The 72,089-nt window shown below is 33.5% G+C and overlaps 3 protein-coding genes and 1 long non-coding RNA gene across 6 annotated transcripts in view; 1 reads left to right on the plus strand and 3 right to left on the minus strand.

The window, feature by feature from the left end:
* The window catches only part of LOC108478173 (DDT domain-containing protein PTM-like), a 3,516-nt gene extending 2,324 nt beyond the window's left edge, over positions 1–1,192 (minus strand). The window contains exon 1 of the mRNA XM_053031151.1: positions 1–1,192. This exon is cut by the window's left edge and continues 112 nt beyond it. The gene's annotated coding sequence lies outside the window, so the exon portion shown is untranslated.
* Positions 1,193–14,968: 13,776 nt separating this feature from the next.
* On the plus strand, positions 14,969–25,679 carry LOC108451068 (DDT domain-containing protein PTM-like). 2 transcript variants are annotated; one of them, XM_017748811.2, is made up of 10 exons: positions 14,969–17,062; positions 17,173–17,787; positions 19,114–19,262; positions 19,368–20,254; positions 20,912–21,200; positions 21,300–21,424; positions 22,827–23,287; positions 23,873–23,901; positions 24,063–24,677; positions 24,813–25,679. In XM_017748811.2, exons 1-10 carry the CDS (start codon positions 15,522–15,524, stop codon positions 24,956–24,958), a joined length of 4,857 nt encoding a protein of 1,618 aa, XP_017604300.1. In that variant the 5' UTR covers positions 14,969–15,521; the 3' UTR covers positions 24,959–25,679. The 2 variants fall into 2 exon arrangements, with proteins under 2 accessions (XP_017604300.1, XP_017604294.1); XM_017748805.2 differs by having other exon boundaries at positions 19,114–20,254.
* Positions 25,680–29,208: 3,529 nt separating this feature from the next.
* LOC108451743 (DDT domain-containing protein PTM-like) lies at positions 29,209–40,504 on the minus strand. 2 transcript variants are annotated; one of them, XM_017749409.2, is made up of 10 exons: positions 38,550–40,498; positions 37,824–38,438; positions 36,483–36,631; positions 35,491–36,377; positions 34,532–34,820; positions 34,308–34,432; positions 31,571–32,031; positions 30,990–31,018; positions 30,214–30,828; positions 29,209–30,078 (listed from the first exon to the last, which is right to left on the minus strand). In XM_017749409.2, exons 1-10 carry the CDS (start codon positions 40,088–40,090, stop codon positions 29,933–29,935), a joined length of 4,857 nt encoding a protein of 1,618 aa, XP_017604898.1. In that variant the 5' UTR covers positions 40,091–40,498; the 3' UTR covers positions 29,209–29,932. The 2 variants fall into 2 exon arrangements, with proteins under 2 accessions (XP_017604898.1, XP_017604888.1); XM_017749399.2 differs by having other exon boundaries at positions 35,491–36,631; positions 38,550–40,504.
* Positions 40,505–68,920: 28,416 nt separating this feature from the next.
* Positions 68,921–72,089, minus strand: part of LOC108469770 (uncharacterized) — a 3,326-nt gene continuing 157 nt past the window's right edge. The window contains exons 1-2 of the long non-coding RNA XR_001869194.2: positions 70,340–72,089; positions 68,921–69,144 (exon numbers count right to left, since the gene is read on the minus strand). The exon at positions 70,340–72,089 is cut by the window's right edge and continues 157 nt beyond it. This is a non-coding gene — a long non-coding RNA (uncharacterized LOC108469770). The remainder of the gene's footprint in view (positions 69,145–70,339) is intronic.

A 72,089-nucleotide genomic window follows, 5' to 3' on the forward strand; every position in this document is an offset into this window, starting at 1 on the left:
TTCAAAGAAAATAGTAAAGAACTACTAAGTATGAAAATAAGTAAGCTGAACATCTATTCAAACCAAAAAACTATCTCTAGTTCAGATAAAAAACGAACTTTAGAAGTTCTCTATCATTTCTCTTACTAGTGCTGAAACAAGATTGGGTAAACTAAAAAGTTCTATTCCCGAAGAAACGATCCATCCCGAATTCAGTCAATGCCATTATCTTGTGAAAGGGTACTGATTTATCAACAACAGCGAATCTGGACCAAAAAAATAACACCAAGCACTATTATGCTCTAAAAACTAACACAACATATCTTTTAAGCACCTTTTTCCTTTTCAGTCTTCCTGGTTATTAGTTTTGTGAAAATAAGGATAAGATGGACATCATATTTGAGACGGAATCTTAGAAACAACAGTTCAGTTCCGTTATAACTTTCCTCCAATATCATGAAACTAGAAACGATTAGAAACACCATGCTGTCTCTCTCTTCAACCCAGCCACCTTCTCCATATCTTTAGCTCTTAACAGCCTCAAATCCCAATCGTTCCATCTTTTAATTTTGTCATCTTTCCCAGGAAACACAACCAGTAAGCCTGATTTTTATTCTTTTTTTACACTAGTTGATGACTCAACAACAGCTCGCCATGCAACAGATTTGCTTCTCTTTGCCAAGTCTGAACTCTCAGGATACAGTATGCCGGGTATCTTTTTGCCTCCAGCTGCAGAATTTAAACTTCAAAGAAATCCAGAATCATTGACTTTTTTATATATCCAACAAGAAAGCTTAGAAGGACAAGAGGGAATAATGCAGACCTTGCCTAGCAGCCTTGGAAACCAATGAGCGCGGTAAAACCTTTCAGTTGAACAACTGACGAGAAACCATGCCACCCTTCCACCGACAAATACCTGGTCTTACAACAGGGTTAGAAGTAGGGTTACTTTCACCATCATTGAAGCTGCCCCTTTTCTTGCAATCGCATGCTTGGCAGATCCACGACTTGAAGCAATCACAATATGAGAAGCTGAACCCATAGTGCCAGCAGAATCCACATGTTTTGTCCAGTCTGTTGAAAGAGCAAGATGATGCAGAGTTGCCTCTAACTGTATACCCATTGTGGGATTAAGAATATCAGAAAAGATAGAGAGTAAGCTCTAAGTAGTATAATCTAGATCAGTGGCCAAAGTTATATTCTTGAAGTGGTTATTGTTGATAAGTGACTAGTAACTAGATCAACTAACCCATTCAAAGAGCTAAGGTGAGAAGCTGAGGTGGCAAAACCTAACAACCAAAAATAGCCCATCTAACCTTCTAAGAATCTAGACTGAACCCGATCAAAATTCACTAAAAAACTTAAAAAGGTTCAAACTTGATTCTAGCCCAAAACCCAAACTATTAGAACCTGATTAGTATTTGCTTTCACATAATAATGAGGAAAAGAATAGAAACACAAATACCTGATCAACCTAACCCCACCTAATTTAACTTCAAAATATCACTGATCTAAGTGGAAAACTGTCCAAAAAGTCAAAAACAAACCCAACACAAACCGACTTTAACAAATTTCATTTCACAGCAATCAGCTTTGTGCGCGCGCGCGCGTGTGTGTGTGTGTGTGAGAGAGAGAGTGTGAAGATATTAAAGAGGCTGAGTTACACTCAGCAGCAACATCTAAAACAGACTGGTTGTAGCTTCGATCAGTTAGATATTAGAGTGATGCATATAAACTGCTACGTTGAAGCCCTAAAAACCAAATTCATAAAACTTAATAAATTTTGCCTGAAATAAATAGAAAGTACTTACCGTTAGCAATAATTGTTTAACAGATGCAATACCAAATTCCTTGACAATGCTTTTATGCCAGATCTTCATGTATTGTGGATTCAGCCATGGACCTGACAGAAGCCCATGCAAACGATTTTCAATGGCAAATATATGACATATATGGCCCTTCTTATTCCACTTTGACTGAAGGTCAACCATCTCACTTTTTGAAACTTCCTGAATAGAACCTGAAGTAATTTTAAACAAGTAATCTGTATCATCCATTGGATATCAACAGGAGAAGCACCACCCACAATTTTCTTTGCGAGCATCTACGTATAGATTATGAATGTCCGGCCAATGAAATCTGTTGGGTTTCTTCATAATAACTTTCATCTGCTTTGCAATTATCATCTCCACAGATTCTAGGGAGTCTTCATTTGTCTTTTCTGATGGTTTACGCATTAACATTCTACAACTAATGAGGCAGTTTCGGCAAAACTATAATAAGTCACGTAGCTGATCGCAGGCAGTATTTGTGATGCATCATTTTGCATTTATCACACAAGGAGTTCTCTGAGATGCTAACTTTGTCATGCTAGCTTGCTTAGCTTCTAAGTCGTTAGATAGTAAAGAACTGTCTTCTAGTGTTGCACGTTTCCCTGGAATCTCAGATTGGTTTGAGTACTCAATAGACCGCTTTTTCTGAAAGTTATGAAAGACTGAAGTCTGAACCCATTTGCATTGTTTCAGCTGACCCTTCAGAACTCAGATATGGGATTTCTGTTCCAGCCACCAAATCCAACATGTTAGCAGACTCTGTAACCTCAATATCAAGATGACCGGAATTTTCAGCAACTTCCTTCTCTTCCGGCTTTCCAGCATCAGCAGTTTCATTCTTTATCTCACATATTTCTGCAGAAGCCACAGGTGGCAAGGATGAACTAACAGTAGGAATTTGGCCCTTTCTAAGTGTCTCTGAACAGGCTGAATTCCAAGAGTCGAAGTTATTACTAGCACACCATTGGAGCCAACGGCTTCATCCCACTGCTTGCTAATAGCTTTTACCATGTCATTATAGTGGCACGAAGATTTTAGCACAACGAGTAGAAAGTTGAGGTCATCTCTGTGGTAGTAATTCAATGAGCTTTCAGCATCAAATGAATCTAACTTGCAATTTCAACAAGACAATGTCAATAACAATAGAGGCAACAACAAATTGAAAAGGTCATTAACCTGTACACAGGTAACCTTTTGTGCCCATTTTAGCAAATAAAATAGAAATACTCTATGCTAATGCAAAACAGAAAGGTTAACCAGTAAAACAAAAAGTTGGAGACTACATAATAGAGGAAATTATAGAAGATAAGGAATATGAAGGAAAATCCATTCCACTCCTTCCAGATTCCCTACATTTCTACATGAAGCATAAATTTGTTAATTTGTAGAATCTACTCCCTTGAATTTTCAAATTAATACAATATAAGCCTTTCATAAAGAACTTTGAGTAATGGAATGGACGGTAATAATGATCTGCAATTTTTCCTTAACCATAATTTTCTTAAAGGAACCTTATAAGCATAAATAGTAACTTAACACTATTTCCTACTCACTCCAAAATATTTGGAGGAAGAGTTGAATTTTTTTTAATTTTAAATTTCAAACATTCTAGTGAAGCAAGAGAGAAGATTTTACATCAGTGGCACCCAACATCTTCGTATAATGATGGGAAACTGATGTTTCCATGTAGTATTAGATGAAGGCAATAAATGTTTGTATCCTGCTTAAGACACAATGGAGCCCGAGAAAAACAAAGATTGGGTAAAATAGATGACAACACCTTCAAAAATGGAACACAAACAACAGGGAGAAACCAATTCTTTAGGAGCAATTGACCGAAGCAAGTTGACTTTTACTATATGACCCTATATAATATTCCCAACAGTTAATTAGTTCATTTGAAAGAAATATCATCATGGATAAAACCCTAACAGGGGATAACTATTTTTTGGACATGGCCATAAGTATTTAAAATCTAGTACTTGAGATTCCTAAAATATTTTACTCTAAAAAGTCCCAAACTCTTGAAGTTGCCTTCTTCCTGATTATAATTCATAAATGTTCAAAATTAGAACAACAAGCTACGTTTTCCTTTTTATTTTATCATTCATATAGAATCATGGTTAAAATATAGAACCATGCAGACCATCAACCAGCAGATTTTATATTGACAACAGCAATTCCGAAAAAGATCTTCTATGGGCGGGAACAACATGAAAATGTCATTAATAGTAGGTATGGTTGTTAGGGAAGTGTCCACTTCTCTATCACTGGAATTGTTAAGCAAAAGTTTACAAATTTGAATATTGACAATTTATTGAATAGTTTGAATGGATTGAATGGATTGTGTTGATAATATAAAGGATATTTAGTCCAACAATGAAAGTCATATTATTTGGGAATCTCATATTAAAAATCGGATCGAATTGTCACCTAAGTCAATCTCTTATAAAATGGAGATTTGGATTGGATTGTAACTATACGTGATTAGCTGTCAAGAGTCCATGATTGATTTATTCTCTATTATTATATTGTAAACAATTTATTGTATTGCTATTTTAATGGAATTGTTATAGATCTTCGATGTTAGCAAGTCTCAAATAAAAATCTATTTAAGGAAGAGACTTGTATAGGTTTGAATACGAAGAGTTTTTAACATATATCTTGTTCAAATTAGAGAACTTTAGGAGTGCAAGTTGTTAGTAAAATCTATTGTGTTGTTAGAGTTCATAGGGTACTTAGTGATGAGAGTATTGTTCTTCAATGTTTGAAAAACTAAAATATTTCTAGATGATCAAATCTTTTGAACTCTTTCTTCATGGATTAGCCCACAAGTTTCACTTTTTTATTTTTAGCTTTTTCTTTTTCTTTAGTTTCTTCCCTCAATTTTTTGGTATTCGAAAAACTAAAATATTTTTGAGGACTCAAAAGGAAATAAAAATATAAAGAAAATTCAATGTTAGGCTGTCGAGATATACAAAAATAAAAAAAACTACTTGAAAATATAAATAAGTAGATAGTTGCAAGTGGGATCGTATCTATAGGAATCTATGATAATTTTATATAAATAAAAGGTGGTTTTAAAATTAAAATAAAGTAAAAGGAGATTATAAAATAAAAGAAAAGAAAATCAATGAGAAGAAATTCTAGTCAAATGTAAAATCTTTATTTGATTCATAAATTCAATCATCGACGCAAAGATAACTTTAATGCCTTTAATAAATTAGTTCTAGTTGCCGACTCAACAACGGACAATCAATCTCTCATTACTTGTTCGGTAACCAAAAGGTAGCTCGTTTGAAATTACTTCCCTAACCGATAAATAACTCTACAACTCAGCGTCCAAGATTTAACTTATTAGCAACATTAACAATGAGATAGACTTAATTCTAACTAACAAACTCACCTCAACGAGGTTCATCTAAGCTAAATCACACATTCACACCACATAAATGTAAACTACGACATAAATGAATTATGTAGTTTGTAACAGCCCGATTTACAACAGTGTCGAAAATAGTAGCTTCGAGGCCATGAATCTGATGATGGAGTCAGTAAATATTATTTATTAATATTTACAACCCTGTTATAGTGTTTTATTGATTGTTAATTGATAAATTCAGTTAGCAGGTTAGAAATTATGTGTATGGACTAAATCATAAGAATTAGCGAATAGTTAGTTAATTAAGTTTATAATAATTGATTAAGGTTTGAGGTGGTAAACAACCACTCCTACATGTTTTTGTCGGTTGTGTCAATGTATGGTATAGGCACTTGTTAATTTTCATTGAAGGATGAAAATTATAATGTTTGGTGATATAGATGGTAGTGGATGGAAAGAAAATTTCAATTTCATCTTCCTCCACCGAAAGCATTGTTCTCTAAAGAAGAAAACTTTAAGCATTCTTAAGCAATTGACCTTGCATGTAAGTGAATTTGAAGTCTATTTTGTAAGAATATTATATTTTTATGATCCTTGTAACTCAATTTAGTTAACTTGCATGTCTAATTCCAAAATTGTTAAAGTTGAAAAGCTGTAATTAATTAAATGAATGTGTTAACGTTTAGATCAAGAACCAAATCAACCTATTGGAAACAGAGGAAAAGGAAAACTATAGTCTCTGATATTTTGTTTTGTTGTTGTATCATGTAAATTCATAGGGTGTTGTTATGTTCATTTATGATATGTTTGAATGTGAATGTAAATGGAAAATGTTAGTAAAATTGTATTGATAAGGTGTTGATCAGAAAAAAAATAAGTGTTGTTATGTCTATGGAACCCGAATGAACCAAAGATACAATTTGCATTCCAATAGAGGTATTTATGCGCCATTTGGGATAGAAGAGAGATGTGTAGAAGATGAAGGAAGCTTACTAAAGTTTTCTGGAATCTTGCATTTGTTGTGAATTTCCAAATTTAAGCTCTTTTGAGCAAACTGGCGTGTTATCGGATGGTTACCCGCGTACCCCTTCTATTCTTGTGGGTTCATCGAGCTGAATGTTTTCCCAATGGAAAGGTTGGTGGTAATGGTTGTACGAATGGAAAAATGTTTTATATCTCAAATAATATTCTCACCTTGCACATGTGGAATATGTTGACAAGATAATAATTTTTAGTTAAGTTATATTTATGTATATGAATGATCTAAAAGGTGAGTTTAATATTTTAAAAACATATGAACTTACTAAGCATTTTAATGCTTACTCTGTTTATTCTTTCCTTGTTATTTGTAGTTGAATTTTGGCAGAACTCGACAAACGAATCAATTCACAGCTTGCGTTATCTAGCTCTAGTTTCAGTAGATTTATTTTAAAATTCTACACTAAGTCAAGTGGCATGTATATAAGGTTTAAGTGGTATAAAGGTCTATTTTTGTCAGTGAATGCAATATAAACGATGATGATATGCATATATATGCATTCATGATGCTTGTTGAGTGTTTGTTGTAGACTATTAGTACAATTGGAATGGAAATGTATGCATGTATCGAATGTGTTATTTAGGTTAAATGGCGGACCTTATAAATAAAATGTTAGATAGATGGTTTAGGGAGAAATAATATGCGGACTAAGTAAATTCAATAGTTGGCATATTGACTAATGGCGGGCCAATATGATGGAAATGTTTAAACGGGTGGTCATGGTGTACAAAATAAGTTCAGAGATATGGCGAACCATCTTCTGTGTTGATTTGGCAGATAGCCATTTGGCGAAGCGGTTACTTAGTGGTAACATATTTTGCGGACTTTTTCTAATGGATAAAATTGGCGTATAAAAAAAAAAAATAATAATAATAATAATAATTTCCATTGTATTTTTAAGCATGCTTAAATTTATTGAAGTTGTTAGTGAACTAGATCGATCTCATAAAAGATATCACCCCTACTTTATGTTTGTGATTTAAAAGAATTTTTAATAATGGTTTTCTTGATTATTGTACATGTGAATGCCTCTGTTTTATTGTAGCATCCCATAACTAGGCTCCGATGACCCGACCAGGTAATGGGTGTTACACAGTTTGCCATTGATATTAGAATGAATTAAATAATTACGGATTTAACTATTCTAATTGACAAAACAACCATTCTAGGCTATCAAATATCGTCTAGACATTCAATAAACCTAAGTTATTGAAGCGCATGAATACCAAATGGCAAACCTAAGTTATTCAAAATAGAAGATGCATGAAAACCAAAGACCAAAGAAGAATGGAAGCGCAAATTAAGTCTTATGAATTTATTAAATCAAATTTCAATAAAACCTTCAACTAGAAAATGAAGTTTAGCAACTCATAAAGAAATAAGGCACAAACAAAACAAAATTAAGAATGACTAGGTTTAAGTCTCCCCTAATTTTAACCAAATAATGTCTATTTATAGGGAAAATTAATATAATGGAGAAAATACAAAAGTGTCATTAATTAAATAAAGCTTAATGACAAATTTAGACACTAACATTTACATGTTTTGTTAAAATGACCTTAATTGTACTTTTGAGCCTTTTTTGGCCATCAACCTTTGTTTGTTTTTTTTTCAACCTACTTTTTCTAATAGATTTGATGAAAGTACTCTTAAAAAATTTAACACGATGATGTGAAATATTTTAATGAGATATAATTTATTACTTAGATAATCCAAAAGATAATTACATATGAAAAATAATAAAATAAATAAATCATACATGAAATTAAAATATTTCACATCAACTCCGTAAACTTTTTTTAACAGTACTTTTATTAAATCTGTTAAAAAAAGTAATTTGAAAAAAAAAAAGAATAAAGGTTGATGGCCAAAAAAGGCTCAAAAATATAAGTAGGGCCATTTTGACAAAACATGTAATTGTTAGTGGCCAAATTTATCATTAAGCCATTACATAAAGCTGAACTTTTCAAGATATTTTGGCAATTTTTGTGTCAAACTTCCTGAACATTTTTGGAGGTCTTCTTGACGTCTTTTGGCTTCAACTATGAAATAACTTTAGCTAGAACTTTCAATCCCTTTGACTTGGTATATTATGCGTCCAAAAGATATCTATAGCTCAAGTTATAGTCAAAATATTAAAATTTCACTGTGTTGAAAGTCCAAATCGTAAAAATTTGTCAAAATAAACATTAAGCTCATTTTTCTCTAATTATTCCCTAAATTAAATGTTAATAAAATATAAGTATAAATGATATATTTAAGAACATAAATAGCATAATTCAATGCGAGAAATATCACAAATAAATAGAGAAATTATGCACTTATCAAATTCCCCCACACTTGAACCATGCTTGTCCTTAAGCATGAGACTAATGCAAATGCATATGGGACCTAAAGAAATATTTAAATCAAATCGGAAATTGAAAATATTGTTATATACCCATGAAACAAGAAAACATGTTTTCATGGATACAATCAAAATTATATATGCTTAACAAAATACAGTAGTGACAATAATTTATACAATTAGAAAGAACTAGAAATAATAAATCTTTGTGCTTGTGTGTGTTTGTTAAAGATATTAGAAAAATTAAGAGAATATTTTCAAATTCTATCATGCTTCCAAAGGCCACTAGGTTTCCAAAATCCACAATTTCAATCAGAGTATAAAGTATTGAACTTCAATTTCACCACAATAATTTTATCAATTAGCATGAGATTAAAACACAATTCGATTAATATAACCATTAAGCTCTATTTTCTTCCTCTTTTTTTTTTCGAATTTAGGACGATTACCTTTGAACGCGAATGTAGATGACAACTGAAGCACCTACCTCTAATTACTCGATTAATCAAACCTAAATAATCTTTGACTTTACTCATATCTACATCAATAGAGTATACTAAGAAACACCAAAATTTTAAGGTAAAGTAAATGACAATAAACACACACCCTAGTTATTTAGTCGACCACTAGTTCTTTTCAAAGCTCATAAAGTAGATAGTAGAGTAACCAATTGTAACAACCCGATAATCGTGAGTGTCGAAAGTGCACTCCTAAGACTCGTTCCGTTACAAAGCTAGTTGTGTAGTTAATTAGGTTTTGGTTAAGTGAAATTGTATGAATTAAGAGTAATTAGGTATAAGGACTAAATTTCATATAGGGTGGAAGTTGAATTATAGATTAAAGAAAAATTAAAGGGACTAAAGAAGTAATTATGCCATTGTTCTTTAATGAGGGGACAGAAGGTAAGATATTTATAAATTTAATATATATTATAATAAAATAAGTTTACTTAATATTTAAGTACATATATTATAATAATAAACTAATGTATAATAAAATAAAATAAGTAAATGAATAATAAAAAAAGAATAGAAAGCTAAAGCCAAACGAAAATAGAAAGGAAAGAAAGAAAAGAGAAAGAAAGACGCAAGACTTAGGGACTTTTAGGGTTCAAAGCTCAATTGGTTAGTCAATTTAGCCCTTTTTTATAATTTTATGTTTTTGAAATCACGGTGTTAAGTACTACCCACCCATGTTGAAATTTTAGCAATTATTGAGTTTTAAGTGTTGTTAATGTTGAATAATTTTAGTATTAGGGATTAAATTGATAGATTTTTAAATTGGAAATGAAAAAGGATTAAATTGTAGAATGAATTGTAAATTTTGAATAATAGGGACTAAATTGTGAAAAATTTGAAATTTAAGGATTTAAGTGAAAATAGGGAGTTAAATTTAGTTTAAAGTGGAAATTGTATGAAAATATAGAATTAATTGTAAAGAATAAAAATAGTCTCGGTTTAGAGACTAAATTGGAAATTAGGCAAATATTGAGTCAAAATTGAAATATTCAATATGAAATTGAATTGGGTTGTATTGATGAATTTTAATTGTTTTAATTTCAGTAGCTAACATCGTGCGGAATACTCGACTAAAAGGGAAAGATAAAGTTGACATCGAATAGTTTGGAATTTCGGTTTATATTTCTATAATCCGAACCTAGTTGTTAATTGTTGTATTTTAAATTAATGTATATGGTAAGTGGTTAAGGTGAGCATATGACACTTTGATTATTGAATTGATTTAAAGTTGATTGAATTGAATTGAATTGAAATGAATATATGTGTTAATATGAAATTTGGATATTGAATATTGGTTGTATTTGGAAAGTGAAATTAAACTCTATTAACTGTATCAGACTAGCCAGATATAGATGGCATGCCATAGGATTGGAAGAGTTCAGGGATTTCTTTGACTTCGAGTCGATGAGGCACTAGGTGCCAATTTGCTTCGGTTTAACTGATGAGACATTGGATGTCAAATTTATATAGCGCTGGGCACAGTTATTACTTCAGATTTATCCGATGAGGCACTAGGTGCCAAACTAGTGTGTTGGTTGGATCTGTGTATCCGTCCGAGTCCGAGTCGTGTTAATAGGGGTAATTAAATAAAATGGTACTATGATTGATATTTGATGATATTGTATGTGAATTGAAAATGGAATAGTGAATTGAAACATGAAAATGAGACACATGAATTATGTATTCATGAATTGGATGTTATTATTGTTTCAAATGACTTGTGGATCAAATTGTGTAAAGCTATTAGAAAAATTAAGAGAATATTTTCAAATTCTATCATGCTTCCAAAGGCCACTAGGTTTCCAAAATCCACAATTTCAATCGAGTATAAAGTATTGAACTTCAATTTCACCACAATAATTTTATCAATTAGCATGAGATTAAAACACAATTCGATTAATATAACCATTAAGCTCTATTTTCTTCCTCTTTTTTTTTCAATTTAGGACGATTACCTTTGAACGCGAATGTAGATGACAACTGAAGCACCTACCTCTAATTACTCGATTAATCAAACCTAAATAATCTTTGACTTTACTCATATCTACATCAATAGAGTATACTAAGAAACACCAAAATTTTTAAGGTAAAGTAAATGACAGCCAAACACACACCCTAGTTATTTAGTCAGACCACTAGTTCTTTTCAAAGCTCATAAAGTAGATAGTAGAGTAACCAATTGTAACAACCCGATAATCAGGAGTGTCAGAAAGTGCACTCCTAAGACTCCGTTCCCGTTACAAAGCTAGTTGTGTAGTTAATTAGGTTTTGGTTAAGTGAAATTGTATGAATTAAGAGTAATTAGGTATAAGGACTAAATTTCATATAGGGTGGAAGTTGAATTATAGATTAAAGAAAATTAAAGGGACTAAAGAAGTAATTATGCCATTGTTCTTTAATGAGGGGACAGAAGGTAAGATATTTATAAATTTAATATATATTATAATAAAATAAGTTTACTTAATATTTAAGTACATATATTATAATAATAAACTAATGTATAATAAAATAAAATAAGTAAATGAATAATAAAAAAAAAGAATAGAAAGCTAAAGCCAAACGAAAATAGAAAGGAAAGAAAGAAAAAGAGAAAGAAAGACGCAAGACTTAGGGACTTTTAGGGTTCAAAGCTCAATTGGTTAGTCAATTTAGCCCTTTTTTTATAATTTTTATGTTTTTGAAATCCTGGTGTTAAGTACTACCCGACCCATGTTGAAATTTTAGCAATTATTGAGTTTTTAAGTGTTGTTAATGTTGAATAATTTTAGTATTAGGGATTAAATTGATAGATTTTTAAATTGGAAATGAAAAAGGATTAAATTGTAGAATGAATTGTAAATTTTGAATAATAGGGACTAAATTGTGAAAAATTTGAAATTTAAGGATTTAAGTGAAAATAGGGAGTTAAATTTAGTTTAAAGTGGAAATTGTATGAAAATATAGAATTAATTGTAAAGAATAAAAAATAGTCTCGGTTTAGAGACTAAATTGGAAATTAGGCAAATATTGAGTCAAAATTGAAATATTCAATATGAAATTGAATTGGGTTGTATTGATGAATTTTAATTGTTTTAATTTCGTAGCTAACATCGTACCGGAATACTCGACTAAAAAGGGGAAAGATAAAGTTGACATCGAATAGTTTGGAATTTCTGGTTTATATTTCTATAATCCGAACCTAGTTGTTAATTGTTGTATTTTAAATTAATGTATATGGTAAGTGGTTAAGGTGAGCATATGACACTTTGATTATTGAATTGATTTAAAGTTGATTGAATTGAATTGAATTGAAATGAATATATGTGTTAATATGAAATTTGGATATTGAATATTGGTTGTATTTGGAAAGTGAAATTAAACTCTATTAAGCATGTCGGACTAGCGGATATAGATGGCATGCCATAGGATTGGAAGAGTTCAGGATTTCTTTGACTTGAGTCGATGAGGCACTAGGTGCCAATTTGCTTGTTTAACGATGAGACATTGGATGTCAAATTTATATAGCTGAGGCACGATTATTACTTGATTTATCCGATGAGGCACTAGGTGCCAAACTAGTGTGTTGGTTGGATCTGTATCCGTCCGAGTCCGAGTCGTGTTAATAGGGGTAATTAAATAAAATGGTACTATGATTGATATTTGATGATATTGTATGTGAATTGAAAATGGAATAGTGAATTGAAACATGAAAATGAGACACATGAATTATGTATTCATGAATTGGATGTTATTATTGTTTCAAATGACTTGTGGATCAAATTGTGTAAAGCTATTATATAGCAAGTGATGGGAATTGAGTATGGTATAAAATGATGTAATTATGATTTGAGTATTGAATGATTAATGCTATTGTATAAATAAATGTGGATTTTAAATATTCAATTGTGCTTAATATTTAATTGTGCCTATTATATTATTTTGTCTTTAAATATTCAAATTATAGAAATGTCACTGAGTTTTACTCAGCGTATGATTTTGTTTTCCGTGCGCAAGTTAGGTACTTCACTTTATGATCGCCGATTCAGCTTCCAACAATAATCTCGAACTCAAATGTGGTGATGTCTAAATAATAGTTATTTTGTGGATTGAATGTAAATGAGATTATAAGTTTAATATTGGTTGGTTTTATACATATAAATATGTGTTTGTTTTTAAAGCCATATTATGGCATGGTAAATTGAGCTAAATCTAGTTAAGTGCATGTGAATTTAATTCTATGTTTAAGTGCTCATGAATAAGGTAAATTAATTTGGATTTGGTATGTTTATAATTTGGATTAAAATTATGCTTTGATGACTTGTTTTGATGATATGAAATGTTTGAAAATTCTACTTGTTTGATCAATAAACTTCGGTAATGCTTTGAAACTCTATTCCGGCGACGAATATGGGTTAGGGTTGTTACACCAATTCTCATTCTTATTATCGAAATTATTCAATTAAGCACATTTATCAATATATAGTCCAATACTCAACCTTAAAAGAATTAAAAAATTCACATAAATCATTCTTCATAAGCATGCTTCAAACAAAATTATTTTATTGAAAATTCTAAAATCGATTATAAAAAGCATATCAATAGAAAAGAACCTTGAATTTAGATCATTTGAAGCATCTATTGTTCTAACAAGCATCCTAACAACATAAATCAATGTCACAACTTCTATATAAAGTCAACATTTAGGTTTTGAAAATATTCATTACAATAAATTTATAAATCTCAGATACAACATCTCAACAAATGTAGATTTCATGCAAATTACATACATCATGAAAAAATTGAAAAGAAAAAATTAAAATAAAACATGCAAACTATCATCTTAGGAAATGACTCAACCATATTTGCATGTGTTTTTCTTGAATTTAATGAGTTTAGTCTTTGTAGAATAAATTGCCAAAGGGTAAGAAATTTATTTATAGTGCTTTATTCTCATAAGCTTATTTACCGCATTTCTCCATCAGATTTTGTACTTTAGTATTAATGGTCTTTTTAGCATGATTGAATACACTCACCTTTAATGTGCCATTTACAATCATAAATATTGTTGGGACCTTTAAGAAATTTGAAACTTCCCTGACATAGAAGTTGTTTATTGCAAAGCTTCGAAAGACTCACATTCCTCTTTCATATGCATAAAATCTTCTTTCAAAATTGACGGGAAGAAGAAGCAAAAGGAGTGAAAAAAAAGAGGAAAGAGAAGAGAGAAAAAGAAAGGAAAGGAATGGAAATAACTTAAAAGAAAAGAAAATGAAAAACTAGTTTTTTTAAAGTTTATATGAAGTGGAAGCTTTATATTGGCTAATTATTGTAATAGTAGTTTAGGGTTATATAGATAATAAAGTGATAATTTAATATCACTTCTGACAAAAAAAAAAGGTTAAGTTTAAAAATAATCAACTTTAAACTATCATATTAAAGTCAAACATTAAACATATAAGAAGAAATATAATATCTATTTCAATAAGAACATCTCCTCTCTAAATGTATGTCTAATTGTGTAGTGCAAAAAAATATTTAATAAATCTTTCAATCAATCAAATTATGTAGTAAGAAGGGCCTATCAAATAATTCTACTTCAAGAAAGTAGTACAATCATTAGAGTAAACAAGAGATAATAATGGTAACATCAAAATCAATCTTAATGCTAGCATCTCTTGCAAGAATCAACCCATGTAGAGCACTTGGATATTAGTGGCAAAATAGAGATTTGTGGGAACTAACCACCCATTTACAAGTGGTATGGTAATAGCTTTCGCTCCTGTAACCTCAAGATTGCCCAAAAAGATCCAACCCAAGACTTCGAAATTTTCAAAGAAACTGCAATTGTAACACGATTATCATGGGTTTAGAGATAAATTACCCCGCACTCAAAATGCCATCTTAAAATTGTGCATTCACGACATCCACCTCATTTGACCAGTCAATAAACTATGGAGTTCTAACTTCTTTGTAACTGGGAAAATATTCCCACGGAAAATATATTTTTTTATTAATTAAAAATATTTCACTTTCTGCTGTTTTCTTCCCCCACATCTGATTCGCACCTAGCATCTCTCTTTCCTCCAAACTTCACCACTTTTCTCTCTTGAGTCTTGACAGGGACCCCATTTCTTCATTTACCAAAGAGAAAAATTAAAAAGAAAGTCGATTCATATCTGATTTTTCTTTCTCTTTTGTTCGTGTTCCTGAACCCTTTGAAACCTTGAACTCAAAGCCAGGCTTAAAATCATTTCTTCGTGTTATAAATTCTTTTTTTTTTCTTTCTAAAACCCCTCCAAATCTTGTACTCTTGAATTTAAATAAACATTCCCATCTGGATTTTCTTCCTTTTTCCCTCCCTTTTAGTCTCCTCAAATATTCTAGTTTTTCGAATACGAAAAAAAGAGGGGGTAGAAACTAAAGAAAAAGAGGCAAAAATGAGAAAATGGAGTTTGTGGGCAAATCCGTGAAGAAAGAGTTCAAAGGATTTGGTCTTCACTCGGGCACTGTTAATTCCTTTGATTCCTCATCTGGGTTTTTTGAGATCGTTTACGAGGACGGCGATTCGGAGGAACTCGATTTTCATCAAGTTGCTTCTCTTGTCATGGCTGACGGTTCTAACTCAATCCTCGAGCCGAGATCCGACCCTGAGTTAGAGGTTCTCCGTGAGAAGCCGAGGGTTGGAAGGCCCAGGAAACGACGCCGTGTTGAGAGGAAAGCTCGTGTTTGTCCAGGTAATGCAAAGCAAGAAACCCTAGCGAGTAATGCAAATGTGAATTTGGATACAAATGCTGATTTAAATGAAGGGTTTTCTGGGAATTTGAAGGGAAATAAGAGTGTTGATGGGAATTTGAGTGGAACTTTAGATGAGAAGGGAATTGGGTCTCTCATGGATTTGAATTTAAACAGTAACGGGGATATTGAAATGAAAATTGGGTTTGACTTGAATTCTTCTGGTTTTGATTTGAATCTTAATGATACCTGTTGTAGTAACAATTATCTAAATGATAATAGAAATTCTTGTTCTGAGGGAGAGAATGTGAAGAAGAGGGGGTGTATTGATTTGAATTTGGATGCGAGTTGCGATGTGGATGATAGTATCAATCTTAATTGCAAAACCCAAGGGAAGGAATGCAGTTTTGATTTGAATTTAGGGGCTGATGAGGAGATTGACAAAGATGCTATTGATGGTAACTGTGTATGGCAAGTGGAAGTGAGAGAATCTGCCACTTGTGCTGACATACTTAAAGAAACTCTGATAATAGAGCGAAATGATGCAGCGGAGGATGTTTCTAGAAATGAATTGAACAATCATTCAGGCTTAGGGTCTGTTGAAGGAATCCTTGAGAAGGGTGCCATTGTTCATCAGAATGTTATCAAGGCTGATGATTGTGGTGGAGTTGGATTAGAGGGTGTCCCTGAGTCTGGTACTGCAGTAACTGATGGGTGCCAAGTTGATATTGGAAGTTCATTCAAACAAGCTAGTGGTCGAAGAAAGAGAATAAAGCTTGTGAATGGCTTGGATTCTTCAACAGAAAGGGTGTTAAGAAGAAGTGCTCGTAGAGTGTCTTCTAGAAATCATGTTTCAAGCACACCACCACCTGCAACAACATGTGATGTTGCCGGTTTGGCAACATCCCCTTCGGTTAGTGCAGTAACAGAGGAGAAGCCGGTTAGGTTAAGTCGTAAAGTGTCTGAAGAGCCTGTTGTCCTTCCTCCAAAACTTCAACTGCCACCATCTTCTGAGAATTTGAATTTGGATGGAATTTCTGTACTTGATATTTTTTCTATTTATGCTTGTTTGAGGTCATTTAGTACTTTATTATTTTTAAGTCCCTTTGAGTTGGAGGATTTTGTGACTGCACTGAAGTGCCAGTCTCCCAGCTCATTATTTGATTGTATTCATGTTTCCATTTTGCAAACTCTGAAAAAGCATTTGGTGTACCTATCCAGTGAAGGTTCTGAGTCTGCTTCTGAATGTTTAAGGTATTTTTATTCTTTCAATTTCTTTTCTTTTCTTTCCCTTGCCTTTTAAATATTGTTTTTTGTTTGCCAGTTACCAGTGTTCAATATTTCTTGTTGATCTGACAATGTAGGAGTCTAAATTGGGGTTTCTTGGACTCTATTACATGGCCCATTTTCATGGTTGAGTATCTGCTCATTCATGGTTCGTGGTTGGATTATGGTTTTGATCTTACTAGTTTGAAACTATTCAGATGTGACTATTATAAACAGCCTGCATCTGTTAAGGTTGAGATACTCAGGTGTTTGTGTGATGATATGATTGAGGTGGAAGCTGTAAGATCTGAGCTTAATAGAAGGTCTTTGGCATCTGAGACTGACATGGATTTTGATCGAAATAGGAACAATGGGGTTTGCAAGAAGAGAAAAGCTACGAAGGACCTGTCAGGTGGATCTAGCTTTATTGAGGAGATAGTTGATGACACTACTGACTGGAATAGCGATGATTGCTGCCTTTGTAAGATGGATGGGAATTTAATATGTTGTGATGGCTGTCCTGCTGCTTACCATTCTAAGTGTGTAGGTGTTGTGAATGCTCATTTGCCAGAAGGTGACTGGTACTGCCCTGAATGTGCAATAGAAAGAGAGAAGCCTTGGGTGAAACCTCGTAAATCACTTAGAGGAGCAGAGCTTTTGGGCATTGATCCTCATGGTCGGTTATATTATAACAGCTCTGGTTACTTGTTAGTGTAAGTTTGTTTTACTCAACCTGTAGAAATAGATTATTAGATAATGATCTCTAGTACTGCTTTATTGTTGTTATTGTTGATGAATCATGAATGCATGTCTATATTTTGAGTAGGAAGTTCTCTCCTGACTTAAAGATGAAGAGTGCACAAAATCTCTCATCTCTCATTTTTTTTGACCTATCATTTCCCTCCAAATTCTTATTTTATCAGTAATTGTTTAGCAGTTATTAGTAACTATTATTAACTCTATTGTAAGGCAATAACTTGAATGTTTTTTTTTTTTTTTTTTATTCTTTTAAGTTAATCCTTCAACCATGGAATCTTCTTGTCATTATCAACATAAGGTTTAGTTAGTTATGATATGTGACATGGAGGCATCACTGACAAGGCCTGTAGCAGCCATCCTCAACAATTATGACATTTCATGTTGCCTTGACATATGGAAGAATCATTTATTTGACGTGGTTATGTTCTTTTTGGGAATTTCTGGTGTCAATATAAAATCTGCTGATTGATGGTTAGCATGCTTCTGTAGTTTTTCATCATTCTTTATGGATGATATTGTTACACAGTCTTTCACCCAAATTTTTGTTTACATATTTCTGTTTGAATTATAATACCACACCTTATATGTAATTTTTTTTTATTAAATATATGCATACACACACATAAATGCACATATACATATAACAGAGAGGTTGCTGAAAATAAAAAGGAAAACCTAGTGTCTTATTCTAAATTTTAAACTATTATGAATCAAAAAACTGGAAGAAGGCAACTAGAAGAGTTTGTGATGCATACACACACATAAATGCACATATACATATAACAGAGAGGTTGCTGAAAATAAAAAGGAAAACCTAGTGTCTTATTCTAAATTTTAAACTATTATGAATCAAAAAACTGGAAGAAGGCAACTAGAAGAGTTTGTGACTTGCAGTAAAATAATTTGTGAAATAACAAATGCTAGATTTTATATTCATATGCACATGTCCAGAAAACAGTTACTGGTTAGAGTTTCATATCGTTCATGATCAAATAGATTTCTTTCTAATAAACTAATTTGATAGGGGAGTTTCTTATCGGGTCTTAATAGAATTTGAGATTTGGTTTCTTCCTCTGTTTGTGTCCATTTCTGAATGTGTTGGCATTTATTTTCCCCAATCTTTGTTTATCTCAGATTCCATTGTGTCTTAAGCAGGATCCAATCATTTATTTCCTTCATCTAATAAAATATGGGGACAAAAATTTACTTATGTCAGGGTAAATGACTTGCTGTTTGTTGTTACTTTTGTTGTTACTGATATTGTATTGTTAAACTTGCAGATTAGATTCATTTGATGCTGAATGCCCATCGAATTACTACCATAGAGATGACCTCATCTTTGTACTTGATGTGCTAAAATCTTCATTCCAGTATGGTGATATAATAGAAGCAATTTGCAAGCAGTGGGATGTAGCCCTAGGCTCAAATGGTGCTAGTAATAACTTTGATTCTCTGAATTCTGCTTGTTCAGGGACACATAGAATGGTGAAAATTCCTACTGTTAGCTCATCCCTGCCACTTGTGTCTTCTGCAGAAATATGTGTGGTAAGGAACGAGACTGCTGATGGCGGAAAACCTGAAGAGAAGGAAGTTGCTGAAATTTCCGGTCATCGTGATATTGAGGTTGCAGAGTCCACTAACATGTTGGATTTGGTGACTGGAACAGAAATCCCATATATGAGTTCTGAAGGGTCAGCTGAGACAATGCAAATGGGTTCGGTCTTTCTTAACTTTCAGAAACAGGGATCTGTTGAGGTTTCAAACCAATCTGAGATTCCAGGAAAGTTCTCAACTCTTGAAGACAGTTCTTTAATATCCAATGATTTAGATGCTAGGCAAGAAAGCAAGACAAAGTTCGCATCTCAACAAACTCCATGTGTTCTAAATGTAAAAAGACGTGATGCTTCACAATTGCAGCCTGGGACTGGCTACGTAAACCACTATAGTTTTGCCCAAACTGCCTCATTAGTTGTAGAAGAGTTATTGCGTAAGCCATCAGAAAAGACAAATGATGATTCCCTCAAATCGCTGGAGGAGATAATTGGAAATCAGATGAAGGTTATTTTGAAGAAATCTAACAGGTTTCGTTGGCCAGATATTTATAACCTATACGTAGATGCTCGCAAAGAAAATTGTGGATGGTGCTTCTCCTGCAGATATCCTGTGGATGATACAGACTGCTTGTTTAGAATTACTTCGGGTTGTGTTCCGGAAGTTTCAAAAAGTGAGATGTTGGACCTTCAGTTAAGATGGAATAAAAAGGGCCATGTTATAGATGTCATATATCATATATTTTCCATCGAAAACCGCTTGAGTGGACTTCTGTCAGGTCCATGGCTGAATCCGCAATACATGAAGATCTGGCATAAAAGCATTCTCAACGCATCTGGTATTGCATCTGTTAAGCATTTATTGCTAACGGTAAGTATTTTCTGCAAAACTTAGAAGCTTTTTCACTATGGTCTTTAGGGCTTCAACATAGCACTTTATATATGGCTCTAAGATCTAACTGAACCTATAACCATTCTGTCTTTTATGTTACTGCTCAACCTCTTTCAAACTTCCATGCGCTTGCACACGCATAATGCTGATTGTTGCAAAAGGAAAATTTTTTTCATAACTGTTATTTCGTGGAAGCAATGGTTAGGTCAGTTTGTGTTTCTTTTTGGCTTCTATGGACAGTTTTTTCATTAAGATCATTGATATTTTAGCGTTAAATTGGGTTGCCTTAGGTTGGGCTGGACATTTGGGTTTCCACAAACTTTTTCATATCATTATGCGAAAGTAAATATTTATCAGGTTCAAATAATTTTGGAGTTCGGGCTAGGATCAAGTTTGATTCGTCGAATTTTTCAGTGACTTCTTATCTGGTTCACTCAGTGTTTTAGAAGGTTAGATGAGTAAGTTTGGTTATGCTAAGCTTTTACCACCTCAGCTTCTCATGGCTTGCTTAAGCTAGATACCAGTCATCTGTCAACTATAATCGCTTCAATACCTTTGGTCAATGATGTAGGTTATACTACTTGGAGCATATTCTCTATATTTTCTGATATTATTAGTCTCACAATGGCTGTACAGTTAGAGGCAAATCTGCATCATCTTGCTCTTTCAACTGACTGGATGAAACATGTGGATTCTGCTGTCATTATGGGTTCAGCTTCTCATGTTGTGATTGCTTCAAGTCGTGGATCTGCAAAGCATGGTATTGCAAGAAAAAGGGGCAGCTGCAATGATAGCGAGAGTAACCCTACTTCTAATCCTTCTGTAGGGGCAAGTATTTGTTGGTGGAGAGGTGGTAGGGTTTCTCGTCAGTTGTTCAATTGGAAGGTTTTACCCTGCTCTTTGGTTTCTAAGGCTGCTAGGCAAGGTCTGCACTTTTCCTTTTTTCTTCTATGTTTTCTGGTTGGTATTGTTACTTAAAAAATGAATAATGATTCTGAATTTCTTTAAAGTTGAAATTCTGCAGGTGGAGGCAAAAAGATACCTGGCATACTCTATCCCGAGAGTTCAGATTTTGCAAAGAGAAGCAGATCTATTGCATGGCGAGCTGCTGTTGAGTCATCAACTAGTATAGAACAACTCGCTTTCCAGGTATGACTCCTAATTGCTCTCATGTCTTTTTGTAATAGACAGTACTAGCTTGAAAAGTGGATGGAATATTGATGCCAATCTTCCCGTTGTTTATATTGATTGAATTGTAAAGAAATGATAGGCTAACTTCCATCTTCATGCAGTTTTACTATTATTTTGCAATTAATGCCAATTAACTGCGGTAATTCTAGGCACAATATCCTGTGGCTTGATTTCTTTCTTTTTCATTCAAATATTGATTTCTTTCTCACGAGGCCATATGGAAAAAGACCATATGTAGCTATATATAAACCCATGATTCTATATGGGAAAAGACTATACAACTGTGGAAAATGTCGAATGGGCATTATGTAAATTAAAATTGATTTGTAAATAATTTAATGCATTTAATGAATTATTAAAACTTTCCTGTTAAAAGAAAATAAGTGTTTGTTTCCTTGTTTTATTTTATTTTTAAAAAAAATTCTTACTTGATTAAAAGCTTTGATAGGGGAAAAATGGTTTGAAGATAGAATTTCGTAGAAGGGAAAATTCTCGGGCTTCTTTTGTCGGTTTTATTGGGGAATTTTGGTGAAAGAGGGAAACTTCGGGTCTTTGTTTTTGTTAACAGTTGCTGTATTTAACTTTTATTGGAGCTATATGATGATTTTTGGTTGTTTTGGGAGGAAGAGAATGGTGGTTGATGTACCATTTTAGATGTATATTACAGAAAGCAAAAGCTTCAAGTGAAGAGGTAAAGACTAAAGAACAAAAATGATGTGTTTACTGGCAGTGTTTTCTGCAAAGATGACATGCAGTAGATGGAGGAATCGGGATTTGGGGCTTTTGAGAGGTGAGCATAAGGAGAATGTGGTTGGGTTGAAGAGAGAAATAGTCCCAAAGGCAATTTTGTACAGAATTTGCCTTCATACGTTCCCATATATGAGAATAAAATTCCTATAATTCATGATAATGTGATACCCATGGGAAAGCTACATTCCAAGGAATAAACCTCACTCAATGTGGGTGCCTGCTTCGCTGCAATTAAAATCTGAAAAGTTGGACACAAAACTGAAATTAACTGGCAGGAAAAGGTCTGGCTGTTCGAGAAATTTTTAGTTTTTTCCCTGGGCTCCAATAGGATCCAACTCTAGATGTCTTGTGTATTTCCAGCTTATCTTGCACATGCTAGATATGCGTGCAAAGTAAATGCTATTTAGTTCTAGTATATGTGTATTGTTTCTTTATTTGATTTTTGTTAACTACGGTTACATCATTAAGCCATATGTCTGAAGTGGACGCAAGGCAGTTTATAATATTTTACAATTGACCCTACAAGATGCAGTTTATAATATGTTCGAAGTACTCATGAACCAGTCACTCTATTGAATGCTGGCTTATTTTTCATATGTTCTATTTTCAGGTAAGAGAACTTGATTCAAACATTAGGTGGGATGACGCTGAAAACACACATCCTCTTCCTACCTTACCTAAGGACTTTAAGAAATCAATTAGACTATTCAAGAAATGTGTTGTGCGCCGAAAATCCATAGAGACAGATGTGGTGAAGTATCTTCTTGATTTTGGGAAGAGGAGAATCATCCCTGAAATTGTCAAAAGATATGGGACTGTTGTTGAAGAATCTTCAAGTGAAAGAAAGAAATACTGGTTGAATGAATCTTATGTGCCTTTGCATCTTGTGAAAAGTTTTGAAGAGAGGAGAATTGCCCGGAATTCTAATAAGATGGTTTCTGATAAAACTTCTGAGATCAGTAGGATGGCAAAGGAGTCATCAAAGAAAAAGGGGTTCTCCTATCTATTCTCTAAAGCTGAAAGGACCGAGTATTATCAGTGTGGGCACTGTAACAAAGATGTCCTCATCAGGTAGAAACAATCATTCTATTACTTTTTGAGTGCTCTGTCATTTCTAATAGTTTTTAGTTCCATGGTATTGGAAGAAAGTATTAACAGAATTGTTATTTCTAAGATTTCCTATCATTTGAGATGTCAGTACTTTGTTTTCAAAATTTGCTAATAACTAAGACTGAAAATAGAAAGGAACTTAAAACCTAGGTTGTGCCCGTTTTTAGAGCATAATAACAGAATTGACTTTTTGACATTTTTTCCCTTGGTGTTGATAAATCTTATTCGTTTACAAGATAATAACACTGACTATATTTAGGATGGATAATTGATCTATTTAGTCTACCCAACTCTTTTTTAAGCACTAATAAGAGAAGTGGCTAGCAAAGAGTAGTGATTAACCCTTCAAGGAGAAGTGATTGAAAACTTTAAAGTTAAGTGATAAAGTTTTTTTATGAACTAGAGACTAGTTTTTGGTTTAAATAGATGTTCAAGAATACGCATTTTTAGTTAATGGCCTTATACTTAATGGGTCGTGTTGTTCCTCAACTATTTCATTTAATTAACTATGTTTATTTATTTATTTTTTTTTTATCAAATTGGCAGGGAAGCTATCTGCTGTCAGTATTGTAAGGGTAAGTGGTGCTCTTCTATATTAAAGTGTATTCGACTTGTTTTTGTTTTTACAAAGTGACGCTCTGCGTGCTTGATGGTATTGCTTTAATGAGCATCTAACTTCACAGGTGCTTTTTTTTACATATATTTCACATTTCTGATTAGGTTGATATAATTTCAGGGTTTTTTCATAAGAGGCATGTTAGAAAATCTGCTGGAGCTATCATTGCTAAGTGCGCGTATACATGTCATCGCTGCTTAGGTGGCAAGTCGAATGTCAATGTTATAAAAGGGGGAAATATCATGAAATGGAAGGGTGACGCAAAGGGGCAGAGGACGATCACAAAAAGAGCAAGGAAACTGCCACAAAAATGTAATAGGGCCAATGAAAAATCACTGGCAGTTCGAATGTCACTGCGTTCACGGAAGGATAAAAAGGGTGCTGCTGCTGTGCCACTGCGCCGATCACCTAGGAAAATAAAATACATTTCTTTGCAAAAGAAAAAGCCTGGTAGGTGCAAGAAAGGCAAAAAGAAGTCAAAGAAGAAAGCAACTAAGAAGATAAAGGAAATTACTTGGCAGAGGAAGAGGACAAGGGCTTACCATAGTTTCTGGCTTAATGGTCTTCGGTTGTCTAGTAAGCCAAATGATGAGCGGGTGATGCAATTTCAAAGAAAAATGGTTTTTGATCCTTCCGAGCATAAGATTGTCTCCCCTGATCCACCCAGATGTATTCTTTGTTGTGAATCAGGATATGCATCTAATTCAAGCTATATTGCATGTGAAATTTGTGGAGGTAATTAGTTTTCAGCATTTTTATATCAGTTCACTGTAGGCGACTGCCTATTATTATAGACATCGACTACTGATGCTTGAAAAAATTTCCTCCTTTATACTTTTTCATAATATTCCTTTAAATTAATTTATGCAGAATGGTTTCATGGAGATGCTTATGGGCTTAATTCAGGGAACAAAAGCAAGATTATTGGATTTAGGTGTCATGTCTGCCGTAAGACGATCCCTCCTGTCTGTCCGAATATGGTGGCCACAAGAGTTGATGAAATCTCTATTGGCTGAGTTGCAAAATGGTGTTAGTACTTGGGACTGAATCTTCTGAAGAACATGGCGCTCTCTCCGTATGTCATGTTAATTAAAAAACAGTCTCCCAAGTGAAACTCGTTAAGGTTCATTGGCAAACGGGTGCTTGCATAAGGAGTAATTATTTACCAATTTGGTTACAAGTCAGAGTCCCATCTTGGATTATAAATTGGGACTACTTGATGAGAATCAGAGTATAGATGCATGACAAATTTTAACATTGATTTGAAACCATATACACTAACATTAACATCTGATGAGAAAGTTAGGTTTGCAAGATAGTAGAACCAATACAGGACATGATGCTCCTGCAGTTGTGGCCGATGAGGCAAAGTGGCATTCCCGTGATGTTCTGCAGTATTCGATTGAAGGATACCTTAGATCATGACAGCTACCTGGATGTTCTGGAGTTCGCAAAACCAGTGGAAAGTCAGGTTGCAGATGGAGCTTCTCCTGAGTTTCATCCAGATAAGTTAGCATATCTGTTGAATTGTTAGATGATAGGGCAAAAACAACTTAGGGTAGGTTAACAGTCTAACATTTAATTGGTGTAACAAGACGTGGATTAAGTGGTAGGGCCTTGGATTTGTTTGTAGGACGAGAGTTACATGTAAATTTTCTGATGTAGAAATCATGGAATATTTTTAAACGGCACATAGGAATGATTCATTTCTAAATAGAAAAGTGAAAGTTTATGTGAGCCTGAGTCATAAGCAAAAGCAGTGGTCCATGCAAACATTGCTTTGCTTAATTTATTCTACTTCCATTGAAACAATGTTGACTTCATATTAATAATCAGAAACCTTGCAATATCAAATTTAGTATTTAGCCTTCCATACAAGAGTAAATCTTTTATTTAAAAAAACTTTGGTAATCTAATTTAAAGGAAGTTCTTAGATAAAGTTATTGATTAAATCGATTAAGGCTCTTTTGGTTATATGCAATAGAGGTTGCTTTTTTTTTTGGAAAATAAAAAATATTTAAAAAAAAACATGTTTAGTGAAAACTTTAAAATAAAATTATGAAAAATGAAATGAAGACTAGAAAAAATAGTTTGTTTTCATTGTTTTTACTTCAAAAGTTCTGTAAAATTGAAAATGAAGAAAATTGAGGGATTTTAACTTTAAATAAATTTACATGATTTAAACATATATAAATGTAATGATAATTCTTTTTAACAATTTTTAAAATATTAAATTTGATAGCATGATTTGAATTTATATAAATACAATTTTCATTTTTATATTATAGAAAAAATAGGTATCAAATATATTTTCTTATTTTCATTATTAAAAACAAATTTTTATTTTGTCTATCAAAAGCATTCTTCAATTGTCAAATAATAGAAAATAAAAATCATATTGAATTTCAGAAAATTCAATAGCTAATTCAAAGGGTTAATAGCTAATCTGATCCCTAAGTTTTAGTTAAAAAGAATTCTTTAAAATTTTCTTAACAACAATTGTAAGCAAGAAAAATTGTTTTTCTATAATATAAGCATGAAAAATAAAATTTAAAAAATCTTTTTGATATTTTTATTTTTATCATAAATATTGGAAGATGTTTTCAATTTGGTAAAGGTCTTCTTTACTAATGGAAAATTACCAAAGGGCATAAATGACGCTAACATTTTTTTAATAAGGGGTGGGATGAAGTTGCCCATTTTCCCCCTTTCGGACTGTGCAATTTTAGGTATAAGTTTATTTTAAGGTTATTGGTGACTGGAATGAAATTGTTGTTAAGTGACATTATCCATCTGTCCCGATCAACCTTTATAGAATTGCAGGATAATATTATTATCGCATATCAGATGTTCAAAGCTAAATAAGGATGTATGTCGATTATTTTTATTTAATCTTATAGGTTTTTTTTTTTTTAATTTGGGGAAATGGGTGGTTTGCTGTGCATGATTTCACACTTTTTCCTCGGATTTTTTTAAGGTTAGGATTTTAAAGGTGAAACTGTGAAAGTTTATAGGTAAATTTTAGGGGTCGGGATGTGATAACACGGCTCATAACACATACATTTCATATGTCATCTCGGGATAGAACCATTACCTCAAAAACTCATCCTATGGAAGTCAGGTTTCGAGGTGGCAGTGCTTGATATGATCACGGATCGAAGTCTAAGTGGAGGTCCCAATTGGCAGCTGTAATGCAATTACAAGTTCGAGTATAATCGGGGGCCAGTTGATGGTCGTTATGCGATCACGAGTTCAAGCTTTTTGGATACCCACAAATGATGTCTTATATATATTATACATAAGATTGATGTCATAATCATACAGAAAAATAAAAATCTTTTCAGTGAAATCAAAGTATTTTTTTTTCTCTATTTCCAAATAGCCAGTATCTTTAACCTTTCATTCTTATTCAAAGGTTGACATCGAGGTAGACATAAGAGGGCTCTTAGGCGGAGAATGGATATTTCATCGGAGTAGAAGTCAAACTCGGGTCAGCGCAATAGCCGTTGTAGTTATTAATGTGTTGTTTAATAACGGTAGTCATTTTCATCCCGAAAAGAGCATCACCTTTACTCCAACGACAAAGCAACTGCCCGCTGGAGAGATATCTTGCATCCACGACGATCTTGGCCTTCAGATAAGAAGAAAGGTTAAAGATACCAACTACGTGGAAATAGAGAAAAGAATTACGCCGGTTATAGTGGGAAACCCACAATTTTTTCTTATGATTATACCCTCAAACTTATGTATGGTATTTGTAAGGCAACATTTCCGAATATCTAAAAAGTTTGAGCTCGTGGCCGCGTAATGACCATCAACTGGCTTCCCCATTATACTCCGATCCATGACCGAATAATGATCTTCAATTCAAACCTCTACATAGACCTCCACCCGTGACTGTACAAAAGCAAAGTAATCCCAAAACCCGACATCCACAAGATAGGTTTCAGAGGTAATGGTCCCATCTTGGCAGAATATATAAAAGGTGTACGTCTCGGAGCGCGATATCGCATTACTGACTTAAGACTACCTTGGACTAAAAATTATATTAGCGACAAAAATTTTTAACACTGAAGTTGGAAAGAAAACGGAGAGAGGAATATTATAAAATGGAGGGATAGAGGGTGAGAGAGATGATGTTTTTGGGATTGTGGAGTATAGAGAGGGAGCCCCCTTTTATAGGCGCGAGGGAAGGGTGAGATTGTATTGTAGAGGAAAAAATCTCGCAGTAAAATACACATTGCAACACCAATGTTTTTCATCGAATATCTTCAAAACATGCTTCAAATCTGCCAAAAAATTGTCAAGGTTAGGTACCTTTTTTTTAGGCTTTATCAAAATGTTAATGAAAACTCTTCCAATCGGGCAAGCTTCTCTGCTGACGTAGTAGGAAAGCACGCCTAGCTAGGCGCACTTTCCACCACCATTGTCGCTTGAACGGTAAAAATGTACTTGTCTATGAAACAAATTAGAAAGATTGTCATTCGTGAAAACTTAATCGAAATGAATAATATACAAAATAATTAAATAAAACTATAATATTTTTAAACAAGTATATCAAAAAATTTAGAACAAAACTTGAGAAAATTGAGAAAGTTGAGAGTCTAGAAAGAATTGAAAGAATTAAATTTGAGTAAAAAGAATAAAAAATGATCTGGTATTCATAGAAATATAATTACTGTTTGGCCCTTAAAAAATTTTACCGTTGTCAACGTTTAATTAAATGATCGTTAGTGGAAAGCATGTCTAATTGGGCATGCTTTCTATATAAATGTCAAGAAAACACGTCAAGTTCTTTCTCCAAAAACAACCTATAATTTAGAAAACTAACGACCTAAAAGGCCAAATAAAAAAAATTGACATATATGCCTTATTTGGTCTTTGCTTAATTCTTTAAAAAAGAAAAAGAAGCCTTTGCAATGAAACTTGATTTAGCAAAAAGGCCCATGACAAAGTGGAGTTTTTTTATTTATTTATCAAACTATTCAAAAAAAAAAAAGAAAAAAGTTTTTCTGAAATGTGGGTGTCACCATTCCTATCCTCATCAGTGGTGCCAAATTCGGAATGGTTTAATCCGAAAAGAGGATTGCGCCAAGTCGAGCCGCTGTCCCCCTTCCTATTTCTTTTCGCTGCAAATGTTTTATCCAGGTTTTTTTTTTTTTTTTTGAAAATTGAAAAATGCATTCGATAGATAAAAATAAAAGTTTGTTTTTAATAATGAAAACAAGAAAACATGTTTGATACCTATCTTTCTATGGATCACCACTTTAATAAACTTTTTAACTTTTCTATTTGGAAATGAATCATTCCTATGCGCCGTTTAAAAGTATTCCATGATTTCTACATCAGAAAATTTACATGTAACTCTCGTCCTACAAACAAATCCAAGGCCCTACCACTTAATCAAGGTCTTGTTACACCAATTAAATGTTAAGACTGTAAATCTACCCTAAGTTGTTTTTGCCCCATCATCTAACAATTCAACAGATATGCTAACTTATCTGGATGAAACTCAGGAAAAGCTCCATCTGCAATCTGACTTCCAACTGGTTTGGTGATCTCCAGAACATCCAGGTACCTGTCATGATCTAAGGTATCCTTCGATCAAATACTGCAGAACATCACGGGAATGCCACTTTGCCTCATCTGCCACAACTGCAGGAGCATCATGTCCTGTATCGGTTCTACTATCTTGCAAACCTAACTTTCTCATCAGATGTTAACGTTAGTGTATATGGTTTCAAATCAATGTTAAAATTTGTCATGCATCTATACTCTGATTCTCATCAAGTAGTCCTAATTTATAATCCATGATGGGACTCTGACTTGTAACCAAATTGGTAAATAATTACTCCTTATGCAAGCACCCGTTTGCCAATGAACCTTGACGAGTTTCACTTGGAAGACTGTTTTTTAATTAACATGACATAGGGAGAGGGCGCCATGTTCTTCAAAAGATTCAGTCCCAAGTACTAACACCATTGTGCAACTCAGCCAATAGAGATTTCATCAACTCTTGTGGCCATCATATTCGGACAGACAGGAAGGATCGTCTTACGGCAGACATGACACCTAAATCCAATAATCTTGCTTTTGTTCTCTGAATTAAGCCCATAAGCATCTCCATGAAACCATTCTGCATAAATTAATTGAAAGGAATATTAAGAAAAAGTATAAAGGAGGACAATTTTTCAAGCATCAGTAGTCGATGTCTATAATAATAGGCAGTCGCCTACAGTGAACTGATATAAAAATGCTGAAAATTAATTACCTTCACAAATTTCACATGCAATATAGTTTGAATTAGATGCATATCCTGATTCACAACAAAGAAAACATCTGGGTTGATCAGGGGAGACAATCTTATGCTCGGAAGGATCAAAAACCATTTTTCTTTGAAATTGCATCACCCGCTCATCATTTGGCTTACTAGACAACCGAAGACCATTAAGCCAGTAACTATGGTAAGCCCTTGTCCTCTTCCTCTGCCAAGTAATTTCCTTTATCTTCTTAGTTGCTTTCTTCTTTGACTTCTTTTTGCCTTTCTTGCACCTACCAGGCTTTTTCTTTTGCAAAGAAATGTATTTTATTTTCCTAGGTGATCGGCGCAGTGGCACAGCAGCAGCACCCTTTTTATCCTTCCGTGGACGCAGTGACATTCGAACTGCCAGTGACTTTTCATTGGCCCTATTACCTTTTTGTGGCAATTTCCTTGCAGTTTTTGTGATTGTCTTCTGCCCCTTTGTGTCGCCCTTACTTTTCATGATATTTCCCCCTTTTTTAACATTGACACTCGACTTGTCACCTAAGCAGCGATGACATGTATATGCGCACTTAGCAATGATAGCACCAGCAGACTTTCTAACATGCCTCTTATGAAACAACCCTAAAATTATATTAACCTAATTAGAAATGTGAAATATATGTAAAGAAAAGCACCTGTGGAGTTAGCAGCTCATTAAAGCAATACCATCAAGCAAGCAGAGCATCACTTTGTAAAAACAAAAACAGATCAAATACACTTTAATATAGAAGAGCACCACTTACCCTTACAATACTGACAGCAGACAGCTTCCCTGCCAATTTGATAATAAAAAAAGAAAGAAAACAAAAACAATAAACATAGTTAATTAAATGAAATAGTTGAGGAACAACGACCCATTAAGTATAAGGCCATTAACTATGAAAATGCGTATGCTTGAACATCTATTTAAACCAAAAATTAGTCTCTAGTTCATAAAAAAACTTCATCACTTAACTTTAAAGTTTTCAATCACTTCTCCGGGAAGGGTTTATCACTTCTCTTTGCTAGCCACTTCTCTTATTAGTGCTTAAATAAGAGTTTGTTATTATCTTGTAAACGTATAAGATTTATCAACACCAAGGGAAAAAATTTCAAAAAGTCAATTCTGTTATTATGCTCTAAAAACTGGCATAACCTAACTTTTAAGTTCCTTTCTGTTTTCAGTCTTAGTTATTAGCAAATTTTGAAAATAAAGTACTGACATCTCAAATGATAGAAGAGCTTAGAAATAACAATTCTGTTAATACTTTCTTCCAATACCATGGAACTAAAAACTATTAGAAATGACAGAGCACTCAAAAAGTAATAGAATGATTGTTTCTACCTGACGAGGACATCTTTGTTACAGTGCCCACACTGATAATACTCGGTCCTTTCAGCTTTAGAGAAGAGATAGGAGAACCCCTTTTTCTTTGATGACTCCTTTGCCATCCTACTGATCTCAGAAGTTTTATCAGAAACCATCTTATTAGAATTCCGGGCAATTCTCCTCTCTTCAAAACTTTTCACAAGATGCAAAGGCACATAAGATTCAGTCAACCAAAATTTCTTTCTTTCACTTGAAGATTCTTCAACAACAGTCCCATATCTTTTGACAATTTCAGGGATGATTCTCCTCTTCCCAAAATCAAGAAGATACTTCACCACATCTGTCTCTATGGATTTTCGGCGCACAACACATTTCTTGAATAGTCTAATTGATTTCTTAAAGTCTTTAGGTAAGGTAGGGAGAGCATGTGTGTTTTCAACGTCATCCCACCTAATGTTTGAACCAAGTTCTCTTACCTGAAAATAGAACATATGAAAAATAAGCCAGCATTCAAAAGATTCACCAGTTCATGAGTACTTTGAACATATTATAAACTGCATCTTGTAGGGTCAATTGTAAAATATTATAAACTGCCTTGCGTCCATTTGAGACATATGGCTTAATGATGGAACCGCAGTTAACAAAAATCAAATAAAAACAATACACAGATACTAGAACTAAATAGCATTTGCTTTGCACGCATATCTAGCATGTCCAAGATAAGGTGGAAATACACAAGAAAATGGGTGAATTAGCAAAATATGCTGAGTTTCAACCAAAATTACCGGATTAGGCCAATTTTGGAGAGGGTGTGAAAAAGCTAGATGCGTTTTCAGCGGATTTTGCATGAAAATGCTTCCAGCTGGACGCGCTTTTCTGCTGAGTCAGCAAAGCACATCAAGCTGGACGAAATTCTGCGTCCCAAACTCTCCCATTGTCAACCCCCTCCAAAATTGCCCCTCACTCCGGAATTTGTCAGATATCCCGGGATTCCCAGGGTAATATTTTCAGATATATGCATGTTTTTTCTTCCTTTAGGGGTGAGCAAAACTCAATTTGATTCAAAAAATCAAAAAAGTTTTGAATAATTAGAGTTAACTTGAATAAGTGTTTCAAGTTTCGAGTTCTAATCAAGTTGAATTTTACAATTCGAATAACAGATTGGTGTAAATACCCTTTTGGCCCTTGTCAATTTTGAAAATGAACAAATTGGTCTCTCAACAAAAATTAAAAAAAAAATACACAAGTAATTTTAAAATTTTCAAAATAATTTTAAAATTCAAAATATTTATAAAAATCCAAAATTTATATTTTTAAAAATATAAAAATTATAAAAAAAATCCTAAAGAATATAAAAAAGTTAAAAATTAAAAAATCTAAAAAAACCCTAAACAAAAACCCTAAACCAGTCAGGGAGAGAAAATAGGGAAAACACTTCCAGCTGGATGCGCTTTGCTGACTGAGCAGGAAAGCATGTCCAGCTGGACACATTTTCACACTCTCTCCAAAACCAGCTTATTCCGGTAAATTTCAAAAATTCAAGCCTAATCCGGTATTTTTGATTAAAAATCAGCATATATGGGTATTTCACCCCAAGACAACATCTAAAGTTGGATCCTATTGGACCCCAAGGAAAAACAAAAAGTTTCTTGAATAGCCAGACCTTTCCCTGCCAGTTAATTCCAGTTATGTGTCTAACTTTTCAGATTCTAATTGCAGTGAAGCAGGCACTCAAATTTGGTGAGGTATATTCCTTGAAATTGAACTTTCCCATGGGTATCGCATTATCACGAATTATAGGAATTTTATTCTCACATATGGGAAAGTAACAAGGCAAATTCTTTACAAAATTGCCTTTGGGGCTATTTCACTCTTCAACCCAGCCAACATTCTCCTTATGTTCACCTCTCAAAAGCCCCAAATCCTGATTCCTCCGTCTACTGCATCTCATCTTTGCAGAAAACACTGCCAGTAAACACATCATTTTTGTTCTTTCCCTCTTCACTTGAAGCTTTTGCTCTCTCTAATACACATCTAAAATGGAACATCAACCACCATTCTCTTCCTCCCAAAACAACCAAAAATCATCATATAGCTCCAATTAAAAGTTAAATGCAGCAACTGTTAACAAAAACAAAAACCCGAAGTTCCCCTCTTTTACCAAAATTCCCCAAGAAAACCATCAAAGAAGCCCGAGAAATCCCCTTCTACCAAAATTCTATGAGAAATCCCCTTCTACCAAAATTCTATCTTCAAACCATTTTTCCCTATCAAAGATTTTAATCAAGATTTTTTTAAAATAAAATAAAACAAGGAAATGAACACTTCTTTTCTTTTAATGGGAAAGCTTTAATAATTCATTAAATGCATTAAATTATTATAAATCAATTTTAATTTACATATTGCCCATTCGAAATTTTCCAAAGTTATATATAGTCTTTTTCCATATAGCATCATGGGTTTATATATAGCTATATATAGTCTTTTTCCATATGGGCTCGTGAGAAAGAAATTAATATTTTAATGAAAAAGAAAGAAATTAAGCCACAGGATATTGCGCCTAGAATTAGCACAGTTAATTGGCATTAATTACAAAATAATAGTAAAATTGCATCAAGATGGAAGTTAGCCTATCATTTCTTTAAAACTCAATCAACATATACAGCAGGATGATTGGCAACAACATTCCATCCACTTTTCAAGCCACTACTCTCTATTACAAATAAGACATGAGGACAATTAGAAGTCATACCTGGAAAGCGAGTTGTTCTATACTAGTTGATGACTCAACAGCAGCTCGCCATGCAATAGATCTGCTTCTCTTTGCAAAATCTGAACTCTCGGGATAGAGTATGCCAGGTATCTTTTTGCCTCCACCTGCAGAATTTCAACTTTAAAGAAATTCAGAATCATTATTCATTTTTTAAGTAACAATACCAACCAGAAAACATAGAAGAAAAAAGGAAAAGTGCAGACCTTGCCTAGCAGCCTTAGAAACCAAAGAGTAGGGTAAAACCTTCCAATTGAACAACTGACGAGAAACCCTACCACCTCTCCACCAACAAATACTTGCCCCTACAGCAGGATTAGAAGTAGGGTTACTCTCGTTATCATTGCAGTTGCCCCTTTTTCTTGCAATACCATGCTTTGCAGATCCACGACTTGAAGCAATCACAACATGAGAAGCTGAACCCATAATGACAGCAGAATCCACATGTTTCATCCAGTCTGTTGAAAGAGCAAGATGATGCAGATTTGCCTCTAACTGTACAGCCATTATGAGATTAATAATATCAGAAAATATAGAGAATATGCTCCAAGTAGTATAACCTACACTATTGACCAAACGTATATGCTTGAAGCAATTATAGTTGATAGATGACTAGTATCTAGCTTAAGCAAGCAATGAGAAGCTGAGGTGGTAAAAGCTTAGCATAACCAAACTAACTCATCTAACCTTCTAAAACACTGAGTGAACCAGATAAGAATTCACTGAAAAATTCGACGAATCAAATTTGATCCTAGCCCAAACTCCAAAATTATTTGAACCTGATGAATATTTACTTTCGCATAATGATATGAAAAAGTTTGTGGAAACCCAAATGTCCAGCCCAACCTAAGGCAACCCAATTTAACGCTAAAATATCAATGATCTTAATGAAAAAACTGTCCACAGAAGCCAAAAAGAAACACAAATTGACCTAACCATTGCTTCCACGAAATAACAGTTCTGAAAAAATTTTCATTTTGCAACAAAGAAGTCATGCGTGTGCAAGCGCATGGAAGTTTGAAAGAGGTTAAGTTAGACTTAGCAGTAACATAAAAGACAGAAGGGTTATAGGTTCAGTTAGATCTTAGAGACATATATAATCTACCATGTTGAAGCCCTAAAAACCATAGTGAAATAGCTTCTAAGTTTTGCAGAAAATACTTACTGTTAGCAATAAATGCTTAACAGATGCAATACCAGATGCGTTGAGAATGCTTTTATGCCAGATCTTCATGTATTGCAGATTCAGCCATGGACCCGAAAGAAGTCCACTCAAGCGGTTTTCAATGGAAAATATATGATATATGACATCAATAACATGGCCCTTTTTATTCCATCTTGACTGAAGGTCCACCATCTCACTTTTTGAAACTTCCGGAACACAACCTGAAGTAATTCTAAACAAGCAGTCTGTATCATCCACAGGATATCTGCAGGAGAAGCACCATCCACAATTTTCTTTGCGAGCATCTACGTATTGATTATGAATATCCGGCCAATGAAACCTGTTAGATTTCTTCAAAATAACCTTCATCTGAATTCCAATTATCTCCTCCAGCGATTTGAGGGAATCATCATTAGTCTTTTCTGATGGCTTATGCAATAACTCTTCTACAACTAATGAGGCAGTTTGGGCAAAACTATAGTGGTTTACGTAGCCAGTCCCAGGCTGCAATTGTGAAGCATCACCTCTTTTTGCATTTAGAACACGTGGAGTTTGTTGAGATACTAACTTTATCTTGCTTTCTTGCCTGCCATCTAAATCATTAGATATTAAAGAACTATCTTCAAGAGTTGAGCACTTTCCTGGAATCTCAGATTGGTTTGAGACCTCAACAGATCCCTGTTTCTGAAAGTTAAGAAAGACCGAACCCATTTGCATTGTCTCAGCTGACCCTTCAGAACTCATATATGGGATTTCTGTTCCAGTGACCAAATCCAACATGTTAGTGGACTCTACAACCTCAATATCACGATGACCAGAAATTTCAGCAACTTCCTTCTCTTCAGGTTTTCTGCCATCAGCAGTCTCGTTCCTTATCACACATATTTCTGCAGAAGACACAAGTGGCAGAGATGAGCTAACAGTAGGAATTTTCACCTTTCTATGTGTCCCTGAACAAGCAGAATTCAGAGAATCAAAGTTATTACTAGCACCATTTGAGCCTACAGCTACATCCCACTGCTTGCAAATTGCTTCTATTATATCACCATACTGGAATGAAGATTTTAGCACATCAATTACAAAGATGAGGTCATCTCTATGGTAGTAATTCGATGGGCATTCAGCATCAAATGAATCTAATCTGCAAGTTTAACAATACAATATCAGTAACAACAAACAGCAAGTCATTTACCCTGACATAAGTAAAATTTTGTCCCCATATTTTATTAGATGAAGGAAATAAATGATTGGATCCAGCTTAAGACACAATGGAGTCTGAGATAAACAAAGATTGGGGAAAATAAATGAAACACATTCAGAAATGGACACAACAGAGGCAGAAACCAAATCATTTGGAGCAATAGACCAAAGCATCTCAAATTCTATTAAGACCCTATAAAAAACTCCCCCATCAAATTAGTTTATTAGAAAGAAATATATTTCATCATGAACAACATGAAACCCTAACTGGTAACTGTTTTTTGGACATGTGCATATGAGTATAAAATCTAGCATTTGTTGTTCACAAATTATATTACTGTAAGTCACAAACTCTTCTAGTTGCCTTCTTCCAGTCTTGTGATTCATAAAAGTTTAAAATCTAGTATAAGAAGCTAGGTTTTCCTTTTTTATTTTCAGCAACCTCTCTAGTATATGTATATATGCATATAAGTGTGCGCATGTATATATTTTTGAAAAATATTATATATAAGGTGTGGTATTATAATTCAAACAGAAATATGTAACAAAATTTTGGGTGAAAAACTGTGTAACAATATCATTCATAAAGAATGATGATTAAAATGTAGAAGCATGCTAACCATCAATCAGCAGATTTTATATTTACACCAGCAATTCCCAAAAAGAGCATAATCAAGTCAAATAAAATGATTCTTCTATATGCCAAGGCAACATGAAATGTCATAATTGTTGCGAATGGCTGCTAAAGGCCATGTCAGTGATGCATCCATATCACATATCATAACTAACTAGACCCTTATGTTGATAATGACAAGAAGATTCCATGGTTGAAGGATCAACTTAAAAAAATAAAAATAAAAATTCATTCAAGTTATTGCCTTACAATAGAGTTAATAATAGTTACTAATAACTGCTAAACAGTTTCTGATAAAATAAGAATTTGGAGGGAAATGATAGTCAAAAAAAATTAGAGACGAGATTTTGTGCACTCTTCTCATCATTAAGCCAGGAGAGAACTTCCTACTCAAAATATAGACATGCATTCATGATTCATCAACAATAACAACAATAAGGTAGTACTAGAAATCATTATCTAATAATCTATTTCTACAGGTTAAGTAAAACAAACTTACACTAACAAGAAACCAGAGCTGTTATAATATAATCGACCATGAGGATCAATGCCCAAAAGCTCTGCTCCTCTAAGTGATTTACAAGGTTTCACCCAAGGCTTCTCTCTTTCAATTGCACATTCAGGGCAGTACCAGTCACCTTCTGGCAAAAGAGCATTCACAACACCTACACACTTAGAATGGTAAGCAGCAGGACAGCCATCACAGCATATTAAACTCCCATCCATCTTACAAAGGCAGCAATCATCACTATTCCGGTCAGTAGTTTCATCAACTATCTCCTCACTAAAGCCAGATCCACCTGACACGTCCTTAGCAGCTTTTCTCTTCTTGCAAATCCCATTGTTCATATCTCGACCAAAATCCATGTCAGTCTCAGATGCCAAAGACCTTCTATTAAGCTCAGATCTTACAGCTTCCACCTCAATCATATCATCACACAAACACCTGAGTATTTCAACCTTAACAGATGCAGGTTGTTTATAATAGTCACATCTGAATAGTTTCAAACTAGTAAGATCAAAACCATAATCCAACCCCGAACCATGAATGAGTAGATACTCGACCATGAAAATGGGCCATGTAATAGAGTCCAAGAAACCCCAATTAAGACTCCTACATTATCAGATCAACAAGAAATATTGAACACTGATAACTGGCAAACAAAAAACAATGTTTAAAAGGCAAGGGCAAGAGAGGGAAAAGAAATGGAAAGAATAAAAATACCTTAAGCATTCAGAAGCAGACTCAGAACCTTCACTAGATAGGTACACCAAATGCTTTTTCAGAGTTTGCAAAATGGAAACATGAATACAATCAAATAATGAGCTGGGAGACTGGCACTTCAGTGCAGCCACAAAATCCTCCAACTCAAAGGGACTTAAAAACAATAAAGTACTAAATGATCTCAAAAAAGCATAAATAGAAAAAATATCAAGTACGGAAATCCCATCCAAATTCAAATTCTCAGAAGATAGTGGCAGTTGCAGTTTTGGAGGAAGAACAACAGGCTCTTCAGACACTTTACGACTTGACCTAACTGGCTTCTCCTCCGTTACCGCACTAACTGAAGGAGATATTGCCAAACCGGCAACATCACATGTTGTTGCAGGCGGTGGTGTGCTTGAAACATGATTTCTGGAAGACACTCTACGAGCACTTCTTCTTAACACCCTTTCTGTTGAAGAATCCAAGCCCTTTGCAAGCTTTATTCTCTTTCTCGGACCACTAGCTTGTTTGAATGAACTTCCAATATCAACTCGGCACCCATCAGTTACTGCAGTACCAAACTCAGGGACACCTTCTAATCCAACTCCACGACAATCATCAGCATTGATAACATTTGGATCCACAACGGTGCCCTTCTCAAGGATCCCTTCAACAGACCCTAAACCTGAATGAATCTTCAATTCCTTTCTAGAAACATCCTCCGCTGCATCATTTTGCACTATTATCAGTGTTTCTTTAAGTAAGTCAGCACAAGTGCCAGATTCTCTCACTTCCACTTGCCATACACAGTTACCATCAATAGCATCTTTGTCAGTCTCCTCATCAGCCCCTAAATTCAAATCAAAACTGCATTCCTTCCCTTGGGTTTTGCAATTAAGATTGATATTATCATCCACATCGCAACTCGCATCCAAATTCAAATCAATACACCCTCTCTTCTTCACATTCTCTCCCTCAGAACAAGAAATTCCATTATCATTTAAAAAATTATTACTACAACAGGTATCATTAAGATTCAAATCAAACCCAGAAGAATTCAAGTCAAACCCATTTTTCATTTCAATATCCCCATTACTATTTAAATTCAAATCCATGAGAGACCCAATTCCCTTCTCATCTAAAGTTCCACTCAAATTCCCATCAATACTATTATTATCCTTCAAATTCCCAGAAAGCCCTTCATTTAGATCAGCATTTGTATCCAAATTCACATTAGCATTACTCGCTAGGGTTTCTTTCTTTGCATTACCTGGACAAACACGAGCTTTCCTCTCAACACGGCGTCGTTTCCTGGGCCTTCCGACCCTCGGCTTCTCACGGAGAACCTCTAACTCAGGGTCGGATCTCGGCTCAAAGGCTGGGTTAGAACCGTCGTCCATGATAAGAGAAGCAACTTGATGGAAGTCGAGTTCCTCCGAATCGCCGTCCTCGTAAACGATCTCGAAAAAACCAGATGAGGAATCAAAGGACTTAACAGTGCCCGAGTGAAGGCCAAATCCTTTGAACTCCTTCTTCACGGATTTGCCCACAAACTCCATTTTCTCATTTTGTCTTCTTTTTCTTAGTTTCTGCCCCCACTTTTTATGGTATTCGAAAAACTAGAATACTTGAGGAGACTAAAAGGGTGAGAAAAAGGAAGAAAATCCAGATGGGAATGTTGATTTAAATTGAAGAGTACAAGACTTGGAGGAGTTATAAAGAGAAAGCACGAAGAAATGATTTTAAGCCTGGCTTTGAATTAAAGGTTGCAATGGGTTTAGGAACACGAACAAAAGAGAAAGAGAAAGAGAAATCAAATATATTATATTTTCTCTTTTGTGGGGGAGTAAATGAAGAAATGGAGTCTCTTTCAAGAGACGAGAGAAAAGTGGTGCTGTGGAGTTGGGAAGGAAAGGAAGTAGGCTCTTCAAATACTACAACTAAGTTTTAATTGTTAATCCAATCCAGATGTTAATAATTTTGAGTAGTTATTTCAATTTTATATGTTAAATAAATATAAACACAATATCAATATTAATTTAAAATTGTTTTAAAAATAAAATTTTTTGAATGAAATAAAAAAAATCGAAAAAGTTAAAAGAAAAATAGAAAATGGTCTAGTGTCAGATAGCGACCACTTAGACTTTGTTTTGAGTTTGACTATGGGAAGAAAAACATTAAGGTTTCTTTCTTTTATTTTTACTTTTTATTTATGATTTAGTTTAAAATATATAAATCTATTCTGATTTTAAACTCATTTTAATAATTTGTATAAATCAAATTAATTTAAAGCTCATTCTTTAAATTTTTATATTTTGGACTTATATAATAGATTGGACTTATTTAATATATTGGGTCTATAATATTTTGTTATTAATAATTTTAATTAATCAATAAATTCAGCTAATTATCTAATTTCAAATTGAAGTAACAATTAATTAAAATTTCAAAAATTCTTAATTAATTACCGATCGAATTAGATTATGTAGCTGATCGGTTAAAACAAAATTAGGCAAACCCCTAAACAAAAGAGAGATGTTAAGTGCAAATCAGATGGAAAGAAAAATAGCACAAAATGAAATGATTTTAATTAATAAAAAATTGGGTTTTTAATAAGAAAAAAATTATTTTCCGTGGGAATATTTTCCCAATTACAATTGTACACGAAACTTAGAACTTCATAGTTTATTGATTGGTCAAATGAGGTGAGTTTAGTATAGATTTTGGGTGCAACTGCCAAGATTGGGTGAGCAAGAAGAGCAATTGGAATGAACAACTTTCAGATGGCATTTAGAGTGGCGAGGGAATTTTATGCTTTTCTCTCTAAACCCATGTTAATCATTGTCTTTGGGTTGAATTAAAGTCAATTAATGGTTCCTTTTTGGGTTATCTTGAGGTTACAGGAGCTAAAGCTATTATCAAAGATCACTTGCAAGTGGGTGGTTAGTTCCCACATATCTCTATTTTGCCACTAACATCATAGTGCTCAAGATGGGTTGATTCTTGCGAGAGATACTAAGATTAAGAAAATTAGATCCAATTTGATGTCACCATATTAACTATTCTTAATCTATTCTAGTTAACGATTGCATAACTCTTTTGCAGAAGATTGAGCACTACACAATTAGGAATATATTTAGAGAGGGGATGCTCTCATTTAAATGGAAAGAAATTTTATTTATCCTTATGTTCTAATAAGTTTAATGTCTGACTTTAATTTGAAAATTTAAAGTCAATTATTTTTAAGGTTAAACCCGTAGTTAAACTATATCATTTTTCATAAGTTAGTACTTAAATTTTTTTAATTTTTTTTTATCAAAAGTGGTACTCAAACTACTATTTCATTGTCTATTTAACCTCAAACTACTATATTCGTTAAAAAATTTCAACCAATAAAAAATCGTCACATCATATAAACTTTAAAAACATGTTTTTTTTTTGTTTTTTTGTTGATACAAGGTAACAACGGAAGTGGAGGGAGAGAATAGGGGCGATGCTGAGGAAGGTCGGTTCACCTTTCTAGGGTTGATGGGCATCAAAACCATAAAATATAATTTTCTATGTCCTAATTTAATTAAATAGTAGTATAGAGTCCACAGGGACTGAAATTCCTAATTTTCTTGTTTGCGTGACCAGATTTCTGAGTCTAGGCAGCTGTCTTGCTCATGACCTGTGCATGCAAAGCTGTAAAATAAATAAAAAGGAGAAATTTAGTTGATAAAGAAAATAAAATAAACAAAAATAAAATAAAAACATATTTATGATTGCAAAATAAAATTAAGGAAATTAAATCAAATCGGTGAATCAAATATATTAATGCTGCCTAGCCTCAGTCTCGGTACACTCTGAAATCGAATCGATCCTTGAAAGTAAATTTTCTTTTCCAAATGATAAGTTGGTTATAGCGATCAAAAATGCCACAACCACCAACTTTTCCTTGTGTAGTTGGTTCCTGTACGACTTGCAAACCAACTCTTTGCAATTATCTAACCCCGTAACACGTGTCTGCAATTTAGAATCCCGATAGCCTTGTGATCTAGAAAAACTCAACTCGAATTCACGGACTCAACCGCGTGGGTCATATTAAATTCGATCAATATCTCCCTTAACAAAATCTAACTAGTTTTTTTCCAATTGAACACGCCAATTTGTTCGCGAAAACTCGAATACGGTAGACAACCGACTCGATTTCCCAACTGTACGCCAATACAACTCCCACCCAACGTGCACTTTGAGTTGAACTTGAATCAACTTTAATAGACGATTGTGACTATCCCATATACCGGAGAGATAACGAATATCGTGTTGAAAGGTTTTTTAGTGTGGGTTCATGTCTCACGATTTTTTTTGTCAAAATGATAATCGGGCTAAAGTTAAATGGAATATAGTTGAGCATGAGACTAATCATGCTTGATTGAATATTAGAATGGGTTCAAGTGTAATGGTGATAGGTGGAGGAAAGAGGAGACTTAAAGGCAATTGAACTAAAGTAAAGAAATGGAAAAAAAATGGCAGGATGCTTGTACTGCTAAAAGACGCGGGAAATAGAAAAGAAATAAATGGCTTTTATTCAATTTTTAGTCTATTTTCCAAAGCCACCACAAAAGGTATTTATATACATTCCATATACTAATTTTAGACTGATTCATCTAACAACCAACCACATAAAATCATATTTTATATCAGATTTTTTCTAAATCTAGTTTTTACAAAGTCAAATAGAAAATTTGATCAACCATAAATTTCTCAAAAATTTCAATTCGGCCCCTTTTTATTGTTTGTGCTCCAATTTAGCCCGATTTGCTTGTTAACTCAAATTTCAATACTCCAACTGCGTACCTGTTAAAATTAACCAAAAATTATAGACTCGGTAGCAAAATTTACCGAAATTGGGTGCGTTAAACATACAAACTCAGTTTTTTATCAAATCCCATACTTAGCCGATGCTTGTTCTCAAGCATGATGTGTTTTCCTATACTAGAAATCATTCAATAAGTTTTTTTGAAATCAAATCTCCTTCTTCAACCAAGTGTAATGCAAACAATTAGGTGAATAAAAAATTAGTAATTGCTAGGTTCAACCAATAAGCATTTTATAAAATTTCCAACATTATGCAAAATTCAACTACTTTACTAAATTTAGGCTTCATCAAACTTGCGAGACAATAGTACTTAATGAATTTTTCCACAAGTTTGAGGCGTAGTCAAATCTTTTTACATGAAACAAGACAACAACGCAAGCACCTCACCCCGGTTACTCAATTGACATGTCCCCAATCAATTTATTTTTTCTTTCTCAAGGCAGCACAATTATCGGAGTGTTAAAAGTTTTGGTTTATCACTCAAATATTTTTACACAAAATGAGATGACAACCCAAATACCTCATACCGGTTACTCAATTTGGTTACATTTCTAAAATCTTTACACATAACTAAGCCATTAACGGATTCCCATCCCTTTTTTTATAATTAAATGAGACTGAGTAGTTTTATTAGGCAAGTTTAAAGAGCCAACAATCTTTATGAAATGTTTGATTTAGCCATAATATTTTCAATTCTACAAAACACATGTCAATCAAATTTAAGTAATAAGCAGTTATTCATGAATTACCCAAATTATTTGAATTAACTAAGCATAGGAATTGAATGTTCAATTTCGAAACAAATTAGGAGTAATTTCAGTATAAGAATTAACACATGCAAAGAAGAACAAGAAATGGCATGGCATGTCTTACGAATCCCCCCTACTTAGCCCATATTGCCTTTAATGTGCAATAATAAAATAATAAATAAGAAAGAGAAAGGTCAAGTGTACTCCTCGTGTATGTTTAATTTTGCGGAAGGTGGTTTGGACAGTTTGGGTTGGTTTTGGTCGGTTTGGTCCTGGGTGTATGTTTAAACAAATGGCAAAACTAAAATTTGATACGGCGTGCCCATGCCACAAAGGAATTCTGATTTTGATTTATTTTTGGATGAAAAGGGATAGCCTCTACCATCGTTCTTAAAACACAACACATTAAAATAGATTAAATAATAATCTTATTATTTTTATTTTCAACATAAATTAAATTAAGTTTAAAATCAAATAAATTAAAATAAATAAATATAGGTTGCCTTTCAAAAAATGCTTTTGTTTAACGTCGTTATATCAACGACCTGAAATGTTATCCGTTTGGCTTCTTGAGATTTAATTCTTCCATTATGTGCACTTAGAAGTTCTCGTACGTAAAAAGGTTTCAACCTTTTCCCATTGTCATTGAAGCACTTCTTGGATTCCTCCATCATCGGTGGATTGAGGCTTCTTTGAGCTTCTCTGTTCGAGTTTGCCTTTTCCTCTATCGGAATCTTTAAATATTTCGATAACTGTTTGAGCTCTAATTTTGAGGCCTTTATTCAAGTGCAGCTTCACATTTTGGTTCTTTGTTCATCGAAAATTCTTGTTGTTTTTCCATAACATCGAAATCTACACTCCTGCAAAGCACAGTTTGTAATTTATCCTTTTCAAAATGTAAGTTTTTCAATGGTTCAATTCCATCAACACTAGAGACATTTGTTATTGCACTAGGATGACCCATATCCCTGTAAACATTGAACTTGACCAATTCACCATCAAATTCCATAGTTAGATTTCCACTTTGAACATCAATTTTTGTATGTGTGGTGCTTAAAAATGTTCTTCCGAGTAAAATATTCGAGGAATTTTTCGAGTTGTCATCTTCTATGTCGATGATGTAAAAATCTATAGGAAAGAATAGTTTAATTACCTTGATGAGGATATCCTCCAACACCCCTTCCGGATACGCAACTGACCTATTCGCTAACTGAATGATCAGCCCTATTTCTTTCAAAGGACTCGTGTTTAGCAATATATAAATAGATAATGACATAATGTTCATAGATGCACCTAAATCGCACATGACCTTTTTAATGTTAACATTACCTATTTTGTAAGATATAGAAAACATACATTTGTCCTTACACTTAAGAGGAATTTTCTTTTGTAAAACTGCAAAAATGTTTTCTCCTACATTTACCCACTCGTTACCTTGGAGTTTCTTCTTGACAATGCACAATTCTTTTAAGAATTTCGCATAACGTGAAATTTGTTTTATTGCATGGAGTAGGATTATGTTCATTTCAACTTTTCGGAACGTCCTAGGATTTTTCTCTCTTCTCACTCCTTTTTACATTAGGTGAGCCTTCCAGGGAATGTGAGTGGTACCACGAACGGTTTCTATGGAGCCCACTTTGTAGTAGCTATTGGATCATGTTTTTATTCTTCCCGTCTAGTTTCGTGGTCATGATTCGTACCAGGTGTTAGCTCAAAAACTATTTCACTTTTTAAGGTCATATCACTTATATTTTATAGTGGATTTGACTCTGTTTGAGACGAAAAATTTCCTTGGGACTCCAAATGACTAACATAAGTGTAAGCTTACTTATTTGCTTATCTATTTCTTATAGGTGCACTTCAGTCTTTTGTTGGAACTTTTCAGTACTAGCAGCAAATCTCTCCACTATGGCCTCAAGGGATGTTTTTGGAGGTTGAAATTATTGAGTCAGTGTGACCTTGGTTGATATAATTGGTTGTAATGAGGAGTCGATCCATAACTCAAATTTGGGTGATCTCTCCACCTCGTATTGTAAGTGTTTGAATATGGATCACATCGCATTTGGGGTGGCCTTGAGAAGTTTCCAACGGCATTTACTCATGCTATTGTATCATTGTGTAAAATCAGACATAAGTCAGTTAGGTAATCAAGCATGGCACAAATCCTACACAACTGAGCTAGGTTCATTTTTCTTGCAATCAAATTTTTAACTACATTAGTGAGCTCGTCAATTTTATCTACTAAGGATGAAATACTTAGCTTGTAAACCCGTCTTGTAGGTTTTGTAGTCGGTCAATATTGTTGAGAATTTACAACCATAGTCAAAATTAATTCTCTTGTTATTTGAGGAGTTATGTTAACAAGTGCCCCTCATTAGCGGCATCAATCATCTTCATTTCCATAGGGAGTAACCCGTCATAGAAATATTGAAGAAGTGATTGTTCAGTTAGGCCATGTTATGGGAAACTTGCACACAACTCCTTATATCACTCCCAATAGTCATAAAGTGATTCGGTCTCTTTTTATTATATTCCGACAATACCTCTTCCTTAATTCGGTTGCCCAAGCTACTAGAAAGAACCTGTCAAGAAACAAATGAGGCATATCAGACCATGTATTAACAGATCCTAGAGGTAAATAAAATAGTTATTTTCTAGTAGATTCAGCTAATGAAAAAAAAGTTAAAAGTTTAATTTGATCCTCAATTACTCTTTGTGGTTTCATGCTTAAGCAAACCATGTGGAACTCCTTAAGATGAGTGTGGGGGTTCTCATTTTTCAAACCACGAAAATTGGGCAATAAATGAATTAAGCTCGACTTTAATTTAAATGGCGTTCCTCTCATTGGTAAGTTATGCACAATAAATACTACTCATATAGTGCCGTAGTGAGTTGTTGAATGGTTTGATTTGCCATTTCTTCTGGTTCACTGAGTGTATTGTCTATTGCTTTTGTAAGACAGTGTTTCGTATTCGTCCTCTCTCACTTGCGGTTGTTTTCCACATCGGATAGCTTCTTTTCGTAAGGTTTAAGCTATCACCTTAATTTCTGGTTCAAATTCTAAGGTCACTGGTTTTGACCTGGCCATAAGTAAAGAAATGAAAAATTAGAATTATTTCCAGTCCCTAGCAACAATGCTAAAATTTGGTAGGCATCGAAACCACCAAATATAATTTCCTACATCTTAACTTAATTAAATAGTAGTATAGAGTAGTAGGGTAGATCCCACAGGGACTGAGATTCCAAATTTTCTTGTTTACGTGACAAGATTTCTGAGTTTAGGCAGCTTTCGTGCCCACGTCCTGTGTATGTAGAGCTGTGAAATAAATAAAAGGGGAGAATTTAGTTGATAAATAAAATAAAATAAAATAAAATTATGATTGCAATATAATATTACAGAATTTAAATCAAATCGATGAATCAAATATATTAATGCTTAGCCTCAATCTCGGTACACTCCGAAATTGAATCAATCCTTGAAAGTAGATTTTCCTTTCCAAATGATAAGCTGGTTATAGCGATCAAATATGCCACAATCGCCAACTTTTTATTGTGTAGTTGGTTCCGATACGACCTTAAAACCAACCCTTACCAATTATCCAATTGCGAAATACGTGTCTGCAATTTAAGATCTCGGCAGCCTTGAGATCTAGAAAAACCCAAATTGAATTAACGGCCTCAACCGCGTGGGTCATTTAAATTCGATCACTATTTCCCTTGATGGAATCCAACTAGATTTTTTCAATTAAACATGTATATTTGTTTGTGGGAACTTGAATATGGTAGACGACCGACCCAATTTCCCAACTGTACGCCAATACAACTCCCATCCAACTTGCACTTTAAGTTGAAATTGAATCAACTTTAAGGGACGATTGTGACTATCCCATATACCAGAGAGATATCAAATACCGTGTTAAAAGGTTTTTTAGTATGGATTCATGTCTCATGATTTTTTTATCGAAATTATAATCGGGCTAAAGCTAAAAGGAATTTAATTTAGCATGAGACTGATCATGTTTGATGGAATATTAGAATGAATTTAAGTGTTATGGTGATAGGTGGAGGTAAGAGGGGACTTAAAGGGCAATTAAACCAAAATAAATAAATGGAAAAAAACTGGAAGAATGCTTGTACTGCTAAAAGACGCTTGAAATAGAAAAGAAATAAATGGTTTTTATTCAATTTTTAGTTTATTTTCCAAAGCCACCGTACAAGGTATTTATATACATCCCATATGCTAATTTTAGCTTGATTTATCTAACAATCAACCACATAAAATCAGATTTTAAATAAGATATTGTATCAGTTTTTTTCCTTAATGTAGCTTTTACAAAGTCAAATAGAAAATCTGATCAGCCATAAATTTCTCAAAATTTTCAATTCAGCCCCCTTTTATTGCTTGTGCTTCATTTTAGCCCGATTTTCTTGTTAACTCAAATTTCGATACTCCAACTGTGTACTTGCTAAAATTAACCAAAAATTACAAACTCAGTAGCAAAATTTACTAAAATTAATGCATTAAACATACAAATTCAGCTTGTTATCAAGGGTTGAGAGCTAAAAAAGTAGGACTCAAGATGAATGTTAGAGTATTAAGGTTTTGGGAAGAGAAGAGGAGAGTAGTCCCACTATAATATTGATGCATTTGAGTATTAGAAGATTGATGGGTCCTACCAATTATGCTACTGAATAGGCTTTGGTGGCCCAATAAAAGGTCCAACCGGATCTAAATTGAGGTAGGGATATAACAATAGTCCTCAATTGAAAGGTAGGTTATGAAGTGACCATACCTTAAGAATATCTATAGGCTACCCCTTGTGGGTGTTGTAGCAAATAAAATAACGAGATTGAGGATACAATTATAGTCCCAATGACCTAGGATTCTACAATGCCTTGTGAGTCTATTAAAATTCATGTGCACCATTTTTTAATAATATGTTTACAAATGGTATTTCTATTCATAATTGACCCGTATAAATTTCACTTTCTGATTTAGTGGGTGATATGCATATTGGCTCAACAATCCAAAAATGTATAATTTATACTCGAGAGGTTGTAACAGTCCGGTTTAGACCTTAGTTGGAACAGTGGTTTCAGGACCACATATCCGAGTCAAAAAATATTTAAATATTATATTCCACGTTTATGATATGTGAATAAGCATGTGTGAAAGTCTCGTACGAAAATTTAAATGTTTGTGTGCTTACTTTTGAAAAAGGACTTAATCGCGTAAAATGTAAAAGTTGCCTGCTATATGTTAAAAGTGCCAATTTAACTTGGCTTTATTTATGAGAGGTCTTTATGTGGTTATTATGCCATTTACATGGTTAATAGACATATATGACCTAGATATACATGGTTTGTTAATGTTTTAATTCAAGAGTAAAATAGTCATTTGTTCATCCATGACAGAAAAACATAAAGAAAATAAAAGAGAAAAGCTTGCTAGGGTTCGGCCTTGGTTTCCTTTGGTTTAGGTATGTGTTTTGCTTGGTTTTTGATAATTTCTACGTTTTTGTAATCGTTGCTTCGTATACTATCAAGCCCATGCCTCAATTTCTGATTTTGATGATGATTTTGAAATGTGCCATGGATGAATTCATGAGCTTTATGTTGTTAATTGATGAAATATGAAAGTTTGATGTTAGGTTTATATGTTTTGTCTTTGGATTTTTGATGATTTTGAGTAAAATGGGCTAAATTATGAAATTTGTAAATTGAGGGACTAATATGTGAAATAAATGAACTACATGGACTTATATGAACCTTATAGAAATTCGGCTAGGCTTGTGTACAAGCAAATTATGTATATTTTGTGATTTTGAAAATTAGAAACTAAAGTGTCAAATTGTGAAAATGTGAGGGCTAGTTTGCAAAATTCCCTAAATGTGTATTTGTGGATAGTTTTGAATGAATTTGTGATTGAATTAGTTAAATTTGAATTTATATAGATCGAGAATTAAAGAATATGGAGTTAGATCGGGGAAAGTCGAAAGTTTTCGAGTAATCGATTTCATTCATCCGAATCCTACGAGGTAAGTCTATATACAAATAAATGCATTTGAAATGGTTTATTTATGTTTATTGCCATTGAACTATGATGAATGAATATATGAGCTGAGAAAAAATAAGACATTCGAGAAAGTATTGACAAAGTTCCAACGTTCGAAAAGCCCCGTACGAACTTTAGGAATAGTTAGGATACATATGTCATGACATAGGATTCCGATATGTGTTATCGTGTAAGACCACATCTGGGACGCTGGCATTGACTTCTATTTTACGTGTAAGACCATGTCTGAGACATCGGCATCGTATTTGATTTATTGTAATACCCTGTTTGGGACAGTGGCATCGATGTTTGATTACATGTAAGACCACATCCGGGACATTGGCATTGTATATGCTTTTCGAGCTTTCCGTGTATCCTTACTTTTTCGAATGGTTCAAACAAGCATTCCGAGAAATGAATGACTTTGTGAAATGCATATTCGGTTCAGGTACGTTTGAATTGTACATTATGTTGAGAATGAAAGGTCAGTATATGTATCTTTGAGAACATATGCATTATAGGTGAACCATGTAATATATGTTAGTATCTTGGTCACAAAGTACATGTGTATCTTGGTCACAAAGTACATGTATTCTTGATGTTTATATGCTTATGTTGATAAGTTTATTTGTATATGGCTTACTAAGCATTTGAAAGCTTACTCTGTGTATGTTTGCATTGTTTTATAGATATCGAAGCTACTGTGAGCTCTGGGATCGTCGAGGATCGACACCACACTATCGAACCTTATTTTTGGTACTTTTGAAAATGTATATATTGAATATAGGCTAGAAGTGTTTAGATTATGTTTTGTGATGTATATATTTATCCATGTGATATGGCTTAGTATGGATGTGACTATGATATGGTTTTTGGTATATGAAATGTGAGGCAATATGATATATTTGGAGTGTTTATGTATGAATATAAGAAATGGTAAAATTGGTAAGGTTTTGGTTTATGTTAGCTATGGTAATTGATAAATTTTGATCATAAGATTAAATGATGTATTGAAAGAAATGTTTTGATATGCTTTTGTTTTATGTTTTAACATAGATTAGTAAGGTTTATGAGCATGAAATTGGTTGGTAATGATATGTCATGAATGACTTATGTTTTGGTTGTGAATTGGTCATAAAAGGTTGTCTAAATATGCTTAGTTTGGTGCTTGTAGGTTTGACCCAATTAGGGTGGCAATTTGGCTATTCAAATGGTCTATTTTTTTTGCCCACATGAGCAGAGACATGGGTGTATGTCTCAACCGTGTGCGACACACGGTCACGTTACATGACCGTGTGTCCCTTGGGGTACCCTACGAATTAAAATCAATATACCCTCCTATTTTGACACGGCTTAGACACACGACGTGTCTATTGGTCGTGTGTGGCACACGGGCGTGTGGTCGACCATGTGGCCAAGTCAGTAGCCTATCTAATTTTCACACGGCCTGGCACACGGGCATGTCTTATGGCCATATGGGTAAGTTAGTATGTATTCCCTGTTTTGCCATGGCTTAGACACACGAGCGTGTCTAATGCGGTGTGAGGCATACGGCCTGTTCACACGAGCGTGTGACCTTTGAATTGTTGAAAAATTTTCTAAGTTCTGAAACTTTCATATGTTATCGATTTGGTCCTGAATGCTTGGTTTAGACCTTGTCTACTTGATTTAAATTCATATTGAATATAAATGACTTGTATTTATTGAAATGAGATCATATTTGATATTTGATTGTTCTGATCTGCGTTAGGAGTTCGGTAATGCCTTTTAACCTATTCCAATGACGGTTATGGGTTAGGGGTGTCACAGTGTAATTGTCAATTAGAGGATCTGGATTTATGCAATCGAGACGTGTCGTATGTATACCACAAATGTAATTATTAGAAATGTAAAATAGAGGATGTTCAAGCCATTCGTTGGCAATAAAATGTAAAAGATGTGACCCATTTGGTGGTAATATGAAACGTAAGAAAAGCATATTATCCATTAGTGGCATAAAACGTAAGAAATGTGTATTATCCATTGCGTAATATAAAATGTAAGAAATGTGTACTATCTGTTAGACGTAAGAAATGCATAATGCCCATTGGTGAATGTAACTTTTAGCCTGAGTTTTTGACAAGTAATATTGAAAAAATGCTTATGGAAATTGGTATTATAATTAGTTCTGAAAAATAATTGTTGAACTAGAAAATAATTGTTGAATGTGTATGCTCAAAGTTATAAGGTATATTTCTTAACCAAATTTTAATTGTCATTAAGATGATATGCCTAACTTCCGTTGAGAGCCCAAAAGGTTCATGGAGGGGCTTGAATGTCCTACTCCCAAACACATGGGGAGGCTTATGATAAGTAATAAAATGGTCATGCTCCTAGACGCATGGAGGGAGACTTATGAAAAGTAATAAAATGAACTTGTTCCTAGACGCATGGGAGGAGGCTTACAGAAAGTAATAAAGTGGCCCTGCTCCCAAATGTAAGGGGAAGGCTTACGAAACCTAAGAAAGTGACCCTGCTCCCAGACGTATGGGGGAGGCTTATGGAAAGTAGTAGAGTGGCCCTGCTCTTAGACATATGGGGGGAGGCTTATGAAAAGTAATAAACTAACCCTACTCACAGATGTACGGGGAAGATTTACAAAACGATAGTGGTATTGCTTCCATATGTGGCCAAAGACTTACGATAGATCTTGCTCCTAAACACATAGAGGGAGGTTTACAGTGAGAAATCGTTGGTCAATCGCACTACCGTTGGCCCTCGCAACCCAAAATTTGTTGGAAAAACGGGTTTGGAAAATACAACGGAATATAAATTTAGGGAAAAACAAAAGTTTTAAATATTTTTTCCAAGACAAGATCTTGGTTGTGATATCTAAAGTAATAAATAATCAAAATTGTACCTTTTCAATTCGTCTGGGACGAGTACTTCGACCGAGTAGTCTTCTCTGTTATCCTCAAGCTCATGTCTGCTGCGTGTGGGCTCGCTTCAAATCAGAATTTTTTTCACAAAAATTACCAGTGGGGTAATTTTATAATTTCTCTAAACTTTTGGGTCAAGTTGTAAATCAAAAAAATATCTCTACAAATTTTCTAAAATTATCTCTTCAAAGAATTTTCTCTCAACAACTTTCTCTTGAACTCAAGTGTGTGTAAATAATGACCTAATGCTCTCTTTATATAAGGAGAGCTTAGAGAGTTAAATCATGATTAAATTTAATCACTTTAATATTAAATTAATATAATATTTATCAAGATAAATATTAGGTTAAATTTAATATGAAATCTTATTAAAATAATATAATATAGATAAATATTAAATTAAATTTAATATTAAGATAATCACTTTGATATTAAATTAATAAAATGCTTTTAAGATAAGTATTAAATTAAATTTAATATTAAACTATTAAAATCACAATATTTTTGGAATAATTAGTCTAAAATCAAATTCTCTGGTAAAGTCCTAGTAGGAGTGTAACTCTTCCATTGCTCAACCACCAACGACCAACCGTCCCCGGCCACTGGAACGCTGCCGTTGCAGCCATTAGCACTGATGTGTCCTGTGATGCAGATGTCACACCCTTACGGCACCTGTGATGGTTCAGTCTGGGTCAATGACGACTCGACCGGTCCGGTCTAGCCACCGGTTAAACTGTCGGTCCAGTTTCATATATCTGGCCTGGTTCACCCAGTTTTAGGGTCTTGGTCTCGGTTTTGGGCTCTCGGGCCTAATTTACGATCTGAGGTCCAATTTTCAAGTTCAACTATCCATTGGGCCAATTGTCTGACTTGAAAATTAACTTCCAAAAATATCATATTAATTTTAATTGATTTGATTAATTTAATTTTACTTGATCAAAATTAATTTTTCCAAAAATCACTTAGATTTTCCAAATTAATTTTTTAAGAAAATTCTTTAACCAAATTCTCTAATTGAACAACTCTCACGATAACTTAATTTAATTTCACATCGAATAAATCAACTCAATTAAATTATTCCCAAACTTGTAGAATTTACTTCTGATTCAAATGCAGTTCAATCGAGATTTTGTTGGGCTAGAGGAGAGACCAATCAAACATATACAATTAGGCTCTAGTGATTGCAATTATGTCTGAAAGCATCGTTCTGATAATTCGCAATTACTTAATTATGGTGTCAGTCCATGTGACAGATCTAATTTGACCCTAGTCGGGAAGTGGTTTCAAGACCACAAAACTGAGTCACAAAATTATTTAAATGCTCTTTTCTATGTTTATTATATGTGAAGTATCATGTGTGAAAGTATCATGTCTAAATTTTGTCATTTGAATGTGAAATTATGAAAAAGGACTTATGTGATAAACTTGAAGAATGTGTTAGGAAGAAATGAGGTGACCAAATAATGCATGGCTTATTAAAAGGGAGGACTTGCATGTCAAATTGTCCAATTTAAAGTTAGTGGCCAGCCATGATAATGATGATTTGTAATATAAGCATTTTATATATATAAGAAATATAATTATTAAATGTTTTATAATATGAAATAAGAATTAATAAAACAAAAAAGGGTGAAAAAGAACAAAGTTTGTTCATCTTTGCTCTTCCTTAGCCGAAAAACCAAGTAAAAGAGAAAAGGAAAAGTTTCTAAGAAGTTCGGCCATGCTTGTAACTAGATTGAGGTATGTTTGATATTATTCTTTGAAATTCATGTATATTTTAAGTTGTTAGTTTGAATTCTACCTAGCCCATGGTTCAAATTTTGCTATTTGATGGAGATGATATTCGGCCATGGATGTTGTATTTCTTGGTTGGTGTTTTCATGTTTTTGTGATGAGGCATGAAGATGGTTGATTTTGAGTGTTTAATAAAAAGGATTGGATGTGAGTGTGTGTGAAATAGCAAATAATGAGTCTTGGTAACTTCATGAAGTGTTCGGCCATTGTGTTAAAATGTTATACTTGTGTTTAAATTTGGAATTTAATAGTTAAATCGTTAGTATGGGTATAGATGACCGAATATGAACATGAAGTATGATGTGAATGAGTTGTTGTTAAATAATGGCCGAATGTGCTTAAATCCATGCAAGGTTGGGTTTGTTAGTAAATTGAGATAAGTAGAATGAAATTACCATTTGTAAATTGTAAATCTGAGATCATCTTTGATTGAATTGAAAATGTCCTTGTGCTATAATCGTTTAAGCGGTTAGAAAGATTGCTGAATATGAATTAATGAGAGAAATGAGGTAAAGGATGAATTTGAGCTTGTAAATGATATATGTGATTTAATTGAGAATTTATAATCGACTAAAGTGATCATTGTGTAATTATTTATATATTTTTATTTATTTATAATGGCCGAATGTAGCATGAATAAGGATGTGAATAAATTGTAGTTATAGAGGTTGTCAATGAAAAATATGAGTTGGATGAGCTAATGCCGAATGGACTTGTGGAATTAAGTATTAAAAGATTTTTTAATTAATTAGTTAAGTGATATTCGGCTATATGAACAGCATGTGCACTTTATGTTATATTACGGTCTAAGAGTGGTTGTATGAAAGTAAGGTTAATGAATGTAGTAGTGCCATGTGAAGTGTGTAAATTACATGACTTTGATAAGTGTTGTTTGTGTTTTGAGACTTATCAATGTTTTTTTTTATGTGCCGAATGTGATTTTGGATGAATGAGATGTGATAATTATAGTATTTTATAAATTGCCGAATGTGGTTTTAAATAATAGGGATGTGATAAGTTGAATTTGCTAATCAAGCTTAAGAGCATAAGGAGCCAATTTTAGATAAAGGGAAAGCGAAACTAGTTGATTAGTCAATTCGTAGTTATTCGATAAAATCCAAGGTAAGTTCTTAAGTATTTGTGTTTGATCATGTTATATGCTTAAGAGTTGAATAATCATAATTAAGAAGATGTTTGATTGTATATATATACATATGTTCTTTGTGTTGGATGAATATTAAATTAAAGTTATGAGCCGTATGTGACTAGCATATCTAGTCGACTTTGATACTATTAAATGATGTACTAAGATATGTGTTCCAATGTGGAAATTAAACCCTATGTGGTTGAAAGGATGAAAATATTTGTTCATAGATATGTGTTTCAGTTATACGTAATTGAAGTATAAGTTATGAAAGTATGAAAGAACAGGTGAATTGTTTATCGAAATGTGATATTCGAGCCTCGGCCTAGCAAGCTTTAAGCTGGTGAATAATATTATTGGGCTTCGGGCCTAGCAGGCTATAATACCGGTGAAATGATATCGGGCTTCAAGCCTAGCAGGCGAAATGCCGGTGAATGAGTTCAGACTTAAAGTCTAGCAGGCTTCGTGCCGGTGATGAATTCGGGTTTAAAACCTAGCAGGCTAAATACAGGTGATTTGATAAAAGTCTAAGACTATGAGACCTTGTGTTAAATCAGTAATTGAATTCGTTCAATACATTAAGTTGGCCAGGTATGTGATATATACTTATACATGTTAGATCGATTGGAATTGAATCATGAATGTGAAATGAGAAGCATAGGTGAAGATGTCATATGTGTATGTGTGTATTCGGTCATGGTGAAAGGTTATATGAATTATGTGAAATACCATTTAGATATGAATGACGAAAGTAACTGTGGCTATGAAATGGTACAATGGTTAAATGCGGTTGAATTAAAGTTGACACTGAAGTATTTAAATGCCTATGTCATATATGTGAGTAAGGGTAAAACCATCGTAAATTATCGATAAGGGTGGGCTATGTGCGAAACCATCTTATAATTACTAATTTGAACGGTTGTGTGCGAATCATTGAGCATGATGTATTGTATTGAGATTATGCTTAAGTGAAATTATAGATATGTGATGAAATTGATTGGTGATATACATGTTTAAATAATATGAATGCAAAGAATGTGTGAAAGAGTAAATTTGTAATAAATCTGCTTGGGACAGTAGCAGTAACGTGATTTTTGGAAAATCACCATAAATTGTGGGAGTTGAGTTAGAAGCTGAATAAATTATTTAATTAAAGCTTAATGAGTCTAGTTTCTTATAAAAGAAACCGTGTAAGCAAAAGAATTGCTGATAATGAGATATTTGAAGTGGCGTGAGACAAAGTCAAATGACTTCGGGGTCCCCTGTTCTGTTTTTAGAAAATCATTATAATTTGTAAAAAAATGTTTATAAGATGAAATTTATATTCTTAGACTCCTTAATGAGTATAGTTTCAAATGAAATCAACGAGAACAGATTTTGAATTCTGTACAATGAGCAATTTGATTCGTAGTGAAGAGTGGTCAGATTAGTCAAACAGTGAAGCAGGGGAAACTTTAAGAAAAATATGGTATTGTTTGGCCAAACCAAAAATTCTGAAAATTTTATGGATAGAAGATATATGAGTCTATTTTTAGGGAAAATTAACGGCAATTGATTTGGAGTTTAGTAGCTCCAGTTATAAATAATTTAGTGACAATTGCTTAGGAAGACAACTTGTAGTGAATTTGTGATTATGTTGTAAACATTGATAAAACTTGTTAATGAGTTGCTTATTGTTTTCTTATGAACTTACTAAGCGTAAAGCTTACTCCCCTTTTCTTTCCCATATTCCCTAGGATTTCCAGGTTATCTCAGGTTGGAGGCCGTCAGAGATATTATCACATTGTCGAGTCTACGCTATCGGCGTAAGTAAATCTTAGTGTTTCGAGTCTATGGCATGTATAGGGTTGTAAAGTTGAGTATGTAATATTATGATTAAGCCAAATACTTTGGCTTGTTATTAAGGTAGTTTGATTATTCATATGCTTGTATGTTATTATCTCCTGTGATGTAGTTTATAGCATGTATATTTAGAATCTGAATTGTGATTCATTGTTGAGTAAGTAAATGATACAAGGCTAAGATATTGGTAAATATTTAATAATGCCTCATGAATGTTTTGGGGCCTTGTAAGCCCGATTAAAGGATAATATACGCGTGTATGAAAAGTTTAAAATTGATCAAAAAATTTTACGGCCTGGTTTTATATAAATGGTTGAGTTTAAATCTGGTAGCACCTCGAACCATGTTCCAGCGAGGGATACGGGCGAAGGATGTTACAGTCCAAGATGTATCATGATTGAATATTTCTTATTGTATACTCTTTATGAAAGCAATTCATCCAACTGCTTTATCCAATGACCTCGTCATGTATGTGTTACCCTCATATGATATCATTGATTCCTGTGAATTAAATCCGTTCACTCAATATGATCTTATTTTATCTTATTGTCACCATTGTGTCTTTTTAATGATTAATATGATCACTGTCAACAAATGACTGTGACAAATTGCTCATTCGAGAACAAGCAACTAGTGGCCACGTTCCATATTTATCAATCCACACAATGCCAATGAGAAGATATCATTAACTTTTTAATTGAGCTATGAATTTCATTGTTGCTAGTAAAGCTATGCTACACACAAGCATGTAACCAACATACCAGCTATGGGCTTGATCATCTTTAGAGCATAAGCCTCCACTTATATCAAAGCATATGAGTCGCATATGAATGGTCAGTGACTAACTCAGGATTTAGGTAATCATACCATGAACGTCATAAGTGAATTAATTCACAAACGGATTCAAAATTAATTCATCTTGAGTCTAGTCCAATGTATCATTCTACCAATGAATACATCTATGTCTCTACTCATGGAGTCAACTGCTCCGATAGCCAAGACTAGCCATCTCCCCAATTGGAATTATAGACAACATAATAATCCTTCTCAGCATTTAAATCAAATGTTCACTTTGATTCTTTTACGGGATTACAGACTCATTTAGATTATCTACTAAAGTAAGTTGTTTTTCTTACAATGTAAACATTCTTTACAATATCGCTTATCTTCAGTTTGAAATTTAGACAATCAATGAGCTAATATTTGCTTGTCACAATTTTGTTATGTATACAAAATATAAAAGACATAAATACCAAAGATATAATAGTGAAATGTGAAATTAACTTTATTTATTTATCATTCAAATAAATAGAAAACAGTTACATGCTTACTACAATATGGGCACATTTCCCAACAAAATTATGTGGAGAGTATCGTCCTACCGCGTCGAATCATGACCTTTGACCAAGTCTACTCAGCTTGAATTTATGTGATGGATGTAAAATCCTAGGTATGATATGCAGAATTATAGATACGACATAAATGTAGATGGTAGAGGTGACTATCCGTGGGAGTCCCTAATGGGTTCCCTTTCTCTAACAATATGCATTATATGAATATACTTATATGCTAGGGGTATAATCACTCATGGAACGCCTTTATGGGTTCTCTTTCCAAAATACATATAGACATTCAAGCATAGGCAATTATAGATAAACATATCGAGTGCTTATTGTTCCTGGGTTGTAACTATCGAGAGATGAGAATAGAGACCTGGGGTGTTAATCGCCTATGAGGTGTAACCATTTGCGAGTGTGAGAATAGAGATGTCCATTATTTGTGTTCGCTAGGCCTTTGGTCTGGCTGCATGAGCAAGTTTCCTCATAGTCAGGTTATCTAATTTTACACTTAACATTAGATAAATTGAAATAGATTGAAAGAAACGGAACAAACTAAAATTATATCAAATAGCATTAAATAGTAAAAAAAAAAACAAAATCAATAACAAGTTATAAATAATCAATGATAATTTGGATCAGTAAAAATTGAACTAGCCACAAGCCTTAGCAAGCCCGATCTTCATCCTCCATAAACAATTATATCACAATTGAACCATAAAGGCTTGAAAGGGGGACATGGTTTAATTATTACCATACTGATTCCCCATGTTGCATTAAAACTTGATATGTATAGTAGAGAAAAATTTAGAGTCTAGATATTGGCCATTAAAACCATTTTCAAAATCTCCTTATACCTTCACATAAATTTAGCAATTACAAAGGAAAAACTAAAATAGATGGTAGCCAACACCCCAATCCAGACATTTTTCCCATTACCACATGGCATCGAACTACTCAAAGAACACTTTTTTTTTATATATATAAAATAAGATTTCAAATATACAATTAGAAATTGAACTAACAAATATAAGAATTTGAAAGTATCTAAAACTTTCTCCTAATGAAGTAATAAAGTCTGAATGACATCATTTATGTACTTATTTTATTTTATTATTTGTTTTGAACTTTAGTAAGGTGAGTTTCTTTAATAGATCGACTTTGCTAGAGCTTAATAGGTCCCTAACACCATATAAATGCAAGTGACAGTGACAAGTAAAGATGGTTTTACTCAATGGCAGCAACCATATTATTTGTTTTGAACTTATTTGCAGAAACAATGAAATTCAAAACAGAGGAAAACAACAACAAATTCAAAATAAATGAGTAAAATTCAAATAAAGGGTAACATTGAAAATTTCCAGCACATGCTTTATTAGAAACAAGCTCTAATGTCCTCAAATGCCAGACCTTAGATAGCAATCTCATATAAACATTAGGTTTAAACAATATTCGTTTTGTATTTTCAACTAAGTAAAGCTTGAAGACAATATCTAATGTGCAAAAATCTAAAAGGTATTCACCAATTACTCTTAACACATCATTAACAACAAATAACATAAATAAAATGTAGAGATAAATTGAAAATTAGAAAAACTCAATCAAAATATAGTTTACGTCATAGAAAAAAATGAAAATTTTTGGGGATCGACTCGTATAAACAATGAAATAGAAAAGGTAGAGAAGATCGAACACACATTTTACGTGGAAAATTAATCCGAAGAGAATAAAAATCGCGGGCAAAAAGAGGTTTTGGCTTTTCACTAAATGAGTAAACAAATGAGAGTACAATATAGAGAAAATAAACCTAAGTGTACTAAATGCACAAACCTAAAACCCAAAAATTAAAACCTTAACCATCATAAAACAAACCCAAAAACAAAACCCTAACTTTCATAGAGTTCTCTAAAAAAGGGTACAATATTCTCTCTATAGTTACCAAAAGAACTCTCACAAAAATTAATTTGCAACTACATCTTATCGCCCCAAAAGAAAAGTCCTGTAATACTACATCTTTTATTGCCTCTTAATTGGCCTATCAAAACAATGATACAATGGCCCCTTTTTAGGATAAGATTAGAGGTCTAATTGGACTAAAATATTTTTAAAGTAATTAAAGTTTAACTGGAAGAAGAAACTCTATTTATGTGGGGAATACATCGCCATGTCGTAACATACCCATTCGCGTTGTCACGACGTCATCCGTCGATGCAACATCGGGAAGCTTTTCATCATGATGTCATCGTCTGCTCAATAACAATACAAGACACACCCCACAAATCTCCATCTTGAATTATATTTATCATACCTTTTTCTCCAGGGCTCGTCACAGGTCAAACTAAATCTTTGCAGAACGTTAACCAAGCCTAAACCATTCTCAAACTTGGAAACTGAAAGACTCCTAGTCTTCAAATCAAGGTTTTATAATACGAAATCATTAAGGAAACATTAAAAAAATCAATGATTCCATCAACTGTCACCCTTTGCGACCAACCTTTTTTTAAACACTCTGCTTTATCCGAAATTACTACAATATGAAATCAGTGATTCCATCGAACTTCTTGATGTCGAAATTTGTTGTCACCATCCCTAAATGGGTCGATTGTAAAATTTGAATCAAGCTCTAATACCAGTTTGTTGGGGATCAACCCTTATAAACAAAGAAATAGAAAAGGTAGAGAAGATCGAACACACATTTTACGTGGAAAACTCTTTTGAAGAGGATAAAAACCAATGGCAAATGAGGTTTTGGCTTTTCACAAAATGAGTAAACAAACAAGAGTACAATATAGAGAAAATAAACCTAAATGGACTAAAGGTACAAACCTAAAACCTAAAAACAAAACCCTAACTCTCATAGAGCAAACCCGAAAACAAACCCTAACTTTCATATAGATCTCTCAAAAGGGGTACAAAATTCTCTCTATACTTACAATGAAAACTCTCACCAAAACTCATTTGTGACTATATCTTGTCGCGCCTAAAAGAAAAGCTCTGTAGTACTACATCTTTTATTGCCTCTTAATTGGCCTATCAAAACAATGATACAATAGCCCTTTTATAGGATAAGATTAGAGGTCTAATCAGATTAAAATATCCCTGAGGTAATAAGAGTTTAACTAGGAAAAGATAGTAGAGTTTAACTCGGAGAAGAAACTCGATTTATGTGGGGAACATGTCGCCATGTTGCAATGATCCCATTCGCATCGTCACAATGTCATTCTTCTTCACAACATTGGGAAGTTTCTCGTCATGACATCATCGTCTGTTTGGCTGAAAATACAAGGCACACCCTACAAAAATAAAATAAAGTATTGAACATGAACAAGGGAAAAATAATAATTTGAAAGAGTAATTGTGGCTGCACTAAAATTTGGAACTCATGCTCATTATGCCAATGAAGAACCTGCATACTTAAGCACTTAGGGTGCAAAGCTACAAGTAAACCCAACCAATCTCGATCATAAGTACTAGCATGTAAAATAACATAAAATTTAATTACTTACATGAAACCATGATATTTATTCTTATACTCAATCAATGCCATTAAAATTGGGCAAAACAATCTTATGGTTAATTCCATGTCAACTGGTTATGAAAGAGGTTGAGTACTTCTGGTTCCCATGAAGCCAATCATTATTCTACTACCAACTCAATAAATGTGATTAGAAATTGTATCATAAAACACTCAAAGTTGAATTTTGTTCACAGTTACATGTACCTGTCATTCATGACAAGTAAAAGATCATTACTTCTATCTATTTTGTCTTATTTCAATTTGCATGTGAATAGCTTGGGAGACGCGAGTATCAAAGTAAGTTATATATATTATTGGCCAAGTTACTTACCACCTTTGTACTTTTTCCATCTAACCTTCTCCATCCACCCTATGGATTTCGCTGTACAATCATGATGGCGGAACTACAAATGAAGATGAGAACTTATACATGTTTGGAGGGCAGAGATAAGAACATCGATCCATAGGGACATTTATTGAAATCATGGGGACATTCATGTTGTTAAGAATCTTCAAATCTCATCCCTAGTTCCAAAATGGTGTTTGCATTAGTTTGATTGAATCATTTCGACCATGTGGCCTACTCTGCTTTGTATTATTACTTCTAGCTCAATACTTGTGCCGTTGCTTGCTCTTTTGCTCATCCAAGTCGATGGAAGGAGTCGACTCAACTTTGACCGCCCATTCCTTGGCTTTTGTTGTGTATCTATTGTCTTTGTTGCCTTGTCTCACCACTTTATCATACAAATATGCCTTTTGTTTCTCAAGTTTTTTTTGCCAGTCGATCCTCTCTTGTTTCTTTTAAGTTTTTTTATTTGATCCAACGTCTCTTCTCGATTTTCCCAAAACTCTAACTCCCAAAAGGAACTCATCTCCAAGAAGTCGCGTCACTTATGCTAGTTTCAATTAATACAATATCAGCAAAAGTGAAAACAACGAAGGTACCCTTCTAAGGTCGAAAGCCGAAAAGGTAAAAAGACTCAAATATGAATATTTAAGGTATTAGGTTAAGGGTCTTTATCGGAGATTGATAGATCCCAACCAATTATGCCACTTAGTAGGTCTTGGATGGCCCAATGAAGAGTCCAACCAAGTCCAAATTGAGGTAAGGATATAACATCTTTCATTATCTTTTCTTTTTTTAAAAGTTATTTCTTTTTTTTTCTTCTTTCTCTTTTCTTTTCTTATTTTGTTTCTCCCATCAATTCCAAAAAAATATTTTATAGCATGGAAGAAGAATGTGATTCTTATGGAGTTTTGAATTGCACAACTTCTATGTAGGGGAAGTTTCGAATATCTTAAATGTCCCAATAAAATTAATGACGATGAATAGCATATTGAAGCTGAGTGTATGCAATCCTGCTACAAAGACCATTAATATTGAAGTTCAAAATCCGATCAAGGGGGAATGTGGTCAAAAAGCTTATTAGAACAAAGCATTGGAAACAAAGTTCTTGCCTTTTGGTTATTGATTCTACGAAGACTAAACTCATTAAATTCAAGAAAAACATATACGCATATGATTTGGTCATTTCTTAGTGTGATAGCCCATACCTAACCAGAACGAAGAAGCCGAATGCAGGATGCCACGTCCATTTCTAAAGCAACTCAAACAAATAGAAACGTAAAATTGAAGCCGTATCAAAAAGTGAGGCACACATTTTATAATTAATATTCAATTGCATGCTTATATAAAAACAAATTAAGCTTTAAAAGTTCATCAGATAAGTTATTATATGTCCAAACTATGACCATAACATAACAGCTAACCAAAATTATCAACTAAAGACTTAAAAAGCTCCCTAAGTGTAACATCCCAAAATTTTCTGCTAGACACATGACACTTCCGATAACGGATATATTGAATTTTTGAGAAAATTTGAAAAGTTGTTGGATAAAGTAATATTTATGAAAGTAAACTGATTTTGGACATAGGAATTATGAAAAGAATTATAGAGGTAGAAATGTGAAAAGATGACTAAATTGCAAATTTTGAAAAGTTTAAGAATTAAAATGAAAATTTAGCCAAAAAGGGACATAATAGTTTTTCTTGCCTATTTGACATGAGAATAAATAGGAATATGAATTGGTATGGTGATAATATCTTTTCGGACTAAATTGAAGAGATTAGGAAGTATATAGACTAAATTGTAAATTTCTCAATTTTACTTGAGAGAAAAGGAAAAAAATAGTTTTCATTATACATGGATTTACATTAAATATTATAAACGAATTATGAGATTTGAGATTGATAATTGTTTAGTATTAAGAAGATATTGTACAAATAGTCAAAAGGAGCAAAATGATAAAGGTAATTTGGTCATTTTTCAAGTATTTTATGATGAAAATGTTATATGGATGATATATTTGATATATGAAATTTATTAGGACCATTGGATTAAGGTATATGAAAATTAGGCTTCAATTAGTGAGTTTGGGCTTGAAATTTTTGTATATGGGCCCATTTGTGTGTTTTTTAAAGGAAAGGAAAAAAGAACAATGAACCACTCATCAACTCTCCCTTTCTACTGTCGACCAACCTTCTTCCCTTAAGAGGTTCTCTCCTTCTCCTTATTCTTCTTCTTTTTTCATTTTTCAGGATTTTTCAAGAATTTCAACACCTAACATTGAGTTTTGTTGAAATCACATGGAAATCAACCATCTTGTATGGATTCCACCATCATTCCCCTCATTTTCATCCTAAGGTGATGGGGTAGGATTCAAGTTTATGGAAGCATAGTTTTATATTGTAGAGCATTTAACATTGGATACTCTTATTAATCTTATGATAAAGTTTATGAATTAGGTGATATCTATGTGATAAAAATTGAATAATTAAATTGTGAATATATTTAAATTCCATGGCTTAAAAGTGATGAAATTAATTATCATTAAGTTGTACTATATATTGGTTTCATGAGGTGTTATATAACTTTGGATGCCATAGAAATATTAATAAGTGTGCTTCAATAATCATGAATTATAGTATTGGTGTGAGAATATGAGTAATTGTCATTAGAGTCGATAATTCTTGCTTTTAGTCGATACCTTGTTAAAAACATGAAATTTATTATGTGAATGATAAATAAAAAGAATGACTCTATATAAATTGAAACTATTATATGAAATGGACATGTGTTTAAAGCCTAAAGAAATGTGAAATGTGTTTGTAAATGCAAAGCACCTATGGTGCTCACATATGAAAATGAACATGTTCATAACACCTTTATTAAAATGGATTTGATCACAAGTATGTGACAACACTTAAAGTACCCTTATATGATATATCTATATCTATATCTATATCTATATCTATACATGTGTGTTTTAATGGCTTTAAGGAATATATGTTAATTATAATTGTAAAGTGTCCTAGTAGATTTAGTATAATAGAGGATGCAATTAGCATGTCAATAGGAATTAGGTTGTGCACCTTGGAATGACAATATGATACAACACGATGATATGATGTGGTGCCTTTTCGGCACAACACTTTGGTGCACTCTTTGGCCCTTTATATGTATATGTATATGTATGGTGTTGAGATTTGATGCACATCTAGTACAATATGTGAGGAGTTTGAGTGTGATTCCCAAGTATCCAAGTCATGTTTCACTAGAATTTATTGTGGACAAAAATGAATTAAATGTTGTTAATGAACTTTAGATGTGACGATAAATGACTAAAATTAAGACAAATTATCATAAATTAAATGTCTTCTAACTAAACGAGATGAAAAGAAAGTAAATAAAGAAGTAAGCTAATAACAAATTAATATGATAATATGCTCTAAAGGTAAGTGGCGTAATTAATCTGTCCTTATTGATATTAAGGAAATTGATAATCATGCATGCCTTGGTAAAAGTAATGGAAATAAAAATGTGATGTGTAAAGAATATGTGCGAATATATATATATATATGAAAGCATTCAAAAGTAGGGGTGAGCAAAACTCGATTCGATTCAAAAAAATAAAAAAAAAATTCGAATTTCGAATTAAACGAATCAAGTTATTTGAGTTATTCGAGTTATTCGAGTCAACTCGAATTTTTTTCGAAATTTTAAGTTCGAATCGAGTTGAGTTTTCAAATTCGAATAATTCGAATATCAAACTATAATATCTTACATTTTTACCCCAAACTCCCAAACCTTTTTACTTTTCCCTCAAAACTTTTACTCCTTCTCACTTTCCCTCCAAAACTTTTACTCTCCTTCCATCCCAACCCCCAATCTACCCAAAATCCATTTCACACCATAATTTTACTCTCTCATTTACTTTTTCTCAAAATTTTACTCTTAAAAACCCTCAAAACTTTTTATTTTCCCCCAAAATTTTTACTCCCTCTCACTTTCCCCCTAAATTTTTTACTTTCTTCCCATCCCACCTCGTATCTACCCCAAACTCATCCCCCCCATTTTTTTTAATATTTTCCCTCCAAAATTTTACTTCCCCTTATTTACTTTCCCTCAAACTTTTATTCCCCAAAACTTTTTATTTTCCCCCTAAACTTTTACTTCTCACCCTTTACTCTCAAATAAAAAATCAAAATTATCCAAAAAAAAAATCACTAAACATAAATAGTAATAATTTTATTTATATCTACTAGTTATATTATTAAATTAAATTTCACATTTTATATTATCTATATTATTGAATTATTTAGTCATATTGAATATTTATATTAAAATTGAATTATTAATTATGCCATTAAATTTTATTGTTAAAATTTTATATTGGAATCAATTTCACATTTTATCTTTAAAATAACTTTTATTAAAAAACATATTTTTACATTTAATATATTTTTAATTTCAAAATATATAGTGACAAGAATCAAGATAATTGAAACAACTAAGTAAGCAAAGAAGCTAACCCGTATATAAAAAAATTAATAAATAAATTATAAGGTGATGAAAGTTAATAAAAATTTTGGTTAAGGTGGACAAATTTTTAATTTTTTTTTTTAAAATTTAACTCGAACAAACATATTCGATTGGATTCGATTCGATTCGAATTCCATCTCACTCGACTCGATTCGAGAAAATTTCAAATCAAATTAGGATGATAAAATATGATTCGTCAACTCGATTAACTCGAAATTTTTTCATTTGATTCAGTTCGATTCGATCAAACGCTCACCCCTATTCAAAAGGTAAGACATAAATGATTAAATGCTATATGAATCATTTATGAAAGTATTAAATGTGAATTTCATAGTTATCAGTTAATGAAGTATGAAAATGTAAGTTGAGCCCTAAAAGTCATTAACTTGACGAATGCGTTAATAATACTAAAATGTGGCTTGAAAGTATTAATATAAAAAATTTAAGATAGGCTCAGCACTAAGAAAGTAAAGGATAAGTAGATTTATCCATGGCTACTTACTAAACACTTCGAGCGTAATGTGTTATTGATTCAAACGGGTAGGTAATGAATTCGGCAAAAAGTATAAGGCTTAAATTTGAGAGCTTCACATCATATATCACTCGAAGGACTTTGGCATGTACATAAGGATTTAATTTGAATAAGGTATTTCTAAAATTTGGTTTAAAAATCATGTCAAATCAAAGCTGCCGGTCAAGTCTACTCAGTTCGGACTTATGTGATGAATGTCATGTTGAATCACGACTGTCGACCAAATCGGCTTGAGGTTACGTGATGAAAGTAGAATTACAATGTAACATGTAGAATTATAAATATGATACAAATGTGGACAATAAATCCATCTGTGGAAGTCCTTCGTGGGTTCTTTTTCTGCCAATATACATTATATGAATATACCTATCCGTGAGGAGGTATAACCATTTATGGGAACCCGTCATGAGTTTCCTCTCTTAAAGGTACATAAATATGCATGTATAGGCAAATATAGATAAGCATATCGTCCATGGGGTGTAATCGCCCTTTTGTGTGAGAACAACGAAATTACATTGGGTGATAACCGCCTATGGATGTGAGGACATGGATATTGGGTAATAACCATAAATGAAGTGTAACCATCCGAGGGTGTGAGAACAAAGATGTCTGTTATCTTCCTCTGTTCCGGCACTTTGAGCAAAAGACGTGTTTCCAACATAATTGTTAACAAAGGAAGTCTATTGATCCGCCATCATAGTACCCCCAGTAAAACATAAGATCTGAATAGATACATCATGATCTAATTGCACATCAATTTATGAAAAAATGGAAAGATCCCATGAACTTGCTAAGCGTTCTACTGATCAGAGAGAGCATAATAATCAGATACAAATAATTCAACGATTAAATTTCTTCATTTGATCCAAAGGCTAGTTAAACTAACTAAACAACAGATACAAGATCTTGAACAGTAATAATAAATAGCTGGTACTATTACATATATAAGAACAAATCCCCACGTGTTTGTCATGTTATTACCTGCAAAATAATGCCACATTTCACCACCTTTACACCCTTTTAATTTCATGGTCACTTCAAACTTAAATCCTTCAAGTTCCATAGAAATGTCAATTTTCTTTCATAAAATTATTCATATGCAAGTCCCTCTACTATTTTCTATCATTAATCACACCATCTCAAGATAATAAAGTAAGCAGCCAAGCAATGTGTTCATAGAAAAAGAAGAGTACTAAACAAATTAATCCAAGCTATGCAACAAAGTACTTAATAAAGAAGAAAGGAAATTTTGTTTAACCTTAATACCTCCACTACTAGTTACTACAAAAGAGATTTATCAGGATCTAATTTTAGCTTAATCGATCATGAACAGTTTGTAGTTAAGCCTTTGACTTGAAATATCAATAAGTAAAACTATAAGATTCCAGATCTGGAACGAAACAAAGCAAGTGGGCATTCTCCTGAACTAAATGGCTCAATGGTAAAATATGGAAAAGAAATTAAAAGGGATTCAAAAGAAACATTCTTCTCATCATCAAGTTGACTCGAGCAATAATAATTCTCTTATCAAAAAAGCAATTAAGAAATGTATCAATGATCAGATCTACAATAAGAAATTCATGATATAAGAATCTCAAAGAAGAGTAAACTATGCAACTAGATGATTCTAGGATATATGATGAATTTACAAGCATTGCACAGGCAAAATATTCTTTGACAAGATAACTCCCAAAAGAACAAACACCATGAACTTTTTTTTCTTTTTTTCTTTTTTTAAGTTGAAGGTAATAATGAATTATACTTCAAAAAATATATATAGTAAAAGAACTTGGTGTTCCATAACTTCTGGGGAAATCAAAAGAATTTGAATGGTTTATAAAAATCGGTATTTTTTCATTAAAAACCCCATTTTATGGAAAAAAGTACCAATAATCTAGCATTGATAACGATACTTCCAGGAATGTGACACCAAGTTTATGATTATAAATCCATACTAGCCTCCAAAAGAATACACAGAACTCAAATAATTGTATGGATTATTTCATAATAATTTTTTTCATTATACAAATAAAATATATAAATTAGAAAAATATGTTTGTTGTTAGTATTATAAATGCAACGTACATTGGCAATGGACCCTAAACAATTCCCATGCAAAAATATCAGCATATCGCAAACAATTATACCAAACAAATATTGAGATTTCGAAGTCAACCTGTGAATTTGCAAACCATAACGAAGACCACATGATCCGAGCTCGAAGAACACTGTCGAAGGCATCACGAGAGGCTATACACCCATAGAAATTATCTCTTCACAAACCTCACGCGCATTATTAGGCATTCCATTTTGGTTGTACCCCAAGATCAAGCAAGCCCATGTAACCGGGTTCCTCTCACGCATTTTGTCGAACACTTTTCGTGCAGATATTAATCACCAGTCTGTTGGAGTAAAATTTTGCATAGGAAGAGAAGAAGTAGGGGGTGATAGAGCAAGCTATTGAATCTGCCTTGGGTTTTGAGCGAAAAACTTGTTGGATGGGCAAAGATTAGGGAGAGCCAGCGGTACTACACCCATTGTCCCTTCTGAAGAACCGATTTTCCAGAATATTTACAAGAGCCGTTCACCTCATCTTAAGTTGGCAAATCAACGGTGATCTAATCTGAGAGTTTTATTTTTATATAATCTATCCAAGTTCACCGCACCATTGCTGTTGCATGGTATCAACGAAAGTGAAAAAGAATAAGAGCGAGTTGTGTCGAGGAAGCTCGATTCACCCATTCTAGGACAGAGAGCCGAATGGGTAGATGGACTCAAGATGAATAGAGATGGAGACCGGACGGGGTGAATTTTTGCTCGATCTGACCCCGACCCGAGACTTGCTCAATCCGTCTTGATCCAGAGAAAAAAAAAATCCGCCTTCAATTCAATCACAGTTACCACCAAAGGTTCATTACCCACCTCATCTAGTACCGTAACCAAATCGCAGTTGTCAAAATTTACCTTCTAGTTCTCAGTTTGCCAAGACCTTTTGATTGTTGCGCTCATTAACATGACGCTGTGTGAAGAAGTTTTCATTTTAGAACCGGCTGCCATCCAATCAGTAACCCTTGTTATCATGCGAATTATTCCTCTAGCTAGCTTTTTCCTTTCTGCCTTATCATCTTTATCTCGTGAGGTACCCCACAGCTTTAATTTTTGCCTTATAAAGTGGTTCAAATGACCACGTTGAACTGCTTCCTTCATTGCATCTCAGGCATACAAAATCATCTATTTTGTGCTCTACCTCCCCATGAAATTTGCACCAGTGAGAACATTGGCCTCATTGGAAGAGGAGGCTCTAGAATACCTTCCTTTTCTACCTTGCAAGATTTATGCTGTAGAAGAGTTTAGCGGAGTTTATGAAGGGGCTCTAGTTTGCTGGTCTTGGTTACCGTCAAAATGCAATTATCTTCTGGGCTCGTTTGGCAAATGCCTTTCTACTCTGCGCTGCCGAGACAAAGGAGAAAACAACCCCTTTGTTTACGTCGAGTGCAAGGGTTCGCCTATTTTAGTCTTTACCTCCTTGCTAACCCCTTCAGTTGTCGTCGAAGCTTTTGTTTGTGAGAGAAAATAGGTTTTGTGAGCTTGTTCAACATCCTCTGGTTTTGCAAACCTGTTCGTCTTATCGTACTCATGCTAAGTGACTTTGGCTTTTCGTTGGTAAGATATATTTGAGGTAGTTGTGTCACAAGCCTGTAATGTAAGCTTGTGTATCCCAATTGCCTGTCAGACATCGACACCCCACCGTTGTTGTGCTGAATCACCGAGTAAAGGCCCTGATAGATTCTCTCTTTTCTTGCTTGATCCCTAGCAAGCTAGTTTTGGTCTTCCCTACATCTTTGTTAGGTAGGAAGTGTCTTGCAAAAAGGTCTTTTAGCTAGCTAAAATTGTAAATGGATCTTGTAGGAAGTGAGGAGTACTAG

This window comes from Gossypium arboreum, chromosome 7 (genome assembly GCF_025698485.1).
Source record: "Gossypium arboreum isolate Shixiya-1 chromosome 7, ASM2569848v2, whole genome shotgun sequence".
Taxonomy (NCBI): Eukaryota; Viridiplantae; Streptophyta; class Magnoliopsida; order Malvales; family Malvaceae; genus Gossypium; species Gossypium arboreum.

Bases quoted from the DNA above. Each gene is read 5' to 3' on its own strand.
- LOC108451743 (XM_017749399.2), bottom strand. From the start codon at position 40,090: ATGGAGTTTGTGGGCAAATCCGTGAAGAAGGAGTTCAAAGGATTTGGC. The intron at 36,632-37,823 runs GTAAGTTTGTTT...TTAAACTTGCAG, and splicing joins AGCTCTGGTTTCTTGTTAGT to ATTAGATTCATTTGATGCTG. The intron at 30,079-30,213 runs GTAATTAATTTT...TAATTTATGCAG, and splicing joins TGCATGTGAAATTTGTGAAG to AATGGTTTCATGGAGATGCT.
- LOC108451068 (XM_017748805.2), top strand. From the start codon at position 15,522: ATGGAGTTTGTGGGCAAATCCGTGAAGAAAGAGTTCAAAGGATTTGGT. The intron at 20,255-20,911 runs GTAAGTATTTTC...ATGGCTGTACAG, and splicing joins TTAAGCATTTATTGCTAACG to TTAGAGGCAAATCTGCATCA. The intron at 24,678-24,812 runs GTAATTAGTTTT...TAATTTATGCAG, and splicing joins TGCATGTGAAATTTGTGGAG to AATGGTTTCATGGAGATGCT.